The sequence below is a fragment of the Apium graveolens genome, chromosome 2, assembly GCF_009905375.1.
Source record: "Apium graveolens cultivar Ventura chromosome 2, ASM990537v1, whole genome shotgun sequence".
Taxonomy (NCBI): Eukaryota; Viridiplantae; Streptophyta; class Magnoliopsida; order Apiales; family Apiaceae; genus Apium; species Apium graveolens.
In genome coordinates, this window is record NC_133648.1 from 12,211,262 (window position 1) to 12,270,613 (window position 59,352).

General features: G+C 36.9%; 5 protein-coding genes across 5 annotated transcripts; all 5 read left to right on the top strand.

The window, feature by feature from the left end:
* The first annotated feature begins 11,833 nt into the window (after positions 1–11,833).
* On the top strand, positions 11,834–21,022 carry LOC141706966 (uncharacterized). The gene is made up of 6 exons (XM_074509884.1): positions 11,834–12,177; positions 12,934–13,126; positions 13,936–14,022; positions 14,646–15,026; positions 18,625–18,775; positions 19,493–21,022. The coding sequence occupies exons 1-6, from the start codon at positions 12,107–12,109 to the stop codon at positions 20,623–20,625; spliced, it is 2,016 nt and encodes a 671-aa protein (XP_074365985.1). The 5' UTR covers positions 11,834–12,106; the 3' UTR covers positions 20,626–21,022.
* A 4,788-nt stretch (positions 21,023–25,810) lies between these two features.
* On the top strand, positions 25,811–27,808 carry LOC141685520 (uncharacterized). Its single transcript, XM_074490616.1, has 3 exons — positions 25,811–26,211; positions 26,446–27,084; positions 27,211–27,808. The coding sequence occupies exons 1-3, from the start codon at positions 25,811–25,813 to the stop codon at positions 27,806–27,808; spliced, it is 1,638 nt and encodes a 545-aa protein (XP_074346717.1).
* A 13,486-nt stretch (positions 27,809–41,294) lies between these two features.
* Positions 41,295–43,128, top strand: LOC141685526 (uncharacterized). The gene is made up of 4 exons (XM_074490621.1): positions 41,295–41,455; positions 41,548–42,044; positions 42,525–42,785; positions 42,872–43,128. The coding sequence occupies exons 1-4, from the start codon at positions 41,295–41,297 to the stop codon at positions 43,126–43,128; spliced, it is 1,176 nt and encodes a 391-aa protein (XP_074346722.1).
* Positions 43,129–43,268: 140 nt separating this feature from the next.
* LOC141685531 (uncharacterized) lies at positions 43,269–43,706 on the top strand. Its single transcript, XM_074490626.1, has one exon. The coding sequence runs from the start codon at positions 43,269–43,271 to the stop codon at positions 43,704–43,706; it is 438 nt and encodes a 145-aa protein (XP_074346727.1).
* Positions 43,707–43,812: 106 nt separating this feature from the next.
* Positions 43,813–45,910, top strand: LOC141685536 (uncharacterized). Its single transcript, XM_074490632.1, has 2 exons — positions 43,813–44,103; positions 45,398–45,910. The coding sequence occupies exons 1-2, from the start codon at positions 43,813–43,815 to the stop codon at positions 45,908–45,910; spliced, it is 804 nt and encodes a 267-aa protein (XP_074346733.1).
* The last annotated feature ends 13,442 nt before the right edge of the window (positions 45,911–59,352 follow it).

A 59,352-nucleotide genomic window follows, 5' to 3' on the forward strand; every position in this document is an offset into this window, starting at 1 on the left:
AAGAACCCATTCAGTGAATAGTTACCGTACAATTAATTCCTTCTACCCTGCAATGTCATGATTTAATACAAGGCATGAAACTCGTGCCAAGCCTATCTTATTTAATCATATGCTTTCCTATTCAATATGCTTAGTTCTAATTAATGTGAATTAGAAACTCCTTTCTAATTTCATTCACTCTGGCCAGAGATTCCAGAACTAGCATAAGTGGATCAGCATTGAACATTCTTTTCCTTCACTATAAGGGGTAGATCATTTATTGATCATACACTATCTTCGTGTATAAATTCTTACACCCAGTAGAGCCTTTATTATTGTCCCTAGAGACTAAGAACTAAACCAAAGTATATTTCAGTGTACACAAGATGACTATGATGACCTCAAGTCTAAGGATACTTGTACAACTATCACTATGTGAACATCTGCTGACACGTGAGTGAACTCCATCAGTTGTTCAGCTGTGTGAGTCATGTTCAGTGAACTTATTCTAAAATAAGCACCTACATACTAGCTATAGTGTCACCACACAAATGTCTATGAGAACAGACATCCTTCATAATGAAGCAAGCATAGTATGTACCGATCTTTGCGGATTACTAATTACCAGTTAGTAATCCTACGACCAGGAAATATTTAAGTTCAGAGTTATCGTCTTTTAGGTCTCATTATTATGATCTCATCATAATCCATTAAAAAGTTTTACTCCAAACTATGGTATATCTTATTTAAACACTTAAATAGATAAAGTTCGCAATAAAACTAAAACAAGTCTTTTATTAATATCAATGAAATCAAAATAGATTACATAAAAGTTATTCCTAAATCATCATACATGATTGGACTTAGGACACATCTCTTTCAGGAGAAAGTTTTGGGAAAGGACATTGAGTTGCTTTGGATTCGAACTCAAGAACAAGTTGCTGATGGTTTTACTAAGGCTCTTGCTAAATCCAAATTTGAGGTGTTTCGTCAAGCTCTTGGTGTTGTTGATAGTGAGTTTGCACTAAGGAACTGTTGGATTTTTTAACGCAACGGGGGCATGACAAAATACTTTTACACATACAAAATCCAAATAAAAGCATATAAATCGTGAATAAAAAATTCGAGGGATCGAATCTAACTTTTTAAAATAATTCGGAGACAACGATCAGAGATCCTTAGCAGTTGCTCCTCAAGTGTGAAGCACTCAACCGGTATCCACCAAGAAAACGATGTTAAGGAGGAGGAAGGAGGTGGAGAGAATTGAGTTTTCCAAACTTTTTGGGTTTTCGGGTTCGATGTGGGTTGGAATAAAATAGGGTCTATAATAGTGTATTTATAGGCAAAATTTTCAGCTGAAATTTTCCCATAAATAATATTATTATTATCCCATTTATTATTCTTATTAATAATTAAAACACCTTTTAATTATTAATCCTTTTTCTAAACACTTTAGAAATAATTCTCTCTCTTGATTTAATTTCCAAAAATTAAATCCTTTAATTAATAATATTAAGAACTTTTCTTAATTAATTTATAATCAATTAAATCTCATTTAATCAATTATTAAATTTGCCAATTAATTATTTATTTCATAAATAAATAATTATTAGCCATTATTAATTAATTTCTCCACCATTAAATCATTCTCTTTTTATGGTGTGACCCTGTAGGTTCAATATTAAGCCGGTAGTAGAAGTAAATAATAATAAAACTATTTTATCATTATTTATATAAATTCTCTAATTTATTAAATATGATTAATTAATTAATCACATTTATTCTACATCGTGAGTGATGCTTCTCAACATATCGCGACTATCCGGATAATATGAATTCACTGCTTAGAATACCAAGAACCTGTCAGTGAATAGTTACCGTACAACAAACTCCTTCTACCCAACAATGTCCCGATTAAATACAAGGCATGGATCTCGTGTCAAGCCTATCTAATTCAATCACTTGCTTACCATTTACTATGCGTAGTTCTATGTAAATTAGAAACTCCTTTCTAATTTCATCCACTCTGGCCAGAGATTCCTGAACTAGCATAAGTGGATCAGCCTTGAACATTCGCTTCCTTCACTGGAAGGGGTAGATCCTTTATTGATCATACACTATCTTCGTGTACAAATTTCTATACCCAGAAGAGCCCTAATAATTATCCCTGGAGACTAAGAACTAAACCAAAGCATAGTTCAGTGTACACAAGATGACTATGATGACCTCAAGTCTAAGGATACTTGTACAACTATCACTATGTGAACAACTGCTGACACGTGAGTGAACTCCATCAGTTGTTCAGCTGTGCGAGTCATGTTCAGTGAACTTATTCTATAATAAGCACCTACATACTAGCTATAGTGTCACCACACAAATGTCTATGAGAACAAACATCCTTCACAATGAAGCAAGCATAGTATGTACCGATCTTTGCGGATTATTAATTACCAGTTAGTAATCCTATGACCAGGAACTATTTAAGTTTAGAGTTATCATCTTTTTAGGTCTCACTATTATGATCTCATCATAATCCATAAAAAGCTTTACTCTAAACTATGGTATATCTTATTTAAACACTTAAATAGATAAAGCCCGTAATAAAAACAAAACAAGTCTTTATTAATATCAATGAAATCAAAATAGATTACATAAAAGTTATTCCTAAATCCTAATACATGATTGGACTTAGGACATATTCCTTTCAATCTCCCACTTGTACTAAAGCCAATCACTCTGGTATCTAATACCCATCTTGTCTTTATGACGATCAAAGTGACTTTCATAAAGTAGCTTTGTGAGTGGGTCTGCTATGTTGTTATGTGTGTCAACTCTAATTCAATACAATATAAGAAATGTTACCGCGCTCCCACTAACCCTTTTGTAGACGCATGGTTCATCTACGTTTTTGATAAAATCAAACTCTTTGATTGTCTCATCAAAACGAATGTTCCATCTTTCGAGAAGCTTGCTTTAAACCACATATGGTTCGCAGTAGCTTACACACTAGGTTTTTATTTACCTTGGAAAGAAAACCATCTGGCTATATGCCAGATCTCATAGTCGTAGTAAGCAGCATTCGCAAGCAAAATCCGAACTGATTTTAACAGGGCTACAGGTAAAAGGTTTCATCAAAGTCAATCCATTGCCTTTGTTTGAATCCTTTTGCCACAAGCCTGGCCTTATAGGTCTCCACCTGGCCATCTGCTATAATCTATCTTTTGTATACTGTATACATAGATTCCATTCTGGATTTCATGGCACTATGCCATTTCTCTGAGTCAACACTACTCATAGCCTCATTATAGGTCACAGGGTCGTCATCATCAATGATCGACAACTTATTGTCATTCTCAATGACAAGGCCATATTACCTCTCAGGTTGGCGAGACACTCTCCCTGATCTATGAATGGGCTATTCCACAAAAGGTTGTTCAGTCAGAACAGGTGTTTCCACTTGAACCGTAGTAGTTTGTGCTTCTTGAACTTCAATAAGTTCAATTTTGATCCCACTGTTTCCTTCAAGGATAAACTCCTTTTCCAAGAAGGTAGCATGTCTGGATACAAACACTCGATGATCGGTGTAAAAGTAATACCCTAAAGTCTCTTTAGGATATCCCACAAAACTACATTTTACGGATCGATATTCCAACTTATCTGGGTCAACTTACTTGACATAAGCCGGACATCCCCAAATCTTAACGTGTTTAAGACTCGGTTTCCTTTCTTTCCATATCTCATACGAAGTTTGAGGAACAGATTTGGAAGGCACCTTATTCAGTAAATATGCTGAGGTTTCCAATGCATAACCCCATAGGAATACTGGAAGATTTGCATAGCTCATCATGGACCGAACTATGTCTAACAAAGTTCGATTTCTCCTTTCAGATACCAATCTGGAGGAGTCCACTGGGAGACTATACCATTTACTTTGAGATAATCTAGAAACACTCCATTAAAGTATTCACCACCTCGATCTGATCGAAGAGTTATAATACTATGTTTGGTTGTTTCTCCACTTCATACTTATATTCTTTGAACTTTTCAAAGGCCTCAGACTTGTGTTTCATCAAACACATATCCGAATCCAGATCTATCATCTATGAAAGTAATGAAGTATGAAAATCCACCCATGGCTTGCGTAGACATTGGTCCACATACATCTGTGTGTACCATTCCTAGCAAATCTGCAGCCCTCTCTCCATGTCCACTAAATGGAGACTGCAGTGCCACTATGAAGTGAGATTTTCATCATCCCTTTTCTTTTATTAGTTTGTTCAATCTGAAATAAATTATGTCACATACATACAGACCATTATTTAAAGCACCACGTCCATAAAGAATATTATCTCTAAAAATAGAACATTCATTATTCTCAATAATAAATGAAAATCCAGCCAAGTCTAACATGGGAATAATATTCCTCACAATCGAGGGAACAAAATAACAATTATTTCAAACAATAGTCTTGCCCGTAGGCCTATGCAAATGAAATGATTCTACATCTACAGCAGCAACTCTTGCTCCATTTCCCATCAGTAGAATCTCCTCCTCTTCCTCAAGAGTCCTACTTCTCCTTGGTCCCTGCAACAAATTGCAGATATGAGAACCACAGGCGGTATCTAATACCCAAGTAGAAATGACATATTCACTTCTATCATGAACATACCTGAATCAGAAGTGGTAGTCTCACTACCCTTCTTCTTCAATTCTGCAAGGTAAACCTTGCAGTTTCTCTTCCAGTGCCCCACCTTGTTACAGTGAAAGCAAACAACTTTGCTCTTGGGGTATTCAGCTTTTGGTGGAACTGGCGTTTTCTCACCTACTTTCTTCTTCTTGGAAGAGTTCCTCTTCCTTTTCTTAGGATTGGAACCTTCACCAATTAGAAGAACAAAACTCTTCTTAGGGAGAAAATTCGATTCCGCAGTCTTGAACATGTTGTGGAGTTCAGGCAGGCTGACATCCAACTTATTCATGTGAAAGTTCACAACAAACTGCGAGAACGAACTCGAAAGCGATTGCAAGACCAAGTCTTGGCTCAGCTCCCCATCCATGGCAAAACCAAGTTGTCCAAGACGTTCAATCAAATTGATCATCTTAAGTACATGGTCATTCACAGATGATCCCTCAGACATCCTATAACCGAACAACTCCTTCGATATCTCATATCGAGCTGTCCTCCCTGCCACATCATACAACTCGTGTAGATGCATGAGGATAGTGTGAGCATCCATATGCTCATGTTGCTTCTGTAGCTCAATGTTCATGGAAGCTAGCATGATGCATTGAGCAACATTTGCATCATCTATCCACTTACGATACACAACATGTTCATCATTATGTGCATCACTAGCAGGTTCAGTAGGCTTAGGTGAGTCAATCACGTATTCCAGCTTCTCAATCCTGAGAACAATTCTCAAGTTTCGAAGCCAGTCAGCATAATTAGGACCTGTCAATTTGTGAGCATCTAGTATGCTCCTGAGTGATAGTGCAGGAGACATAATGTATATTGTAATCTGTAAATGATAAACACATAACAACACTTAGCAAATATTCGATTTCATTTCAAAACACTATATGAATCGGGTCTTTATTCATAAGTGGCTCCCACTAGTTTTCCTAATTTATTCAACCTCCTACGTGAAAAATTAAGCATTCATAATGCTAGTGGGAATAGGGATCCTACATTCCATTACACAACCCCGGCTGTAGCATGAACCGCCATGCAATGTTCAATAGGCAGACAACTCTTGTCAATTACATCTAATGTTATTCCCTAATCAAACTTTAGCCTCTTGAATAATTGAGTCTCGGCTGTAGCACGACAAACTCAATATTCTAAGTCAAGTCTAACCCAACATTCCGTACAGTTGAACCAGTCCCCAAAGGCCCACGGCTGTAGCACGTACCGACCTTTAGATTCTTATTCAATGTACACATCTCTATGTAATAGACAAGTATTTCTTATTTCGAAATCAAAGCCCTCGGCTGTAGCACGAACCGACAATGATTCAAAAATAAGAACTACTTTTCTATCATGTTGGAAGGCTATGACCGACACAAGCCCGTTGTATCATTGGCCAATTACTACTTGATATTATTTAATTTTAGAGGGATTATATTACGTTACAATCATAATCATATTATAAAGAGATTCTTCCTTTTAAATTAAATATTTCAAATCAATAATCAATAATCAGATGATTCCCAGATCGGGTGGAGCATTGTCAAGAGGCGTCACTTAATAACCCTTTCTTACAGATAGAAATCTGTTGTTGACAGAATCATCCTTTCTCTCATATCGAAAATTCATATTCAATTACGGGTTTCACAAACACAAGAATCTCATGATTGTATTCATAATATTGTTATTAAGGTTATGAAACAATTTCACTATACTAGGTTGTCTAACAAACGCCTTATGTTCATTTAAGTTCACCTAAATCTATCATCGCATGATAAACTAGGCATATATCACATATATAAACATGAATAAATATCAAGGTAGGCATGTTACATCATTTAGCACATTAGTCTAAGCATTATACATCTCTATGTATCACATGAAGCATTTAAAAGCAATTAAAACAGTCAAAAACAACTTTAAAACACTTCATGGAATATAAACAGTTCAAAATTTTTATATAAACTAAAATTGATCACTCCATTAGATCCGTCTCGGAAAAATGAATCCAACGTTATATTGCACGCCCAAAACGGAGTTACGAAACTCCCAGAAAATCAATTTTAAAATCAACAGACGGGCTGTAACGCATTACAGGAACGCGTTACAAGCCCTGTAACGCATTCTGGTGATACGTTACACCCCTTTTAAGCCATTAAAGGGTGTAACGCATCCCGTGAATGCGCCACATGTGTGTAACGCATTCCCGGAATGCGTTACACCCCTTTTTTTTTGCAGCAGCCGCCGCTTATTCCTTCTCGAACTCCGTGCAAGTCAGACCTGACAGCCTGTTCTTTCTTCTTTTCCGTGTCTCACACCACAGCAGACAAAACAGCAGCAGATATATACTTACATACAATCAATTTATATATATATATATATGATTTATTTAATTACGAATTTAATTGATACAACTTCAAAAATTCATAATAAAAAATCTATACATCACAAAATTATGAAAAAAATACCCAGACGATCTACAACACTTGTAGAACCCAGATCAATATTCAAAATTATTCTGAGAAATGATTTCTCATCAGACAAAATTAATCCATAATATAACTTGTAAAAATCATAATTAATTCATACAAGCACAGAAAATTCTGAAATTTTTACCACAGATCTATATGCATACAACCTATGCTCTGATACCATTGTTGGATTTTTTAACGCAACGGGGGCATGGCAAAACACTTTTACACATACAAAATCCAAATAAAAGCATATAAATCGTGAATAAAAAATTCGAGGGATCGAATCTAACCTTTTAAAATAATTCGGAGACAACGATCAGAGATCCTTAGCAGTTGCTCCTCAAGTGTGAAGCACTCCACCGGTATCCACCAAGAAAACGATGTTAAGGAGGAGGAAGGAGGTGGAGAGAATTGGGTTTTCCAAACTTTTTGGGTTTTCGGGTTCGATGTGGGTTGGAATAAAATAGGGTCTATAATAGTGTATTTATAGGCAAAATTTTCAGCTGAAATGTTCCCATAAATAATAATATTATTATCCCATTTATTATTCTCATTAATAATTAAAACACCTTTTAATTATTAATCCTTTTTCTAAACACTTTAGAAATAATTCTCTCTCTTGATTTAATTTCCAAAAATTAAATCCTTTAATTAATAATATTAAGAACTTTTCTTAATTAATTTATAATCAATTAAATCTCATTTAATCAATTATTAAATTTGCCAATTAATTATTTATTTCACAAATAAATAATTATTAGCCATTATTAATTAATTTCTCCACCATTAAATCATTCTTTTTTTATGGTGTGACCCTGTAGGTTCAATATTAAGCCGATAGTAGAAGTAAATAATAATAAAACTATTTTATCATTATTTATATAAATTCTCTAATTTATTAAATATGATTAATTAATTAATCACATTTATTCTACATCGTGAGTGATGCTTCTCAACATATCGCGACTATCCGGATAATATGAATTCACTGCTTAGAATACCAAGAACATGTCAGTGAATAGTTACCGTACAATAAACTCCTTCTACCCAACAATGTCCCGATTAAATACAAGGCATGGATCTCGTGTCAAGCCTATCTAATTCAATCACTTGCTTACCATTTACTATGCGTAGTTCTATGCAAATTAGAAACTCCTTTCTAATTTCATTCACTCTGGCCAGAGATTCCTGAACTAGCATAAGTGGATCAGCCTTGAACATTCGCTTCCTTCACTGGAAGGGGTAGATCCTTTATTGATCATACATTATCTTCGTGTACAAATTTCTATACCGAGAAGAGCCCTAATAATTGTCCCTGGAGACTAAGAACTAAACCAAAGCATAGTTCAGTGTACACAAGATGACTATGATGACCTCAAGTCTAAGGATACTTGTACAACTATCACTATGTGAACAACTGCTGACATGTGAGTGAACTCCATCAGTTGTTCAGCTGTGCGAGTCATGTTCAGTGAACTTATTCTATAATAAGCACCTACATACTAGCTATAGTGTCACCACACAAATGTCTATGAGAACAAACATCCTTCATAATGAAGCAAGTATAGTATGTACCGATCTTTGCGGATTATTAATTACCAGTTAGTAATCCTATGACCAGGAACTATTTAAGTTTAGTTTTATCATCTTTTTAGGTCTCACTATTATGATCTCATCATAATCCATAAAAAGCTTTACTCTAAACTATGGTATATCTTATTTAAACACTTAAATAGATAAAGCCCGTAATAAAAACAAAACAAGTCTTTATTAATATCAATGAAATCAAAACAGATTACATAAAAGTTATTCCTAAATCCTAATACATGATTGGACTTAGGACATATTCCTTTCAGGAACATTGTTACAAAATTGTGCAAATCACTAGCCTTTTGAATAATTTTGAATAAGTCTTTTCTGATTTCAATTTTGTAGAGAGTAGATTATGGCAATGGATGTAGTTGAATAAAATAGGAGTCTCAACTCCACGAGCCAAAGTAATGTTCCGTATTTGTAGTTGTTTTAGTTATCTTCTATTCTATAAATTAGGTCATGCTCTATAAATTAGGCTATGCTCAGATAGGTAGAAGTATGTACTTCCATTGTATTCTTTTATGTGTGTTGACGGAGGAATTTCGTATCAACAAAGTTTGAGATTTCTCGCCGGAATCAAGATCTATGAGGGTGGTTCTTCGCCGGAAAATCAAGCGGTGTATGGTGGTTTGTGGTTGTTTTAGGCTGAGATTGATCAGAGTAAGTGGTGGCTCTCTTATCAGCTCTCAACTTCTTACACCTCTCAATGTGCCTACGTATCCCTTATATAGGGATCAAGTCTGACGTAGTTCTTGGGGAACAAGAAATCTAATGGGCTTAGACTTCTTATTCTTAGAACATCCAGAATCCGTCTTTTGCTAGCTTTAGGAATGTCCAACTATGAGGCCCAACCGCAAAGGCCCAAGGCTCGTCCTTAAACGTAGGACTTCACGGATAGTGCATCTCCGTGCGCAAGGATAACACTCCGCTACAACTATCTCCCTTGATTTACGGACGCAGGTATAGCCACAGTTCACCCCAAATGCCGGACGCGTCCCTGTCCCCCGAATGAGGATAACCCACCAGATAACAGAACAGGTGATCCCAAGCTCTTGGGTGCAAAGTGCAGGATGACTCCAAAGTTCTCCAATGAGTACACACGTTGAATACAAGAACAGAGTTCCCAAAGCACACACCAAAGTTAACCCCGCATCCCCAACAAGGACACCCGTTGAATACATGAAGAGGCCTTTAATCATCAGGCATACCCCTGGAGGACTTCAAGCTTTTCACGGACATCCCCCTCCTTGACCGTCTCAAGGAGGGAATTCATCAAAGAGTACCTGCAACAAATACGTTAGTAAAAATAATCTCCACTGCTCCTTTTCATGCAAGCTTGATCCTGAAGTCACCCTCGAGAATGCATCTACCACTCATAGGACGCGTCCTAAGACATTGGGCACGTCCTAACCCCTATGAAACTTGTATTTGTTCTTCCAGTAACTACCTTCCCTGACATCCAGCATTTCAGGACGCGTCCTTTCTCTCTGAGTGGTTTATCCAACCTTCATTGCTAGACAAACATAACTGTCAAATGTTTCCGGCACATTGGACGCGTCCAAAGCTCCAGGGCGCGTCCATGCGCTTCCAAGCTTTCCTATTATAAGGCCATCCCTTATAAGGCACCCTCCTCCAAGTTGGGCGCGTCCTGCGGGCCTGGACGCGTCTTCTCCTTCTACAATGTCATATCGAGTTTGACTGCAATTAATCCGCATTTGACCCGAGTCAAATCAATGCCAAATTTTGGGTATAATAATGTGCTTGTTTCTTCACTAATAATAATATCTCTTAGATAAATATTGTTCCAGAAATATTTATATATTTGTTTCAACCAGAGGAGACATTATAATTACTTGAAATGGAGTGCCATAAGAATTTTTGTGCAGTAAGTGGACAGATCTGCGGAGATTTTAGGTTGTTATGGTTCTCTGGATTTTGTCGGGTTTTTGCGTGAAACCAGAAAGAAAGCAGGTGGAATTAGAAAATTTTCTATCAATAACAGACCAAGACCAAGACAAGTATGTGGTCTAGTTACACTATTAGAATTTCCTTTAACAACTGCTGGCATAATTCTCCTATCGATAGCAGCATCTGAATACAATTTGTTCAAGGTATCAAAACTAAAAACAAACACTAATTATAGATAAACAAACTTTTTTCCAAACATAAAGACTAAGGCGAGACCTTTGTTTTGAACTTTCAACATGGAATCAGGGATCTATAGGAATGAATCTTTGACACCAGCTTGGCAAATATTATAATTGAATTTCGATAAATTAATAATCAATAAAATAATAATCTAGTAAAAATTATATTTTTTTATTTTAACATAACATATAGAGTATATTTTTATTTTCAATAAACTCGCTATAATAATATTTTTTCATGATACTAATCATATAAAAGAATTTTTTGTTACCCATGTTAAAAACTCAGTTTTATTTGAGATTGAGCTTACAATTTTTGGGTAATTAATTATTTACCGTTCATTTTTAAAATCTAAATAGTCAAAATAGATTGTTTATTGATACTTTAACGATAAAATTGTTTATTAATGATAATTTGTCAATGAAATAAATTGAACAATTTATCGAACGAAAATGGCGTTACCGCGTATTGAATGGAAATAACGGTATTTATATAGAAACAAGATAAAAATAACGAAAATAATACAGTGCATACGAAAAAAATTATTACACACATCGTATAAATTTAATAACTACGTAACATTCCATATAACCTATAAATTGTCCATGTACCAAAAAAAAGTCAAAACGTTACGAATATTAACAGAAAACTAATTAGAGTATTTTGTATATTCTCATCCCAGCCAGCTAATTTTTGGAATCTTTCTCGCCCAATTTCAATTCTTTTTCCTATAAAAATTCAAACCCGCACACCTTTTTCTTCGAAAAATCAACAAATAAATTCAAAAATTAAATTATACTCGCAAAATATCCGACACAAATTTGTTCTTTTTCACCAAATCCACGAATGCAATCATGAACCCCACATATAATATTTAATTTACACCGTCAATGTCAACCTGGAGATTCGCGCATCACAATCATATATAAACACAAAGGTCATTTCCGTAATTTCACATTCGCCCTCCCTCATTTTTCTTCCAATTTTCTTTCCCAGTATTTCTCTCTTCTCTCTGCTCTCCACTCTCTCTCTCCTTCAGTCTCTCTCTAGCCTCTCTCCGATTTTCTCGCCGGCGCGTCTGCTCTACGCTCCAACTCCGCGACGGCGCGTCTCTCTCCGTCGCCACGCCAACTGAAGCCTCGGTAAACTCCTGCTGTTCGTTAGGGTTTGAGCAACGGAGTTTCGCTGGCGGTGGATTGATTAATTGCAATTCCGGCGAGAAATCGAAATGATTGAGAACACGAGGAAGCGGAAACGCGGATTTATCTCCGAAGAAGATATCGCGAGCCTTCTACAGAGGTTGTTATTTGATTACTTATAGTTTTTGATAATTGTATGTTTATTATGTTTTTTATGAGTTTGTGTTTAATTCGATGTTTGAATTTAATTTGATTGTTATGTATATGCTCTAGATTAAGTGGATACCTGTTTTTAGCGCGAGAATTCGTGAAAACAATTGTTTTGCATTTCTGTTATTAGTGTGTATACATTAATTGTTATAAGTATGTGTAATTGGATGAACATTTGAAACTTAATTTGACTGTTATGTATAAGCTCACGTTTACTGGATTGCTATTTTAGTGCGAGAACACGTGAGAATTATTGTTTCGCATTTCTGTTAGTGTGTGTGTACATTAATTGTTATAAGTGTATGTAGTTGGATGAATTTTTGAAATTTAATTTGATTGTTTAGTTATAAGCTCGCATTTAATGGATTGCTATTTTAAGTGCGACAACACACGGAAATTATTGTTACACATTTCTTTATTAGTGAGTGTACATTAATTGTTACAAGTGTATATAATTGGATAAATATTTGAAATCTAATTCGGTTCCTATATAGAGGCTCGTGTTTTTAGCGCGAGAACACGAGAGAATTATTGATCCGCATTTCTGTCATATATTGTTATGTTCTCTCCAGACATATATGTATGCAATTCTATAACAACATTAGAGGGCTATTCTATGTTTAGTTGTATGAATGTTAATGAATTTGATTCTAATTTTGTATATGAAATATGAATTTGAGTTGTGTTTAAGTTTTTGTGTTCAAAGGTATTCCGCGTCTACGGTACTGGCATTACTTCAAGAGCTATCTCAAGTTGCGGATGAAAAGTTTGATTGGAATGAGCTGGTGAAAAGGACTAGCACCGGTATTTCTAATCCGAGGGAGTACCAAATGCTATGGCGACGTTTGGCTTATAATACGCCGTTAGTTGAAAGATTAGATGAAGAGGTTGATCCTCTGGTAAGCTTACTCACTTTAGTTGGAAGCACAATTATTGGTTTCAAACATATCTTGTATGTGTAAACATGATGCTTAACAAAGAGTAGGTCATTTTGTACTTTTTTTTAATTAACTTTCCAAAACTAAAGATTTCGTTAAGATGTCAAATGATTGTAATGCGAACGGATCTAGCTTTTTATCATATTTTACAGCCGAATGTTCTCCACAAGCAGTTTTATCAATTAGACGAGCTGGTTACTACTATAGTTTTATTAAACTATTGCAGAAACTAACACTTCTACACACGAACTTAAATGTTGTACACATGTGAAAATAACATATATGTTTGTGACGAATAAAAGTGAATTGTCAAATGTATTAACATTATTTTTCCATGGAAAGGCATCGTAGTTAATGGAAGCATATGACTTTATAATTTGGTTTTAAACAAATTATGCATGTGTTAAACAATTGACAACAGCATGATCAATACACATTTAAATTTATCAGCTCAAATAAAATTAATGCATAGTTACCTTGTTTTGTTAAGGTCATTAATTACATCAAAATTCATTCTCCACTTAAGGAAAAGCATTGTTTTATTGATATGAGACTCTTAAACATGACCTGATACAGCGTAAAATTATGGATAAACAGTTCCCTTCATGGTCTAAATACCTTTAGTTTATATTCTCATGTCTATGTATTAAGTGTTACTCATTCAAAAATGCGAGCACATGTTATATTTACCTGTGACTCAATATTACAAATAAAATTGGTTTACTAAGATGAATATTACCTGTCTTGTTGCTATAATATTCTTGTGTCAGGACGATGACAGTGATCTAGATAATGAATTGGAAGCTATACCAACTGTTACCCCTGAAGCTTCTGATGAGGTTGTAGCATGTGTGAAGGTGAATTTTTACACTAATTGTTTATCCATGAGCATGCTACTATTTCTTTGAGACAAATGTTATGTTTGTTTGGTTGGTAAGAAACTTTTATGTGATTTTGAAGCATTACTCTATTTAGAAGACTCATAGATGTTCATAAATTTAGCCTAAAATCGATTTAGATTGTTTAGAAATATAAATCTGCATCCAATTGTGCATACATTGTTTTGTATGCAGAAGAAATCCGATGAAAAATTGATAATGAAATCAGTGTTTTAATGAGGTCTGATGTGTTCACTTTTAGTGGACAATCACAACTGAACTTTAAACTCTAGATATATGATCTTTTTCCGTCATGTAATTTCTTTTTACTAGGAATTATCAGCGAAAAGAAATTACTGCAAGTATACGCCATATTCACGTAGTTTAATTTGGTTTTGCAAAGCCAAGAATTTTAAAATCAGCATTACTAGCACTTACTGGAAAATTCCTAGCATTCATACATATACCGGTATCTCCGAAAATTGTTAATATTATTCAGATTTGTGACTCATGTAAGTTTTTCATGTTTTGGTAAATTTTCCATTGTATGTGGCACTGCCTCTTTGTTATGGCTTATATAGTTATTATATATATTTTTACAGTTACTTGCTGCTTCTGGCATGCCAAGTCATTCAACTTTACAAAATGGTTCCACTGTTGAGGCTCCACTGACTATGAAGATACCTAATGGTCAATCAGCTAGGGTTTCCTCGGAATGCGTACAATCACGGAGCTTTGCACGCGGTCGGACAAATATCACAGTTCCAGTTTCTGCCCAGAAACAGCCACTGCCTGAAGTTACATCTGCTGAAGGGTTGGATACTGATGGTGGCAACCTACCTCCTCGAAGGAGAAGAAAACCATGGACTGCTGCAGAGGATTTGGAACTCATTGCTGCTGTAAAAAAATGCGGTGAAGGTAATTGGGCAAATTTATTGAAAGGGGACTTCAAAAGTGAAAGATCAGCTTCACAACTATCTCAGGTTTTTTCACCCATCTAATCTTTGCTTAACTTCTAGATCTTACTTTTTTCCCATTCTTTGGGGTCAGTTCTGATAACTACATGCAGCATACAACTCTTAGTAGATTATATTTTTAGCTTCCTTGCAATCAAAAACCCATGATTTACTATACAACTTCAAATAAAATAAAATTGGAGATGAAACATATGTAATGCAAAATATTATAACCACAACGAACTAGAGCTGCTCGACCACTGAATTAAAATTCACAGAAGCTCAGCACTCCACAAAGAAAGTTCCAACAAATAAAGATGCAGGAATTAAATGCTAATTCAAAGTCACAGTTAAGTCTTTGACCTAAGGGCCAAAATAATGTATTAACGTCTAAAGTAACCCTTCAATCTACAGCCTAAGGGATCCAAAACCAACAAATTATAAGGCAACAAGTTCACCAATGGGTTCAAACAACATTATATAAATAAAAGGAAAAACAGAAACAAAAACAAGAATATTACCCAGAGTCTGTTTAGCCAGATGTCATAACTCCACTTTGGTTTGGTTACTGTTTAGTGTCCAAAAAATCCCTGATAAATTTTCCTTAACCATTGGCATGTCAACTAGATTTCCATTAACTCACCACAGTAGATAGAAAGATTATCTATTTCCTGAAACAAACTGTTAAATCATTTCCAATACATATACATAAAATACTATATATTTTTCTAATCTCTACTCTTTTTTTTATCATGTGAATCTTTGGATGAAGCATATTTGGTTGAAGAACAACTACCATAGACCAACAATATAAAAATAAACGAAAGACAAATTCAACCTCAATAATGCAACAATTTGTGTTTAATCCAAAATTAGATATACTTCTATAATATTTGTAACCCAGAAAATGTACAGATAGAAACGATTAACATAAAAATAATAACCTGATAAGAAAGAAATTTATTGTCCGAAATACAATCTCATGTGACCCTGCACTAGCTGTTTAATGGATTCATGTAATAAGATGTCAAATAAGAATATTTATAGCAAACATGATTCTAGAACCATTTTCATTTTATTAATTTTTAATCAAGAGATATAACTATATATGTAGACAATGGATCTAAACGATAGCCCCTTGCCAAAATTCCCTGGTACTCTCTGAAATGTTAATTTCCCTCTTACAATATGTACAAACAAAGCTGTATTAAACAAGGTAAACATCCTGAGTCGTAAGTTTTGATTCAAAGAAACTTATAGATCTCGACTGTATTAGAGAGGGTAAAGAAACCAGGAAAGAGATACGCGATATAGATGGGTTTGTGGTGCTCATAATTTCTCCTATATCAAGCATGAAAGAAGTATGCAGGGTTCAAGAATTTAATAAAACAGTTAGTAGGGACAGAACAGGAAATATAAAGATATTCTAAAAACAAAATCAATATATGTATGATTGGTAGAATGTAACATGACAGTCACGCAGATTAAAAACAAGCATGACTTGTGTTGTTACCAGATATGAATCTCACCACAGCCGTATAACAATATTCTAAATTTATACTCACAAATGGTGGATTGGTGACCGCAACAGCTGCATGGAAAATGGAATGGGAGGAGGATGACTTGATGAGATGAGAAATAGATTGTGCAAAGGAAAAATTAAGTCGGCGGCTAAGAAGCAAGGATAAGGGTGTGGGGATGTGGGCGCGTAGTGCGGGGATACATTGATTTGGCAAATAAAATAATACGAGGATTTTAGTGCGGGGGAATATGACACATATTATTATTATTATTATTAATATATATTTGATGTTGTGATGAAATCCAGTCAAAACACTAATATTTTTATGCAAATTGAGTCAAATACATGATATAAGCATCTAAAACACAATAATTTAAACCAAGTACAAAATTAAAAAGATGAATTTTAATTGAGAATTTTGAGCATCCAAGAATCCGATACAAGGGTGCATGGGGATATGGGGATTCGTTAGGTGACCGAAGAATCCATGCTTTCTAGGTCGGCGATAATAGAGCTTAGTCTTACACTAATAATTTACGTATTATGGTTAAAATTTGAATGGAAGAACCGGAAAAGACAATATAAGTCTTGTAATTTATAAAACTAAAAGCATGTTTAAATTGTCCACTTTGGTTGTTTCAGTTCAAGCAAATGTAGCCATAATTATTTTGTTTAATATATAACAATTTAAAAGCGAGCCAGCCTAAACTAATTATAATGAGCAAACCAAAGTAGGTAGTTTTGCTTTTTGCTGAATCCTAGACGGCTAGAGTCTAGACTCAACCATAATAAATATTTGTATTATCTGGGATATTACTTATATTTGTGCTTTATTGTTAAAGATAATTAACTACATGCTTTTTAGATTATGTCTAATCTTTTACTTCTTCTTTTTTTCGCTAAATCTGAGATATAAATAATTCAGTAATAAATTTGATTTGGTATAAATGAGTTTTGAGTTTTGATTTATGCATAAATAACTATATTTGATTTTTCTGTAATCCTTGAGCCTAGCTTTAGTTAGGCGTGCGTGTAAGCCTTGGTTCACCTTTCTCCTTAAATGACACTGATTGTAATTTTTTAGATTAAACTGAGAAAGATTATAAGAGGAAATAGATTAATAGATTAATTTAGCTGTGTAATCTCCCTTCTTGATTTTCCATGACCATAGTTCTTTCTGGACACTGTTTATAGCATTGGAGAACCTATTAGTAGGAACTTCCGTTGCTTCATCTTTTCCATAACTCCTCATTTGAAGTAATTACTTGTAGCTACATGATTGTTTCTGTATTTAGTAAGTTGTAAAAATTGAGATAACTCGCAGTATTATATGACTCTTCACATGTTAACATATGATTGACATATTAACAAAAATCAGAAACTGGCAGAAGTCAACACGAGAGACCATTGGTCAATACCACTCTCCAAAGGGGTGGAAAATCCTACGTATTCCAAAGGGAGTATATGCAACAGTAGAGACCATGGTCAATACCAGTTCACATATCTGTGTACTTTTGATTACACTCATTCTGGTCTGTTTATGAATATCAACTGAGTAAAATCCAATATGTGTACTTACGCTTTAGCCAACATACCACTTGCAAGACCACACTTTCAAAAATACCTCTTGCGATATTGAAGTTCACATTATATTTGTTTAAGCTTATTTCATGACATTTTTTGTCTAGTTCACTTTTCAGGGACTATATTTGTATCATATATGTTTGCTCTAACCAAAAAATATAACTATTGAAATTAAAATTGGACAAGAAGTCCTCAAAAAGTTAGTGGGATATAGGCAAATGTGCATAAATGTAACCAAATGTGAACTCTAGTATTTTGAATGGTATTTTTGAAAGTGTAGTATTGTAAGCGATACAATTTACTCGTAAACTACAAAATTGTGTCACATATTCCTTTGTTATTCAGACCCGAGGTTTCCTGAAACCTGACAGCGGATAAATGTTTTATTGTATGTGTACAATATCAGTTTAGGTTGAAGTGTTTAATGTGCTAAACTAATGTGTGATCATGTGGCATCTTTTGTAACTATTCCAATATTGATTCTCCTGCACAAAATCTTATGAGATAATTAAAATGCAGAGGTGGAACATTATTAGAAAGCGCAAGGGCAACTCAAGTTTAGTAAGGAGCTCACAACAACTCTCTGAGGCGCAGCTTGCAGCTCGGCGGGCTGTGTCTTTAGCCCTCAATATGCCGATGACAGATAAGTTGAAGGCATCTTTCTCCCCTGGTAAATAATCCTTCTGCATATTATCATATGTAATATTAATGAGGTGATTACCCTGCAACTAATCAATCATTCCATAGCAATTTATACAAGAACTTAATTTTTTCTGGGTCATGCTAGATAATATGCTGCAAGTTTTATTAATTTGCTGCTGTTAATCTGATTTAAATTGTGCATTAGCAGTAGGAAACACTGACTATCTGATAATAAGTTATTGCTTATCAGTCAAAGGATACTTGCTGCTAGGTACCAGCGATTTGTAGGTTATTACCAATTACAGTATATTTGGTGCTTATATTGTTTTTAGAGCTCCTTGATTAGTCAGTGATGAGTGGAAATGGTTTAGTATTAGACATGAGAATGTGATATTTGTAGAGTGTTGTTATAGTTGTCCGGTGATTATGTGATTTTGGCATTGACTAGAGTTGCTGAGGAGTGAGGTTGATCAGTGTGAAATAATTAAAAATAATCTCTCGTATGTATGCATTCTAATAACAGCATCCACCCCCTTGCTCCCCACTGCTAAAAAGGGTTTGAGAAAATATAAAGAAATGTAGCAAAAATATTCATTTCACTAGTATTTGACTTGTAACCCTGACTTGTCATCAACCTGGGCATATTATTAACACATTCACACATATATACATAAAACTTAGAATTCAAACGTTGAAGAAATCCTAGTTCTGCTTTACTCATGTGTTCATTGTGATTTGGAACCAGGTGCAACGAGTTTAGCCATTACGCCCAGCAACTCCATCCATCGTGCTGCTGAAACTTCTGCTGGCATAAAGTCTGAACCTAAATCTGAGCATAATTCTCTTCCAACCATAAAACAGCGTTCTTATATATCTTGCCCGGACTCTGTCCCTACAATAGGACAACGATCTGGGGCACTAGGACCTATAGCTAAACAGGGCTTTGTGACAACTGCTGCACAACAATCTAGCGCAGTAGGGGTTTCATCTAAATCTCGGATTAACTTGAAGGCCCAATCAGCAAAGCCCTCTCCTAGTCCGGACTGTGAGCTAGTAAAAGCTGCTGCAGTCGCTGCGGGGGCTCGTCTTGCCACTCCATCTGATGCAGCATCATTGTTGAGGGCTGCACAGGCAAAGAATGCTGTACGTATTATGCCTGGAGGAGCTTCTATGATCAAAGCTTCGGGTGTAGTCAGTAGTGGAAACTCATTACCCAGTAATGTGCACTACATTCGTACTGGTCTGGCAACTACATTTCCCACTTATTCTACTACGCCGCCAAATGCCACACGATCTACAAGTAGTCAACATTATCAGGGTCATTCTACGAAACAAGCAATTGTTCAGGGTATCCAGAGGCAAACTAGTCCTAAAGTGAATGCAGCATCCGAAACAGTGAAAGCTGCCACCTCTGGCCTTGGTAATGTTGAGACTAACATCTTGAAAGATACGATGCCTAGATCTGTGGATGCATTAAAAGAATTTAGCCAAGATGATGAAGACAGTGATAGAGGGAGTAAAATGAAGGAGAGAGGGCACAACCATTTTCTTGGAAATCCGCAGCAGGCCCAAAAACTCAAAGGCGATGGTAGACCAGAAGACCAAATTAAAGAAGACCGGGATCCCATATCCAGTGACCCAGTATTAGAGCTCACTGCAGAGGATCTTGCAAAGCCAGTTCCAGTCCCACATCAATGTGGTACTGCTAATGTAAGCTCATCAAGTGCAGAGGTAACCGTGAATGGTGATTGTGTAGTTAGTAATCACATGATGGGCTTATGTGGCAAGGAGAAATATGTAGATATGGATAGCTGTGATGATCATAATTTGGGAAAGAAAACAGATGAACCTGTACCTATGGATACCTGTGAATCTTAATTTATGTCATACAAAAGTTATGGAAAGCATGTTTATGGCCGGAGGTAACGGAAGAAATCATGTATCAGCAAAGGAAATGACTATGGATAATAAGATTCGGATATGAATCAGTAGCTGTATTCGAGGATACATCCCATGATGGTTGAATATTGCCTTCACACCCGTTCTTTGAAATTTGGATTTAGTCTTTTTTTATATTAAAACTGAATGCGGGTTTTAATAGCTGGACGCTTCCAAAGATTGCGGTGGTTTGTTTCTGTCATGTAATTTTTTGTTTGAAACTTGTAAATGACTAGCATAGGCTATGGGTTTTTTTGGAAAACGGCATCATATCCTCATTCAAACTCTTTAGTTCAACATGAAATATGAGTGGTCTAGCTATTTTGTGGCTTTACAATCTTACTTGTATGGGAAGCTATGTTATGAGGCTTGAGATACTTAGTGATTATCTTAATTTATATAAATTAAAGTTTGATTAACATTTTAAAAGTATATTTTTAAACTAAAATTGATAAAAAAAATGAAAAATAAAAAATAAGTTGAGAAAAAGTACGTCGTTACTAACATTTAACTTATCAGCTTATAAGTTGTAAATTCAACTTATAAGTTGGGTCGACAAACACTCGTCAATAAGCTGTTACGGGCTTATAAGCCAATAAGTTGGCTTATTGGAATTGCCAAACAGGCCCTAATGTACTTGCTATAGAACACATTCCGTTCAAATCCTGGATTATTACGGTCGTGGATGATTAGATACTTATTTAGGATACTTGCTAGAACACATACCGTTCAAATCCTGGATAATTAAGGCTGTTAGATGATTTTTATCATTACATATATAACTTTTTTCATTTAAATATTACTATATTATAACGATTTCTTAAATACTGTTTGCAAGTGTTCTTATTTTTTACATGTAAATATAATTATTATACCAAAATCTTTAATATTATGTATTCTAATTGCAAGTGCACTCTATTTATGATCGGAAACAAAATGGTTTGCATCCTCGTAAGTAATTGCGTCGTGGGGATTATTTAGTTAGATATAGTTAGCATTTAAAGGGGAAATGGAACGTGTGTAATTTTTTTGTGTTTGAATTGGAAAAATTTTGAAGTTTGTAATTTTTAATATGTTTGACGAATTTAATGAAATATTGGCTGTAATTTTATTTTTTCCAAAAGATATGTCTTGTATGAGTGTTTCCTTGATAATGGTCCCTTGCAAAGACTTGCATGTCTTATTGTCTTTACAAAAACTTGAACTCCCTCGACATATATCCTGACTTTCTGTGCAGTGGGGATCAAGAATTGTTAGCTACTGCGAGGAAAAGGGGATTATATGGAATAATTTGTAGGCAGTGTGTCATAATTGAGAATAATTCTAAATTCTTAACTCTCTGATGGCGTGAAATATGGTGAGATTGACTCAAAATGTCATTATTTAGACAACAAAGTATTAGTATAGTGGTTGATATTTTGTACTCTTCCTAAATTATAGATTAAATTAGGGTTTAGATTATGGCAAGTAGTGAGTCCTAAATGCTAAATCCTAAATCGGATATTTTTTATTGTTTTTTTTAAAAAAAATTCTAAATTTTAAAATGGGATTGGTGAATCCTTAAAATTAAATATTATTAAATTAGTTGGGTTTTTTATTCAATTTCATAATATTTTTAAAATATAAAGGAGAATTATTAAATCCTAAATATATATATATATATATATTTAAGTGGAGTAATTGTCGATACTTATTTTAATTTGAGATTGAAATATTATAAAATATTTAACAAACAACAAACATTTGATGTTTGGGCAAGAAAACTAAATATGCATATGTCATATGTATATTACTACTATAATAATCTATTTATATTATATTATAGTGCATGTTGCCGTTTGCTACAGTTATAAAAATTCTATGATTTTTACCCCTGCTTTTCTGAATAATTACCAACAAAACCACGGTCAAAGCAAGTGCCCTGTTGGATTGCTTTGTTTAATGTTAAAAGTACAGAAATAATAATATAAAAAAACTCTCCCCACCAATCTTATTGTGCAAGCTGCTGCATTCATCAGTACCCATCTAATTAGGGTACCGGTCACGAGACTTCCTTGCCTATAGGCATGTTTTTTGCCAAAATACATGCCCAAATGACATCCACTTATCAATTAAATATAATAAAATATAATAAATTATTATTATACTAATATAAAGTGAATTTAAATATAAAATTAAAGTTAGTTGACAGTAACAATCAAATACCATCATAATACTCATTTAAATTAATAACTTTTTAGATACTAGCTTATAACCCGTGCGATGCACGGTTTTTTAAAATTTATTTATTTTATTTTTTAAATTTTTTAAAATTTATTTTAGAATTTTTTAATGTAGTATATTATTACTCTTGATGTTTGTATTTATATTGTTATTATTTTTTACAGTTTGTTGCAATATTATTTCAACAAATATGCAGATATTGAAAAATATACGAATTTTGAATTTAATTACTTTTTTGTCATGTATATTATATAGCTATTACAGTTATATCATTGCATCATATTACAGTTATATCATTACATCATATTTTAGTATCCGGGGATTAGTAGAACAATCCTTTTTATTTATGATTGATTGAACCTCTAATCATATTCTATTTAGAATCGTATTCGAAAATTATATCGTATTCTCGTGTTTGAATAGTATTTGAACAATGTGATTATTTTCTATTCGGCTAGGATGTTATCTTTATGATCCAACGATTGAAATTATTTTGGCGGTACAAGACCATAACTACCAAATATTTTGATAAGATTCCTCTTAAGGATATAATAAGGATATAATTAAAATATATGTAAATATTTTAAAATTATATTTGGTATTTCTGGATATTTCTAATATTAAAATAATTATTAAAAAATAAAAAAATAGTAAAAAGGCATGCTGAATCATGAAAATGCATGTCGTGCTAATTGACGTCATGGCATGCATGTGGCGCTGTGACATGCACCCTACACCTAATTCCTTTGGTAAATGTTATACCCAAAATTTGGCATTGGATTGACTCGGGTCAAACGCGGGCTAATTACAGTCAAACTCAGTATTGCGTTGTGAAAGTGAGGACGCGTCCAGGTATTCAGGACGCGCCTACTTGAGAAGGAATATGTTACAAGGCGAGAAGAGTGCATGGTCAAGGAAGGACGCGCCCAGGCTGTATGGACGCGTCAATATTTATGAAAGTGCTTGGCAGATGAAATCTTATGGTGATGGATGCTTTAGGACGCGCCTACTTTAGCATGGATGCGTTATTGAAGGTGAAATGTTGTGCATGATGGTTTAGAGGAGACGGTGCAAGTCTAATAAGGTTAAGGACGCGCCCTATATTCTAGGACGTGTCCTGTGATTTTGAATGTTATAAGGAACGATTGATGAGGAAACAGGTTTGGATTTATGAAGGTGAGGACGCGCCCAAAGGGTCAGGACGCGTCATGTGTTTGATCTATATACTTTTGATGTTGAATTCAAGACAAAGCTTGCATGGAGAGGAGCAATGGAGGATTATTCTTACTAATGTATTTGTTGCAGGTACTCTCTGAAGAATTCCCTCCTTGAGACGGTCAAGGAGGGGGATGTCCGTGAAAAGCTTGAAGGCCTCCAGGGGTATGCCTGATGATTGAAGGCCTCCTCCTGTATTCAACGGGTGTCCTCATTGGGGATGCGGGGTTTACTTTGGTGTGTGCTTTGGGAGCTCTGTTCTTGTATTCAACGGGTGTCCTCGTTGGAGAAGTTTGGAGTCATCCTGCACTTTGCACCCAAGAGCTTGGGATCACCTGTCCTGCTATCTGGTGGGTTATCCCCATTCGGGGGACAGGGACGCGTCTGGCATTTGGGGTGAACCGTGGCTATACCTGCGTTCGTAAATCAAGGGAGATAGCTGTAGCGGAGTGTTATCCTTGCGCAGGGAGATGCACTATCCGTGAAGTCCTACGATTACGGACGAGCCTCGGGCCTTTGCGGTTGGGCCTCATAGTTGGACATTCCTAAAGCTAGCGGAAGATGGATATCGGATAGGCTTCTACTGGGCTTAGGAGTAAGGAGTCTAAACTCATTAGACTTCCTGTTCTACGAGAACTACGTCAGGCTTGATCCCTATATAAAGGGTACGTAGGCACATTGAGAGGGTAAGAAGTTGAGAGCTGAAAAGAGAGCCACCACTTACTCTGATCAATCTCAGCCTAAAACAACCACAATCAACCACACACCGCTTAAGTATCCGGCAAAGAACCACCGTCACAGATCTTAGTTCCGGAGAGAAACCTCAATCTTTGTTGTTACCAGATTCCTCCGTCAACAAATTGGCGCTAGAAGGAGGGGTGCTAATTAAGGTCGCAATCTTAGGAGGAAAAGATGTCTTACGATCGTGATGGAAGTTCTTATGATGGAAGTGACAGCAGGTCTGAAGGCGAAGGCGGGGGGCGCTATACTCACCACGAACCTTACGTTCCCAGAAACATGGCGGATCCACCAAGGGCTCCGGATGTGGGGGGGGACACCTCCAGTTCTCATCAGCAACGCTGATATATTGGAGCAATTGTATCGCATGGGGGATACTCTTAACAGTTTTAACTCAAGACTGAACACGGTGGAGCGCCGAAAGATGAGGAAAGGTCGTCGTTTCCCCCGTCATGGTCATGCCTTGGGGAAAGCCCCTGTAGTTGAGGGAGATACCCAGGGGAGCGGGGATAACCCGCGAATCACTCCACGGCGTTTGCAGTATTCTGATGATGTAGAACCTATTGTGGAGCTTGCGGATGAGGACACTGAAGGTAGAGAAAGGCCTCACCTGGGCAACCAGGTAGTGCCACACCCGCATAGGTCTGGGCGTACGATGGACGAGCGTCGTCGTGCGAAGAACGCTCAAAACCAAGACGAGGGAGGAAGGGATCTTTCAGCCTTGAAAAGGAGGCTTGGCATAAGGTTGGAGGATGACGATTTGAGGATGTTGTTGGTAGAATGGCAAAAGGAAGTAAACGCCGGAGAAGCGAGGCTCCGTGATAAGACGCGTGTGCCCCCCGCATTCCAAAGGGATGACGGGGTGCGGCACCGCGAGCACGAGCGTGCCCCTCCGCGAGGAAGGCCCGGGAATTACTACCGGGGATATTAAAGGAATGGACGAGAAAGAATGGGATATCAATACGGAAGAGCCCCTTACAATGGTAGGAGAGGTGGAGCACATTCCGCTGGAGAGGCCCCCGCCGTTATTCCCGTAGCTTCCCACAGCGTTACTGGTAATGGGTCTGGGGCGCGTCCTCATGACCAGGACGGCGGGCGAATTCAAGTAAGAATGCAGAACAATGATGAAATTCTGCAACGCGGCCAAGATGAACCTCGCGTACGGGAAAATATACAGGACCAAAATGGTAACATGCCACCGCTGCAGCCTCAGGGCGAGGGGCGGCGAGATCCTCCGCCACACCCGGGGGGTAATCAAGGGGAATTTCAGCAAGTCGCAGAGCAACCCCAACAGCCTAATATTCAAACCATTCCTGGTGTAGGGACGTTTAATGTGAACAACCTCAAGAGGTTGCTCAACCATCTTGAGGGAGGAAGAGTAACGGCGACTGCGCAAGCTCCTTCTCCTTTTGCTGCTGTTGTGAGGGAGGCGTAATTGCCCGCGGGATACAGGAACACAACCAATGACTTGCGTTTCCACGGGAACTCTGATCCTGTGGAGTTCTTGGGGCGTTTTAACATTGAAATGGATATATATCAAGTACCTGATTTGGCTCGATGCCGTCTCCTGGCAGCTACTTTTAGAGAGGGTGCTCAGCAGTGGTTCCAAAAACTTGGTCCGGGTGTGATTTCATCCTGGGAACAGATGAAAACTTTATTTTTGACACAATTCCAAGCCGCGGTGAAGTATACACCACCTGTTACCACGCTGGCTAATGTGAAACAAAAGGAAGGAGAAAGTTTGACTTCGTATTTCAAGAGGTTTAATGCAGAATCTACTTTGGTGAGGGGTGCAATTGATGAAACATTGAAAATATTGCTTATAGCTGGGTTGCGTGTGGAGACGGATTTCTGGAAGCACCTGCAAGGGAAGGACCCAGTGTCGCTGGCTGATGTGCTTGCGCATGCGGAGTCGTTCAAAGCGATCGAGCAGTCGCTTGTAGAAATAAAAAAGAATGACAATACCCATAACTCCAAGGGGCGATCCAAGAGAAGGGACAGATCCTTGAGCCCAGATTATCGGCGAAACGCCAGAAGCCCTAACAGGGTAAATACTGTGAGCTCGCGGAGAGAATGGAGCCCACCATCGAACTACAAGAGAAGAGTTAGCAATTATACACCGCTGGCGGCGTCCATTGATCATATCTTCGAAGTAAATAAGGATAGAGGAATCTTCAAGAAGCCCGACCGTTTAACTTCATGGCAGAGCAGAGACAAGAAGAAGTATTGTGACTACCATGAGTCTACTGGCCATGACACCCATGAGTGTCGCCACTTACGGGATGAGATTGAGGAATTGATCAAGGCAGGATACCTAGGAGAATGGATTGACAAGGTGAAACGACGCAGGGGACTTGACGACAAAGGTAAGGATGAAAAACTGACCCCGCGGGTGGAGGATGTTGAAAAAATGGCAGAGGTCAATTTTCAGAGGGCTGGCAGTATCAGGGCAATTTTTGGAGGACACCCTTTTGTTGGTGATAGTAATCGAGCACTGGAGAAAAACGCGAGGGAAGCGCGACATCCACCGCTCACCAACATCCACAGCTTGGAAGATAGACCCCCGAATGTCTTTAAGGGGGAGTCCGCTGATATTACGTTCAAGGAAAAAGAATCTAGGTGGGTGCATCATCCCCACAACGATGCGCTGGTGATTACCATGCTCATTGGGGCAATGAACGTACATCGAGTCTTCTTGGATAATGGGAGTTCTACAAACATCTTGTACTACAGCACCTACAAAAAGCTGGGTTTTCCAGATAGTGACATGTATTTCGAAGATGCGCACGTCTATGGCTTTACTGGGGAAACAGTGAGAGTCATGGGTTCTGTCAGGCTTCCCGTCACACTCGAAGAAGGGGCCTTGTCGGTTACCCAAATGATAGATTTCAAGGTGCTAGATCAGGATTCCGCGCATAATGTGCTGGTCGGCAAACCTTGGTTGTGAGTATTCAGGGTGATAACCTCGATACACCACCTGATGATAAAGTTCCCAACGGCAAACGGGGTTGGCAGTCTGAGAGGGTCACAGTATGAGTCACGTGACTGCTATCATAAGGCTGTCAAGGAATTTCGTAGAAGAAGGTATGAAAGGAAAGGTCTCCCATTTGAGGATGCAGAAGATATTCATGCCAAATCAAGTGAAGAGGTTCATGCCCACTATTTCGTTGAAAGCCCCGGGAAGGAAGAAACCAATGTCTCTGGTAATTCTTTTTTGACGCGGGGACATATTTCGAGGATCCGTAGCGTGGAGGAAGTGGTGGTGAACCATATCAAGGCGATCATACAGAAAGAGGTTAACGGGGAAAAGTTGGAAGGAAGAAGTGAAATTTTGCAAGGTCTCGGGAATAACCTCAAGGTGGATGCTCCTCAAAATAAGGATGCACCCTTGAACGAAATTAAGGTTGATGCTCCTCCAAACGAGGACGCGCCCTCAGATGAAAAAGTGGAAGTCGAAGACCCCCGAGACTTCGATTTCGATTTGGATCTCAGGATCCTTATGCCCGCCGAAAAGACGGGACCGGCCGAAGTCACAATATCTATTCCGGTTGATAAAAATGATCCGAGCAGGGTTTTGAAAGTGGGATCCCAGTTGGGTGATGAGATAAGAGGAAGCCTTTCCCGCTTTCTAATTGTAAATCTTGATGTCTTCGCTTGGAGTCATTCAGATATGATAGGAATTAACCCGGAGGTAATGTGTCACCATTTGAATATCCTCCCGAATTGTAAAGGCATACGTCAGAAACGCCGCACGGTAAGTGGGGAAAGGGCAATAGCGTTAAAAGAAGAAGTGGACCGATTGTTGGAGGTGGGGCTGATCAAAGAGTCTTTCTATCCCGAGTGGCTTGCAAATCCAGTATTGGTAAAGAAACCGAACGGGAAGTGGAGAACATGTGTGGATTTCACAGATCTCAATAAGGCCTGTCCAAAGGACAGCTTCCCATTGCCAAGAATCGATCAGTTGGTTGACGCAACAGCGGGGCATGCGTTGCTGAGCTTTATGGATGCATACTCCGGTTACAATCAAATTCCGATGTATGGCCCCGATCAAGAACATACATCCTTCATTACTGACAGGAGGTTGTACTGTTACATAGGAATGCCGTTTGGGTTGATTAATGCTGGCGCGACCTACCAGCGGTTGGTAAACATGATGTTCAAAAATTAAATCGGAAGAACTATGGAAGTCTATGTGGATGATATGCTGGTAAAGTCCAAGGTAGCAGGTGACCACATCAAGCACTTGATGGAAATGTTTGACATTCTGAGGAGGTTTCGTATGAAATTAAACCCGCAAAAATGTGTGTTCGGCGTGGAGTCGGGCAAGTTTCTCGGGTTCATTGTCAACCATAGGGGAATTGAGGTCAACCCCGCAAAGATCAAGGCATTGATGGATATGAAGTCACCCAACAATGTAAAACAAGTGCAGAGTTTGACTGGGAGAATCGCCGTGTTAAATCGATTTGTTTCCAAATCGTCCGATAGATGCAAGGAATTTTTCAAGGCTATCAAATTAGCTGGGAAAGACTTTGTATGGACGTCAGAATGTGAAGAGACTTTCAAAAGAATCAAGGAGCAACTGGGAAACCCTCCCATGTTATCAAAGCCGTTAGACGGGGAGTCTCTAATACTGTACCTTGCAGTGTCTGAATATTCGATCAGTGCAGTTCTGGTTAGAGAAGAGGATGAGCAGCAATCACCAGTGTACTACGTGAGCAAGCGGTTACACGACGCTGAAACTCGCTACACAAGTATGGAGAAACTGGTTTACACCCTGATTCTTGCGTCAAGAAAATTGCGACCGTATTTTCAAGCCCATAGAATTGAAGTTCGTACAGCGTACCCGCTGCGACAGGTTCTGCACAAACCAGAGTCATCAGGCAGAATGCTGAAATGGGCTGTCGAGTTGGGACAGTTTGATTTGGAGTATGTACCTCGAACAGCGATAAAAGGGCAAGCCTTAGCCGATTTCTTATTGGAATTTGACTCTGAAATTGTTGAAAAAGCTTTGGTAATGCTACATCCGCCTCATTCTGAGGAGTCCTTGGAAGAGTTTCCGTATCCTTGGTGGATCTTGCATGTGGATGGGGCGGTTAACCATGGAGGAGCGGGTGCGGGTATAGTACTTGTATCTACGGAAGGCCACCATCTGATGAGCGCAATTCATTTCAAGTTTTATGCAACTAATAATGATGCGGAGTATGAGGCGCTGATTAATGGCCTGAAAATTGCTTTGGAAATGGGGGTGCGAAACTTAATTGCAAGAAGTGACTCAGAGTTGGTAGTGAATCAGGTGAATGGGGGATTTCAAGCGCGAGGTCCGCGAACAGAATTATACTTGAGATGTACACAGCGCCTGATTGGAATGTTCAAAGAAGTTAGATTGGAATGCGTTCCGCGGGAGAAAAACAGTAATGCGGATGCTCTGGCAAAAATGGGGTCGCAACAAGAGGCTGTATTGATAGGATCCATCCCTCTTGAAATCCAGGAGGTTCCTAGTATCCCAGAGATAGAAACTATGCAAGTGGATGAGGCTCCTAAGGAAACATGGATGACGCCCATTCTAGCTTACATTCGCAAGGGAACACTCCCCGAGGATAAGTTTATGGCTCGTCGACTCCGTTATCAAGCCGCAAGATATGTGATATACGATGAAGTCCTGTACAAGAGAAGGTTCAACCAACCTCTGCTCAGGTGTGTTGGAGAAGAAGAAGGATATTACATCCTAAGAGAGGTGCATGAAGAAATCTGTGGCAATCACTCGGGGGGTAGCTCATTGGCAATGAAAGTGTTGCGCCAAGGGTATTATTGGCCCACAATGAGAGAAGATGCTACAAATTTCGTCAAGGCATGTGATCGCTGCCAGCGCTTTGCAAACTACTCGTCTATGCCGGCTACACTCTTGACGCCTATGGCAAGCCCATGGCCGTTCGCCATGTGGGGAATTGATCTTATCGGAGAATTGCCGAAAGCTAAAGGAGACGTCAAGTATGCAGTGGTTGCGGTCGATTACTTTACTAAATGGGCGGAAGCTATGCCACTGGCTACTATCACCGCAAAGAAAATCAGGGATTTCGTTTTCAACTCAATCGTATGCAGGGTTGGAATCCCTTATAAGCTTGTTTCTGACAATGGAAAGCAGTTTGATAGCAAGGAGTTGCGACAATTATGTGAGGAATTGAAAATCAAGAAGGAGTTTGCAGCGGTTTATCATCCTCAAAGTAATGGACAAACAGAAGCTGTTAACAAGATAATAAAGCATACCCTCAAAACCAAGCTGAAGGAACGTAAAAGGAATTGACCTGAAGAACTCCCGAAGGTGATGTGGTCATACAACACTACGCCACGATCTACTACGGGAGAAACGCCGTTTATGCTGACTTACGGCTATGAAGCTATGGTCCCCGTGGAAGTTGGATCGGGATCACTTCGCAGAGATTGTTACAGGAAAGAAGATGCTGAGGTTAATCAAAGGCTTCATTTAGATCTCTTAGAGGAGACGAGGAAAAATTCTCAGCTAAGGCTAGCGGCGTATCAGCAACGCGCCGCAAGGTATTATAACAAGAAGGTAAAGGGACAATTGCTAAAGGTGGGAGATTTGGTACTTAGAAAAGTGATGCCCAACACAAAGAACCCCCAACATGGAGTGTTTGGAGCTAATTGGGAAGGACCGTACAGAATAAAGTCCATCTTGTGGAAATGGACTTATCACCTTGAAGATATGGACAGGAAGCTAGTTCCGCGAGCTTGGAATGCGGAACATCTCCGAAAGTATTACCAGTAAGGCGTGGCTTTGGCCTCTTGCATATTTCTTTTATCATTTTGGGTTATGCCCAGTTTATAGGCTAGAATTAAATAAATTCCTCCTAGCCTAGGGGGGTAGTGCATGTACTACTTACCTTGGGACTAGTTGAAGGGTCATTTTTTAGAAATAATTTCCCCACAAAGCATAGTAGCCGTGGGACTGGTGTACTTTTGACATCAGAGCGCATTATAAATAAAATTTTAAAACTTTCCAAAAGGATATTTGCTCAGTTTGCTTGATCTCACGACGCGTCCTAAATGTAGGGCGCGCCCTAAGCTAGGGTTTTATATGAATGAAACTCAAGAAAAATATACTTTTTTCAAGGACGCGCCCAAGTTATCTTGGTTGATGCTCCTTTAGACTGGATGTTACTATAATATTGACAACATAATTAAAAAAGAAAAAAGTGCTCGTCAAAGACGCGTCCTGCGTGAAGGATGATGTATTTTAGATCAAAAGTGAGGCGCGTCTTGATTGATAGTTCTATGTGGATGTTAATTGACGTAGTGGCTGCTAAAGGGAACAATAGAACTTGAGTAAAAATGGAACTAGGAAGTGTACTATTTCCAAGGACGCGCCCAAGTAATATTGGTTGATGCTCTTTCAGTTGAATGTTTCCTTAACTTAAAAATAAAAATAAGTCCCTATCGAGGATGCGTTCTCCCGGAGAGAAAATATTTCTGAAAGATAACGTTAAGGTATGTCAAACAGTAAGGACGCGCCCCATTGTGCCTTGTGCCTTGGTTAAATACATAAGTACAACGTAGTGCCGTGCTCATGCACTTTGCAAAACAAGCAAAGACGCGTCCAACTAGAAAGGACGCGCCCACAATGGGTTTTGCTTGACGGGAGTAAAAATATTAGCAAATTAGTCAAAGGTGACACGCCCTAAACACAAGGCGCGCCCATGAAAATGATTACTTGAGTAAAAAAAAAAGAGTGCAAGTGAATGAAGTTCAAAAATAGTCTTTACAACTTGCAAGGCTTCAAAGGGCCCGAGCCTTTAAAGATAGTTTAGGAAAAATACATGAAAAACATAGGACGCGTCCTAGACAGGAGGCGCGTCCTGGGGCTTGTCCTGGTCATCTGCAGGGGGAGGCTGAGTTTGGAGTGGAGCAGGCTCAGGAGACGCGTCCTCTTCCTCTAAGCCTAGAAAAATCCTCTTGTTTTTGATGGAGTCCGCGGCCCTGACCCTGAAATCGTTTACCCATATCTGGGTATCTGCATCAAACTTTGAGAATGTATACTCTGGGTCGTTGGCAATGAACCCAAAGCACCATTCTTCAAACCCAGCCTGGAAGCCGTGCTGGTAAACTAGCTTTTTCTCCTCTGTCCATCCATGCAGCCTATCATCATTCAGGGTGTCGAGCTCCAGCTGCATGGTGGAGTTCAGGGCGATGACGCTGTCCATTTGCTTTTCCATTGCGGAGACATTGCCTTCCAAAACAGCTTTTTCTGTTTCTAGACGCGTCCTCTCCCCCTCCAGGCGTCTGATTTCAGCATCTTTCTCTTGGACAAGCAAGGTAATGTGTCTCTCCAGGGATTTAACTTTGTCTTCGGCCTGGCTCTTTGCAGTGTCTATAACAGCAAGACGCGCCCTAAGCCTGGCAGCCATGTTAGCGCTCTGCCTGGCATGCAGGTGAAGCTCGGCTGCAGCCTTGACCATGGCCTCCTCCGTTTGCTGCTCCGTTCTAAAAGTCCAACCTCTGACTTCATCCTCTGTGAAATTTCCAACAGAAGACGCGCCCAGGTATCTGAGAACGAAAGACTGGTCATCAGGGACAGTCTTTTGACGCTTTGAGGGCACATCCTCCATGCTTTCAGGAATGTCTAGCACAGTGGTGTCGATTATCTTGGGAGGAGGAGAAGGAGTTGCAATAGGAGTTGGGGTTTTTGCCTTTGGATCGACCTTTGTAGGAGTCTGTTTCCTTGCCCTTAGTTTTTTGGAAGCCCCGATTGCGAATCCTTTGGAGAGTGAGGCCATATATGTAATAGAAACAGGAAAAGATATTAGTTAAAGGCATTAAGATGCGTCCAGGGAGCAAGACGCGCCCATGTTGTGATATAAAATTCTACATGCATGGCAGATTAAAAGTAAGAAGGTACATGAAAAGATGGTAACCAAAATGAGTAAATGCATAAAGGTATAATCAGGAAAATGAAAGACATGAGTAATGCATATATGTATCAAGCAAATAATGACGCGCCCTATACATATGGCGCGCCCTTCCTAGAGACATGTTGGTTGTGACAGTTATGGAAAAACTTGAACTGTAGGAATATAGAACAAGAAGGACGCGTCATGTGGAAAAACGCGCCCTTAGCAGATGTATGTGCATGAAACACCTTTGATTCTTATGTAAGTTAACATTTTTTGAATGGGGAGCTAATTTTTGTAGTTGTGGACGCGTCCAAAATTTATGACGCGTCCTCCCTCACTTAAACTTACCTTGTTCTAAGTTGAATTGCTTACTAATGTCAATCTTGACCACCTCTGCGGCACTGAGGCCCCTGGTTTTTTCTGAAGTTGTGAGAACAGGTTTGCCGTTATGAAATTCACGGAACTTGCAGATAGAGCCAATCGGGGTGATAACGCGCCCACTAGCTTGAGGTTGTCTTCTGTAATCATGTCTTTGAGGTTAAAATGCTTCTCTGCATACTGGAGAACCTTGTCTGCCCTCTTTTTCCTTTTCCCTGATAGTTCTTTCTGGACTCTTTTGTCTAGAGATAAAGGATGGTAAGAATTTGTTAAAGAAAAAGGGAGGACGCGCCATACCAAGAGGGCGCGTCCGGTATATGAAAATATGTTTTTGAGTCACTTACTTGGTTCTAGGTTGAAACGAACACGAGATCTCTTGACGTCATAGATATAAAAGAAGGGTTCTTTCCAATCCCTTTTATGGCTGATCTTGCCTTCATTAAATCCCTTGTTGTTCAGCCACTTGTTGACAACTAAGAAGTGATAACCAGGAATTGATTTTCTTATGCTGAAAAAGAAGCTGAATTCCTTCATAGAGGGCGCGCCCAGCCTGAGGTTGTGATACATCATGTACAAAGCCCAAGCCAGTTTGTATGAGTTTGGAGACAACTGGATCGGAGCGACGTCATACCACTTCAGGATCTTCTTAATGTATGGGTGCAAGGGCGCGCCCACGCCTAGAGAAATCAATTTTGGAGTAAGCACAATTCGAGGAATCCTTTGATTCCCAATGTTAAAAATATGTGGCCTCATGGTTCGAAGAGGGCGCGCCCATATGCCTTCCATGTCGTAGTATTTCATGTGCCACTGGATTTCCAGGTCAGACGCAGTAGAATCAAGAGCTACGCATGCCAGCTTACCCTCTCTTTTCGTCCTGTCATTCTTCTCTGCTTCAGTAAGGGTACCGAGCCTCGCCCAGTCACAATCTATTTCTACATCTGAAGGTTCCCAATGCTCTAGGGGAGGATCAGACTTTTGAGGAGATACGGGATACGTCTCAGGGTCAGGAATCCTTCTCTCGAATTCACTTACACTGTATGGGGACGCGTCCCCAAAAGGAGTCGCGCTCTGAGAAGATGACGCGTCCTGTGGGTTCGACGCGTCCATATCAGAAATAGCCATTCCTTGAGGTTTTTGGCTTGTAGAAGGGATAATTTCATCGTCCGTCCAATCTTCGATGGCGGCCCTTGTATGGAGAATTGGAGTTCTTTGCCTTTTGACTCCCTTCTTTTCCATTCTTGAAATTATGGGAACATGGTCCATGAAGTCAGAGCTGGAATCAGACATTATTGAGTTTTTTGATTTAAGGGAACGGAAGACGCGTCTTTCTGCTTTAAGGAAGGAATTTGTCCTGTGGATGTTGGGAAAGTCGGGTTTAAAAGAAATCAGATGTGGGGAGTAGATTCCGAGGCGTTTGTTGAGGGCTTTGAATGGATGAAATGGTGAGAAGGAGGACGCGTCCTCCCGCTGCAAAAGAATGAATAAATATTTGAGGACGCGTCCATATGCTAAAAAAAAAATCTATCGTATGAAATTCACTGTCAACACACGTCCTAGTAAGGTGTTGCCCTTATGTGACCTTTACTTAAAATGGCTTAAGCAAATGCATTTATCAAAGAAAAATAAGGCGCGCCTTGACAGGAGGACGCATCCTGCGTGGTTATGATGCGGAGGAATATTAATTGACCGTTACAATTTGGGGGAGATAAGATAAATCCTAGAAACATGTAGTTGGGAGATCAGGGAAGCTAAACGTGTTATATTTACCTATACATACATATATACATACAAATGAACATGAAGAGCAATAGATATGAACAAAAAGTATACGAACGGTTTCTTGCTCATTAAAATCAATGTAGTTGGCCAAATAAAGAAATAAGAGGAGATTTATGTACCTTTTGAGTTGAGGAGTGGATTGAGCTAAAGAAATAGGGAAATGGCTGGATAAATCGCCGGAACTTGGACCTCGAAATTCCTGCTTTAAAAGGTGGCAATGGCGGTTGTGTGAGAGAAAGAGAGATGGTGGTGGTGGTATGGTGAAATTAGGATATTTATAGAAGGACGACCTTGTGGATGACAGCTGTACGCTACATACAGAAGGTGAAAGCAAGGCGCGTCTTCTAGTAACGACGCGTCCACCTATTTTGAGCCAAATTTCATTTGGAAAGAAATTCCAATTTTGTTTTTAACTGCAAATGGAATTTGGGGGGTAGTTGTTATAACCAAAATTTGGCATTGGATTGACTCGGGTCAAACGCGGGCTAATTACAGTCAAACTCAGTATTGCGTTGTGAAAGTGAGGACACGTCCAGGTATTCAGGACGCGCCTACTTGAGAAGGGATATGTTACGAGGCGAGAAGAGTGCATGGTCAAGGAAGGACGCGCCCAGGCTGTATGGACGCGTCAATATTTATGAAAGTGCTTGGAAGATGAAATCTTATGGTGATGGATGCTTTAGGACGCGCCTACTTTAGCATGGATGCGTTATTGAAGGTGAAATGTTGTGCATGATGGTTTAGAGGAGATGGTGCAAGTCTAATAAGGTTAAGGACGCGCCCTATATTCTAGGACGTGTCCTGTGATTTTGAATGTTATAAGGAACGATTGATGAAGAAACAGGTTTGGATTTATGAAGGTGAGGACGCGCCCAAAGGGTCAGGACGCGTCCTGTGTTTGATCTATATACTTTTGATGTTGAATTCAGGACAAAGCTTGCATGGAGAGGAGCAATGGAGGATTATTCTTACTAATGTATTTGTTGCAGGTACTCTCTGAAGAATTCCCTCCTTGAGACGGTCAAGGAGGGGGATGCCCGTGAAAAGCTTGAAGGCCTCCAGGGGTATGCCTGATGATTGAAGGCCTCCTCCTGTATTCAACGGGTGTCCTCGTTGGGGATGTGGGGTTTACTTTGGTGTGTGCTTTGGGAGCTTTGTTCTTGTATTCAACGGGTGTCCTCGTTGGAGAAGTTTGGAGTCATCCTGCACTTTGCACCCAAGAGCTTGGGATCACCTGTCCTGCTATCTGGTGGGTTATCCCCATTCGGGGGACAGGGACGCGTCTGGCATTTGGGGTGAACCGTGGCTATACCTGCGTTCGTAAATTAAGGGAGATAGTTGTAGCGGAGTGTTATCCTTGCGCAGGGAGATGCACTATCCGTGAAGTCCTACGATTACGGAAGAGTCTTGGGCCTTTGCGGTTGGGCCTCATAGTTGGACATTCCTAAAGCTAGCGGAAGATGAATATCAGATAAGTTTCTACTGGGCTTAGGAGTAAGGAGTCTAAACTCATTAGACTTCCTGTTTTACGAGAACTACGTCAGGCTTGATCCCTATATAAAGGGTACGTAGGCACATTGAGAGGGTAAGAAGTTGAGAGCTGAAAAGAGAGCCACCACTTACTCTGATCAATCTCATCCTAAAACAACCACAATCAACCACACACCGCTTAAGTTTCCGGCAAAGAACCACCGTCACAGATCTTAGTTCCGGCGAGAAACCTCAATCTTTGTTGTTACCAGATTCCTCCGTCAACAGTAAATATTTCAAATTTCAAATTTGATCCACCTAATCATTCTGCTAAGGTACCTGAATAATCAGTTTCTTAAATTGAAGGTGAAGCAACAATGCAAGAAGATGTGCGTATTGTCACAGATGGTTGTATCATTTTACATCTTACATATATAGGTAAGATGGTTGTTACATCAGTTTCTTATAGATGGTTGTTACATCTGCAGGATGATTCCGGCGATAGTTCTTGGCGTTTGTGGACCTACGACGAATTGCTTAAACTCGCAGGTTACATCTCTTTACGTAATGTCTTGGAAGATTGAACCGGTATTAACTGCCATTTACATGGTAGGTACTTACAAGAACAAGAACATGAAAGTGAAGATAAGGAAAATAAGAGGTTTTACTGACAAAGAGAATATTCAACCTGTATACACAGGAAGACCATTTCCTCCCCTAACTCCTGTCTTTGTTTTAGGTATTTACTATCATTAAGTTGAAAACTTATTGTTAGCATTTACTATTTTATTGTTGTTGACCAGAAACTATGATACCGTTGCTAAGACTTTAACTTTTTATTGCAGTTAATACTTGTAACAGCCCGTATTTCCGGACTATTAATTTTAAATACAAAAACCTAAATAAAATAGATTCTTATATGATAATTCAAAATATATAACGAAGGTCAAAAAAGCGGTCAAACTCAATAATCAAAATCATAAAAATAGAGACGCAGCTCCACAAATCCTATATTAATTGTCTAAACAGATAATCAAATTTATTCTCTAAAAACAAAGTCTTTATTCTAATTCAAGTAGCACGAAACTCAGCAGCACAGATCTCCACGTAATTCTCATTCCTTATTCTTAATATGCTCCAAATATTCCGAATCTGAAATATTAAAAGGGGTGAGTTACAAAGCTCAGCAAGTACAAATTGACTAACTCTTAAACAGAAAAATAATGAGTGTTTTAATAAAACGATTTTTCTTAAAACGATTTTTCTTAAAACAATAATAATTTTGTAAAACATTTTCTAAAATAAATCCAACCCAAAGTTTTATATTTTAAAATTCAGAATTTAAAACAGAACATAACAGATTTTATAACAGAACAAATTTTATAACAGATCAGAACAGAATAAAACAGAACGAAACGATAATTTTTATAAGTACCACAGTCTTGATCTACGGCCACATTTTGCTAGTAGCCGACATCCAATTCTTATTCTTATTCTTTGTACTACACTTTGCCAGTGGTCGGTATCTTAAGTTCAATAATTACGCGCCCTTAATAGGTATCTAAAATTGCACACTTGTGCGCCTACTAAGGGTATCTAAGACTAGTTCCGGAATTATAACGTAAATTACGAACGGGTTCGAAAACGTAGAGACTGAGTTCTAAAATTCACAAATACTTATATCTTATAATTTCGAAATCAAAGTTCTTATATCTCATACGAAATCAAAAACAGAATTGAAATATCTTTTTTGAAAATTAAAAGTAAGTCAAAAGTACTTATCTCAAAGTACTGAAATTAATAACACGAATAAATCCTAATTTAACAAGCGGAAAACAATTAAATATTAAATTTCTAAACAAATTATATTCGCATCTCACAAGCAGACATTATATTAGATCATAAATATCAGACAGGCATTTCACGTATCGCCTTTAGCTAACAGAGAAGACAATTCAAACAATTACTATTATTATATAATATACAACAAAATTACAAGCAAAGTCGAGCAATTAATAAAGACAAAACAAATGGGCCTTTAAAGCCCGTCATCACTAATACGATTTGTCCAGATTTACAATATTGCAAATAGATCAATAATGCTTTTAAACTTAACGTGCAATAAATCTATCACTACTTGCACATAAACATATATACATGCATGGCATTATAACCCCAAATAATGCGACCAGTCCAATATTACAAACTAATATATACATCACACAAATCATCTAAATTAACTTAAACATAGTCATGCTCATATGAATTATATAAAAATAAATACAAGTCGAAGAACTTAGAAAATAAGGTGAAAAATATTCTTGTTTTTTTATGATTTCAAATATATGCATCAATTAATTTAACTACAAATTTCTATGCACATTGACTCTTCTCATCAAATAAATAAATAATTATATATATAACATACGCAAGAATATGATTTGAATAATTAAATAAATCTATACTAACACTGATACCAACGCTAACTAAAATTAAAAGATAAGCAGAAGCATTAAGCTTTTATAGTTCACATATATTAGCATTCACACATATTAACATGCATGCATGATTTAGACACTAATCACCAGAAAAGAAAACAAATACTAATTTATTACTTGTAAACCCAAAAACCAAGCTAGACTTTGTTTCATGCAATTTAATATATAATATTATCGCCACATAATAATGCAAAATCATGATTTCGGCATTAAATAATTAAAAGAGTAGCATGCATACATGGGATCATATATATCAAGTTTGTATTAACTATCCATTAAAATATAAACGATATACGTATAATTCAAACATGAAGCAAACACAAACACGAAAAATAGGAAGAGATATACCTCTTAAAACGATTTTCTGTACGAGTATTTTTATTGTCCAAAGGGTCCTTATATAGGCACATAAAACCCTAAATCTAATTATGATATAATAAAATTTCCTTCTAAGTAAATTTGTATCATTTCCAAGTAAATTCCAAAAATAAAAATATTTGACACACACAATTACCTAAATTAAAAAGATTTTGATTTTCTAAATTATTCTTACACTTATTTCCACAAATAACAAATCTTTTCCTAACTCAAATAACTTGCACATAAATTTTCTGAAATATTCTAAATTAAAATATTTATCTTAACTGATTAATATCTAATATCTAATAAATAAACTAAAAAATAAAGCGGATTTTACAATACTCCCACGCAAGATCGATTTAATTATATATTGTCCAGCATAACCTCAAACGTAGTTCAATCATTTTCCTCTGTTTTGGTGCTCCCTAAGTCTTAAATAATTTTTATATTGTTTAATAGTCTGCATTTAATTTGTTCTTCTGTCAGTAATGTTTTGAATAATATAATTTTAAGGTAGTGCAAGTGGTAGGAGCACAAATGTTACTAATAATATCACCCCCAGGGCGAGAGCACCATTATCTGATATTACTAATTCAACAACTCCTCCACTACCAAGTGCTAGAAAGGACAAGGGTAAGGCTCCCATGGTTTATGGTGACTCGACACGTAACTTATTTGATGACGAGTTCAATATTACAGATGACATTAATGAAGAGGACTATCATGATCAACTAGGTTTGTATACCTCATGATTTATTTATAGATAGATTTCTGGCTACATTGGGTAACATAAAAGTCAAACTTAAGCATTTATAAATTTGCAGAGTCTTCAATAATTCGTGATTCACTGCAAGACCATGATGAAACTGATGACTGCGCTGGTAACATCAGAAAATTGAATAAGATTTTATATGAGAATGATGTTGAAGTTATCGTAATATACTTAGATTGTATATTTTTGAACAGATGATTATTGCACAGAGGAACCTTGGATTGATGAGTTGCGTGATGAAGATGCTCTCCTACTTCAACCATAAACAGAATGGCGCACAAGAAAATTGTCATTCCACATGAATATGCTTCATTGGGCAGTCCAGATGTTAGGTGCGCTAACTGTAATGCACAGATGTGGAAAGAAGAACGTGTAAATAAGAATGTGAATCGCGAGAGTCCAATTTTTCTCTTTGTTGCAAGAAAGGTGAGGTGAAGCTCCCACCTGTTCTTCTAACACCCCCGTACCTACTACAACTGTATACTGATAAAGTTAAAGGCCCTGCTTTTTTACGTTGTATAAGGTTGTATAACAGCATGTTTGCATTTACCTCTGCTGGTGGCAATGTTGATCATTTTATAAATGGTGGTAGAGGCCCATATATATACAAATTAAATGGACAGAATCATCATGTCTTTAGTTCGTTAATACCGAATGATGGTGATACTCCAAAATTCTGTCAATTATATATTTATAATACTGTTAATGAAGTTAATAATAGACTTCGTTGGGTTAACAATGCTGATCAATTCAAGGTTAACGCTCATGTAATTGAGGGACTTATTCAAATATTGGATGAGACCAATGATATATGTCAGGAATTTCGTATGGCGCGTGATCGTTTTGAAAACAATGATATTGTGAATTTAAAAGTGGAGTTGAAGGTTTGTTGGGCGCAAAGTGGGAGGGAGAATCACATATCTGCCTCTGATGATGTAGCTAGAATAATGGTAGGAGGGACTGACACCCCGACTGTAAACCGTGACATCATTGTTTATTCTAAAATGGATAAGTTGAAACGTGTGTCTTACATTCATCCCAAGCTTATGACTTTATAATATCCTCTTTTATTCCCAGACAGTGAAGACGGTTACCATAATAAAATTCCTTTTCAAAGAGCTGATCCACGGTCAACTAAAGAGCATGATATGATATCGATGAAAGATTATTATTCTTATAGATTTCAAGTGCGATGTAATGAAGATATAAATACTTAGCTGAATTTTATTGTAAATAAATTTTATAATGTTCACCAATGAATGAAATTAGTAATGCTCTTCATGCCTTGACTTATTTATGCAGGGATGACGTGTAGGTTAGGTGATCGGCTATTCCAGCAGTATGTTGTAGATGCATTTTCATGCATTGAGCATACCCGATTGTATTGGTTCCGAAAGCATCAAAATATATTACGGAATGAATTATATCATCATATTTGTGATTTTATGCAAAAATGGGATTCTAATACATCAAATGTTGGTCAATGAGTCATTCTTCCAGCCGGTTATGCTGGATCAAAATGTTATATGCAACATAATTTCCAAGATGCGCTTGTTGTTTGCCGACATGTTGGGCATCCAGATATCTTCCTCACAATGACATGCAATACAATATGGGATGAAATTCAAAAAATGATAGTGTATCTCCCAGGATGTCAATCTCAGAACTGTCCAAACATTATTTCAAGGGTTTTTAAAATGAAGCCTGATCAAATGACAAATGACATAAAGAAGAAATCTTATTTTGGGAAATGTGTTGGAAGTAAGTTATATAGTATTCCAAAGTTTTCCTTAATTGATAAATTTGTTTTTTTTATGTACTAATAAAATCTGAAATGTAAATTTTAGTTATGTATGTATTTGAATTCCATAAGAGAGGACTTCCGCATGTACATATGTTGATTTGGCTTGATTGTGATTCGAAGAAGTTTCTTAGGCATAATGTTGACAAATTTGTGTCAGCGGAGATACCAGATCCTGTGAAAGACCCCGTTGGTTATGCTGCAGTGAAAGCTTACATGATTTATGGTCATTGCGGCTTGCAGAACCCAAAATCTCCTTGCATGAAGGGAATAAAATGTACCCGCCATTTCCCCAAAAAGTAAGTTAAATATTACAAATTGTTAGAAATAATTATATTTCTCAATTTTGCAGTTGATTCTTAAAACTGAACTTCTTCTATGGTATATTTTGGACTCGGTACTGTGCTCGTACTGTATTTGATGAGTGTGATTTTCCTTTGTATATGCGACGGAGACAACATATTACTGTGCAGAAAGGAAATGCTGATCTTGACAATCAATGGGTGGTTCCTTATAACTGTGATTTGTTGGTTAAATACCAAAGCCACATGAACATAGAAATATGTTGTCATGCTCGGAGCATAGAATATTTGTTCAAATATTGCCTAAAAGGACATGATACTGCAACAGTTCAGATAACTGGGAGGAAGAGGAGAAGAGTTGATCAAAGTATTGAAGAGCCCATTGATGAAATAAACGCTTACTTTGATGGTCGATACATTTGTAGTTCAGAATCCGCTTATTGTATATTTGGGTTTCCTATATACCACCGTACTTTTTCTGTTGAGCGTTTACCTTTCTATTTACCAGGGCAAAGAAATTGCACATTTCGTGCAAATAAGTCTTTGCGTAATGTTGTTGATTGCGGGAAGAGAGATTGAGCAAATTAGAAGCCTATTTTTAGTTAAATATTACTGATATAAATGCGAGGAAATACACCTATGATCAGATTCCCCAATTTTATGTTTGGAATAATAGTGCACGACAATGGATGACTCAAAAAGAGGGCTGCAAATTGGTAGATTGTCTTATACTCATCACAGTAGTGGAGAAGTGTGGTACTTACGTATGTTATTAATGAAAGTTCGGGGAGCTACTTCTTTTGAGGAATTGAGAACCATAAATGGTGTTTGTTACAGTATATTTAGGGATGCCTGTAAGGAGCATGGACTTTTGGATGATGATAAGGAGTGGCATGAAGTTATTCATCAATGTTCAAATGGTGCATTACCTCCTCAGATTAGACAACTTTTTGTTCATATCATTGTAAATTGCAAGGTAACGGATCTTGCAGAATTGTTAAAATGTCAGTGGAAACATATGGTAGATGATATTCTCCTGCGACGAAGGAACATAGACAAAGATCCCAATCTAATTCTTAATGATATGTAACTCCAATTTTATGCGTTGGCGAATATTATGACATTTTAGAGCACATGCTTTAATTAATTTTTTTTTAACAAATAGGAAATATGTTGATTTGAAATTCATTTTGATTTATTTTATTATTACATAAATTGATGATTTGCTTCGATCAATTGGGAAATCTTTAAAGAAATATCCTCAGTTGCCACAACATCCCTCCAGTTATTTAAACCATGGTGTGAATAACCTTATTATCGAGGAAACTAACTACAATTTGGAAGAAATGAAGAAAGAGCACAACCAGCTGTTGCATAACTTTAACCAAGATCAAATTGTTTTTTACATTAAAATTCTAGAATCAGTTGAAAAAGGTGAAGGTCTATTTTTTTTATTGTAGCGATGGATGTGGTAAGACGTATTTGTGGCGTACCTTAATAACCAAATTAAGGTCGCAAGGAGATATAATTTTACCAGTTGCCAGTTCTGGGATTGCAGCAACTCTTTTGCAGGTGGCTGAACTGCGCATTCAAGATTTAGAATTCCAATTGTACTTGATGAATTTTCTCTTTGTGCTATTGGGCATAATTATGATATTGCAGCCTTAATTCAGAAAACAAAACTTATAATTTGGGATGAAGCCCCTATGCAACATACATATGCCTTTGAATATTTAGATCGCACCCTACGGGATATTATGAAATTTATTCACATTTCTCGTGCTTCTATGCCATTTGGAGGCATAATTGTTGTTCTTAGGGAGACTTTTCGGCAAATATTGCCTGTTATAATATTTGGCAAAAGGGGTGATATCGTTTTTGCATGCGTAACCCGGTCTTTGTTATGGTCGATTTGCAAAGTGTTTCTTCTTTCGATCAACATGCGTCTTTAATCAAAAGGAGTACTGAACAAGAGATTGAAGATTTAAAAATCTTCGCTAACTGGGTCCTTGAAGTTGGTAATGGCACTTTACGACCCCCACGGGAAGAAATTAATAAATGTAGCGAGGATGACATAGTGATTCCATCTCAATTCTGTGATACAAGTATTGAGAACACTGTTGACAATATGATGAATTCCACCTATCCTGAATTTCAGCACAGATGCTAAGATCCAAAATACCTCAGCGAGAGAGCTATTCTAACACCAACCAACCAGGCAATTGCACATTTAAATTATTTGATTGTTGAAAAACTTCCTGGTGTATCAGTTTCTTATTTTAGTGTTGATTCCGCTGAAAAAATTTCGGTGGACAGAAGCAGATCTGAATTCAAACTTTCCTATAGAATATCTTAATTCTATCAACATTCCCGGTATACCTGCACATGAATTAAGTTTGAAAGTTGGTGCGGTTGTTATGCTTATGAGGAATCTAAACCAAACTCTCAGATTGTGTACTGGAACAAGGATGATTGTTACAAAATGTTTGAGATTTTGTGTTGAATGTGAAGTGATTTGTGGATCATTTGTTGGAACGCGTCATTTTATTCCACGAATGGAGTTAGCTCCCAGTGAGACCCTGATACCATTGAAATTAGTGCGGAAGCAAATGCCTCTCCAGATCTGCTGTGCAATGACTATTAATAAATCCCATGGTCAGTCGCTGGAAAATGTTGGCCTTTATTTACCAAAATCTGTTTTCACCCATGTTCAATATTATGTTGTGATTAGTCGTGTTACCTCTCCTAAGGTATTAAAGATTTTTGTTGATGATGATTCTTGAACATCTACCAATATAACGCAAAATATTGTGTATCGAGAGATCTTTTATGCATTACCTAGAGCTTAAAAAAATCTTAAATCCTAATCTGAAAGGTTGTGATATGTTGAATGTAATAGAAGGAACATTTATTTTGGTTAACCATATTATTATGATTCATCCCTAAGGTAATCTTGGAAAAAGTCATGTGTTATGTTCAAGTTTTGTTTATAATGCCTTATGCTGAAAAGATCTAATAATGAAGATATGACTAAGTCATAACGATTTTTTTAAAATTAAAGCCAAATTTTAGCAAAGTTTCCCCGCTACATAATTTGTAATTGGAACATTCAAAGTACATCAAAGTTAAACGTCCGCGAGGACCTAAACAAAGTTAACAAATATAACTACAAGTACCCGAGCCACATACATATGTTCTAAATATTTTTACACCAATTTTCAAAGTACGTTAAGCGCAAAATGTAAAACCAAAATAACATTTCTTGTTACTCATAGTCATTGACACCCCAAACTCTTGCATATATGTGTCCATTGTTAGCACTGCTACATCTCCCCATGGTTTGTATAGTTGCTGTTAACTTGGGGGTAAATGCTGCCAAAAATACTTGTAAATTTTATGTTAAAATCCATATTACAAATCTATATTTATTTCACGGTACTCCTTAAATATTGAGAGCCGCACCAATTACCTACAGTTTTTTTAATATTTGATGTAGAACCATCTCCTGCATGATGAAGTAAAAGTGAGATTAAATCCACACTTGCAGATTACATTTCCTACTCGGGAATCAATTAAAAATAAAATGTAACAACCTTGGCCACTCTCAGAACTATCATCCGACAAGATAATCACCGGGCAAGTTTCATGTTGCCTGATCTCCTCTAAATTTGTTTTAGTGTTTAAATTGTCAAATATACCAAAGCAGTTATGGTTGTAGATGGAGACATAGAAATGGCTTCTTCCCACATAGTCAAAGAAAAATTCATGATTCTCTGAGACTTCATATTGTGAAAACAATTTTTTCATCCCAGATATTATATTTGTTAGATGGCAGAAGCAGACACAATATTCTTTACCATTAGCCTGGATCAAATGTACAATGCGCTTAATACTTTGCTCATGCACCTCAAGAAACAATCTACAAACTTCCTGATGTACATAGTTCTTTGTTACTATCAGGATTTCCCATTATAATGAAAAGCAAAATAATAGGATCATAGCTTACCAATGTACCAGTTTCAATACTTTTACTACTAATAATTTTGATCCATTTTTAACTGATTTCCTCTGGATTTCATCTGAGAGCAAAAGAAAATTGCAATATAACACATAAGACGACAGTTTTAAATATTTATTGTTCTAAAATTTTAATAAATACCATGCGTGTATGCTACAGCTAATTTTGCCCTTTCAAAAACGGCCACTTCTAATATATGAGGATCTCTAGTTCTTTGAAATACACAAATATCACATATACGTAGTTTTCCCGCCTTGGTGAAATCATTCCACCCTTCATTAAATATCAAATTTTTGTTTTCCCACCTCGTTTGGACCTTCCACATGAAATTCTTGAAACCTATTCTCACGAATGTCATTGACTCCTTTAGGTACAGTTAATGACATGCATAGTAGGATAGCACCTTTACAGAAGATGAAATATTAATAAGCCGACCTAATTTATTCTATTCTTTAAAATAAACAAGAGCTTACCTTATTGTTAATCCGTTTCTTTAAGTGTTGTTCTGAAATGACCAACTCATAATCTCCTTTACCGTTGTTGTAAGCATTATAAAGAAATTGTGCATAAGCTCTGTCCAGTTCGATATCAATGTTGTTGTGATAACTTTCGTTCAACCAAGCACCCCCTGTACTGGTAGAAGAAGATCTCTGCAAAGAAAGCACTCATTTACTGTATTCAATTTGAACCCCATAGTTGTTAAAGATCTCAATGTAGAAGTTTCTACCACCACTGTAAGAAAACGTGACAACATTGTATGGTTTCAAGTCATAATATGTGAACATTTTATGAAGGCCATTAAGACAATTCTCATTTATGTTATAAAGTGCAGTCCATAAACCACCAGACGGTAAGTCAAGAAAAATCCTGGGAGGTATTATACCACCAAAGGTTTTCCCAAAATCTCCCGGCAAACTCTGAAAAATAATACATGAAATTTCACTTTCAGCCATGTATGATAAGAATTTTAATATGAAATATTAGTAATTGCACTTACCAGAGATCCACATACGTAGGTAGAAGCATAATTCATACATAGACCGTTAAATTGTTTACAATCTTCCATGTCTACTTTTTCACTCTGTAAACTGGTTCTTCTAGATTTGTTCAGTTTTGTGAAGAAATGAATATGTTATTTGGTTCAAATGTACATTTTACTGAGTGATGTTAGAATTATTTTTTTACTATTGAATGTTAAATTTTTACACTTATTTGCATAGTAAATCACAATGAAAAATATAAGAAAGTAAAAAAAATCTTGAGGATTATTAGACATTATGAATCACCGAACCAGATTGGTCATTGCTTCAAAATAATATGTTTATGTTCAATTCTTCGGTATCGTGTAAGTATATATTATGTACCATTTTTAAATTTTTAAAGTTTATTAAATATTGTTCATGTCTTTTGTAATTCAGAACAAAAGTGTTGTTTATTAAATTCAAGATCATGTGTATATTGTAAATATACACAATTCAAAAAATTGAATATAATCCAATTTTCTCTTACGATAATATGGTTTCACAGTTTCTTTGTTTATACACTTTCACATGATTAGCTGTTCATGTATCAACAAAATGAGCGGGAAAACAAGTTCACCCAATCTAGCACCAAAATTGTATACTTGTAAGTGTAAATTTTTGTATCTATAATTTTAAAGTGTTAAGTATCTTGACCTGTTGTTTTCCTTCTCAAGCATTGAATGAGGCTTAAGTTAAAGGGAAAATCATCATAGTTTAGTGGCTCAATACAATCACTGTGCATACTACTAAGTAGTCTACAAACATCAATCAAATGTCAAGTGCAGTAGGCTATTCAATGCTTAGCAACTAGATAATAAAATTGGTCATGTATTATAAGTAAATAGGTAAGCCTGAGAACTACCTTAGTTACATTTTTCCTAATTCGAAATCATTATTTTAACTTTCAAACACAAATCAAACATGCAAATGAACCAGGTACAGATTACAATTTCAAATATATTAAGGCCACAAATGTAATTTATAAAATAAAGGATATAAGTAAATATAAAATGAAGGCAAGGTCATACGGGAAATAAATCAATAGATAGAAGTAATTTTTTACACATCAGCATAGAGGTTTTTTTAACAACCCAACTTAAAGGAGACAAGCAAAAGGCCAAAAGGCCAAGTTTAAACCATTACATAATAGATAGATTAAACCATTACAAACATTGTTCAACGGATGTATAAAAACTTAATTAAACTTAAAAACTTAATACCAACAAATTAACTTCCCCCGGCCTTAAAACCATCATCTCATCATCTTCCTCATCTCACCGTGCTCCAAATGGACCCTCTTGATCTCTTCTTTCAGGAGCTGCTGTTGCATCTCAAACTTGGCACATAACTCAGCATGTTGTTTAGCGAACGCTGCACTCATCTCCTTGTGATTGCGATTCATCTCATCCACTTTGTATGCAATAGTAGCGAGATTCTGATTCAAACTGGTCATGATTTTCTCCATTTTCTCCGAGAAAAGGAAGGTGTTCTCATTGATACCCAATGAAGAGTCATCTGAACCTCCATCACTGGAGTCCGAGCAAGTCTCGAGAGAAGGGCTGCAGTGAAGTTTAAGAGACAGTTACATGCAACAGCGTAACAACATTATAATAAACAAGACTACTAAAAAAGAACAGAAGTTTAATGAAATCATAGGAATACATGTGAAACTGACATGCTATACTTTTGCATCTCTATTGTACATAACATAAATTATTGAATGGAAATGTTATCGTACACATGCAACGGCGAATATCGCGGATTTTCAGTACAAACTACCTAGCATGCAATATAAAGATTATTACAAACACATACTGACAACATTATAATAAAATAGACTGCTAAAAAAGAACATAAGTTTAATCAAATCCTACAAAAAGATGTGAGTCAGACATGCTAAACTTTTTTATATCTATTGTAAAGAACAAATTAATATTGAATGGAAATTAAATCGTACACATGCAACGGAGAAGATCGGTATTTTTCAATACCAACTATTTAACATGCAGTGTAAAGAATTTGAGCAACACATACAGTTTGTAGATACTAATACAACTATCTCATCAAAAAATACATAACTGACAAAACTAAAGAAGATTATGAACTAAAATAAAGAAGATGAATGTAAGTAATCAAAATGCAAACCTAGCGTTAGATCCTGATGCCATTTGCGCCTTAGATCCTAATCCCATTTATGGAAGTACACTGATGCAGAGAAACCTTTTGTATTGGAGAAGACAAAGTTTAATTGTATATTGAAATGATCTGAAGTTGTATAAATACTGATTGAATGGGGAACTAAACTGTCCCTTGCGTCATTGAGCAGTTAACTTAGAAAACTGAAAAAATCATCATTCACGATAAACGTAAAAAGTAATAATTAACTGTCCTTTACCCTTCTGTGTGAAACCGAACAAAGTCTCATAAATTCAGTCTGCAAAATTGTAATATATAATAGATGATGTCAAAGATTACTAGAGCTAACAATGTCATTAACATCTATGATTAGAGTAGAAGATTAATGAATAGTTATTTTCAGTAATCAGTTAAGCTTGGGACCAACCCTAAGTTGGTTGTATTGTTATCTAAATTTGTATTATGTACTTATAACACTTAAAGTCTGTAAAAATGCAAAGGAGCAGACTGGAGTCTTTTTCCTAAAATAGTATCAAGCCTAAGGATTCTATCTGGAAGAAGATCAAGAAGATCATGCCTCAGAAAAATTTTGAAGAAGCTTGGAGTTGAATAAATCTGTTTTGAGAAAAATGTTCTAAGTCAAGATCTCTACAAGTCACAGATTTAATGTTATAGATAAGTCATTCGAGAACTCCAGAATGACTTATCGAGAAGTCATTCAAACTTCAGAGAGTACCGACAGATAAGCAATATCTACTCGACGGATGAGCTATATATCTACTCGAGGATGAACAACATCTACTCGACGGATGAGCAATATCTACTCGACGGATAAGCTATATATCTACTCGATGGATAAGCTATAAATCTACTCGATGGATGAGCTATATATCTACTCAACGGATAAGCAATATCCACCGGGAGTAGAGAAGTCAGGAAAGCTACTCGAGAACTCAAAAAGATATCTACAAGTCATTCTTTCACCAGAGAACTCAGAGTTATCGACAAGTCTATATCCATTCGAGAACTCAGAGATATTTACAATTCAAGTGAAGTTATGAAGACTAGAGATCTCGATGAGCTGAAGACCTCTACAAGCCAAACTCAATATGAAGTACTAGAGATCTCGATAAGCCTTTGTACTTATCGAGATATTAAGTGTTCTATTAATTCAAACTGGAGATCTCGAGGTACAGTCTCAAAGTACAGAATTGCAGATCAGTTTAATATCCAAGATAAACAATCAACAAACAATCCAACAGTTGGATTAACAAGTCTACAAAAATCAGCTTGAAGTGTGTGCAAGATCAATGGCAAAGATTAACTGATAGAGGAAGATTAAAGTAAACACGAGATGTTAAAGATATGCTAAGCCAGAAATGGAAGATTTTCTTTTCTATAAATATAAATGACAAGTGACAGTTTAAAAAAGCTAATAACATGTTTATTATCCACTGTGTAAAGCAGCAGTTAACTGAGTTATAAAGTTAACACTGGTCCTCTAGTTAGAAGTAACAATTTAGATTAAAAATTCTTGTAACACTCTGGAGAAGAAGCTGAGCTCTTTAACTTCGAAGAGATTAGAAATTTTGTAGCAAAACATCTTAATTTTTAATACAAAAATTAAGTGAGATTTGAAGATCTGTGTTCTTTATTTTGTGCAAGTTTAATTTGTGTATGAACACTTTTCTATACAAGATTTAATTTACTTTGTTCAACTATTATCTTTCAAGAAAAGCCTAAAACCAGAAAAACACATTCACCCCCCCTGTGTGTGATTCATTACCTAACAAGTGGTATCAGAGCAAAATCTGAAAGAAAACAGATTTAAGATCTTGGAAGAATGAATATACAGAAAATCAGTAGCATCAAAATTCCTACCTTTGACAAAGCTAACTACACTCTTTGGAAAAAGAAAATGATGTTGTTTATCAGGATGGCAAATCCATTATACATTCAGATCCTCAAGAATAGACCCTTCATTCCTATGGTAAAAGTTGAGGAATCTACAGATGGAGACATTGTCATACAGCTCATTATGCCCCAAAAGATCCTGCTGAATACACAGATCCTGAAAAGGAGAAGGTTTCCCTGGATAGCAGCTTGTAAATGATATTAATTGACTCACTTGACAATGTGATGTACAACAATATTATCAACTGTGACACTGTCAAGCAGATATGGGAAAAGATTGAGATAATGTGTGAAGGAACTGAGGAGGTTAGATCCAATCAAAGAAGGATACTGATTTCACAGTATGAGGGTTTCATGGCTAAGCCTAAGGAAAGCATTACTGATGTGTTTGAAAGATTTAACAAGCTGATAAATGACTTGCAGCTTCATGACAAATACTATGAAGCTGAAGAAGTGAACCTGAAGTTCTTGCTTACTTTCCCTGACTATTTGGAACAAAAAATCTCAGCAATCAGGGAAGGAAGAGACTTGAGCAGAATAACTCTGGAAGTTCTGTATGGGATTCTTAAAACATATGAACTAGGGATGATTCAAAGGCAATCGCTGAGGTATGGTCAAGGACATGTTGTGGATGGCTCAAGTGCTTTAATTGTTAATGAAAGCCACTCATTCAATAATGAACTAAGATACCAAACTTCAGATGCCTTATCAAGTGAGCAGAGAACAAATGATTCACAGGAGCAAGTCATACTAGAATTGGAAAAGGATGAGTTCTATACTCTTGAAGAACTGGATGAGCTAGATCAGTCAATGGCCTATCCGGCTAAAAAAATTCTCCAACATTAGAGTAAGGAAGCCAAGATACTTCAAAATTAAAGGGCAGTCTTTCAACAAAGATATCAACTAGAAAGAGAAAGGGAAGTACAATTCTGATAGCAAAAGTGGTTACAAAACTGGATCTGTTGACAGATCTAATATAATGTACTTCAGCTGTGATGAACTAGGCCATTTTGCTACAGAATGCAGGAAACCCAAAAAGGCAAAAAAAGATAAGGCTTATCTTGAACTTGAAGCAAAGTATGAAGCTCTTCTGAAGAAACAGCAAAACAGAGCTTATATTGCAGAAGGTAAAAGTTGGGATGATTCTGAAAATGATGAAGATAAAGAACTTGGAAACTATGCACTCATGGCCTTGGAGCAAGGAGAATCATCCACATCTAAATCACAGGTACCAACTCTTACCTCCACTGATTTAAATGTGAATCAATATAAGGAAACTGTTAAAAAGATGAGTACATAAATGTTTCACATTCATACAAGTATGGTTGCTGCTAATGAAGAAGTTAGCAGATTAACAAGGTTAAATGAGAAGCTTGAAAGTGAAAAACAAGAAGCAAAATTGTTGATAGTGGAGCTTGAAGCCTTGAAACAAGAAAATGGATATCTGAAAAATAAGCTCAAGTGTTCAAATGAGATTGAGGCTGTGCTAAGAGAAAAACTGAAGAAAAGTGAAGTAAAGTTGAAGTCCTTCAAGAATGCATCTGAATTGGTTGGTCAGTACCATGAGAAAAACAAACCATGTACAAACATTGCCATTGGTCTTGATTATAATACCTTAAACAGCAAGAAGAGAAACACTGGTGACAGAGGAAAAGCAACAAATAGTGAAAATGTTCCGGCAATGCTGAAAAATGTTGGGTCACCAGTATTTAAGACTTGTGAGGTAAACTTCAGTGAAGAAGAATTGATTATCAAGCAAGAAGTTAATCAAGAAATTGCAGATGAAGATAATGAGAAGAAGAATGCAGATTCAATTCAATCTTCCAAGGCTGAAGAAAATCTTATGGACAACCAAAGTACCAAGACTCCAGTCAAAGAAACCAAGATTGAAGATGCAAGTAAGAAGAAGAAAAATAGAAGTAAAAGAATGGGGAAAAACAAAAGCAATAATCTGGACTATGTTGCAGATAGGGTGTTAGTAAGCCAACTGAAGGAACTTGCAAATACAATAAAGCAGATTTAGATGATCCCTACTCATTCTGTGATAAGTTTGATTGCATCCCTTGCAACTTGAAAGTGATGAAGAGTTGTCACAAACTGAGAGTAGACCTAAAGAAAACACAAATTGAGTCTACATCAGAAAGGGAAAATGCACAACAATCATTGAACTCTATTCTATCTGAAACAAATCACTCTACTTCTGCTAAATCAGTTAACAAGAAGAAAGTACCCAACACTGCTTGGGTTACTAAACACACCTGAATCTCATTGTGTGCAGGGCAAAATGAAGAAAGTCATATGGATCATTGACAGTGGATGTTCCAGACATATGACACGTGATAAGGCCCTGCTATCACAGTTCGAGGAGAAAGCTGGCCCATTGGTGACCTTTGGAGACAACAGCAAAGGATTCACAATGGGATATGGCAAGATTGTTTTTGAAAATGTTGTCATTAATGATGTAGCACTAGTAGTTGGTCTTGAGGTAAATCTTCTCAGTGTTAGTCAATTTGTAGACAAAGGCTTTGAAGTTTTATTCAACAAAGAAGAATGCACCTTATCAGCAAGAAAACTGGTGAAATTGCTCTGAAAGGAGCAAGGAAAGGAAGCTTGTTTATTGCAGACTTGGACTCAACAAATAAGGATGGTATTTGTTGTTTCTACACCAAGGCATCAGAAGAACAAAGCAAGCTATGACATAAGAAGTTGTCTCACTTGAATTTCAAGGCAATTAACAACTTAGTCAAAAAGGAGTTAGTAAGAGACATGCCCAAGCTAGAGTTTGCTCAAGTTGAAGTCTGTGAAGCTTGTCAGAAAGGAAAGATGAAAAGATCTAGTCACAAGTCAAAAACTGTGAATTCTATTAGTGCACCCTTGCAACTTATTCACATGGACTTGTTTGGACCAGTAAATGTCTTATCAATTTCAAAGAACAGATATGCACTTGTGATGGTGGATGATTTCTCAAGATACACTTGGGTAGAGTTCATGTACTCTAAAGATGAAACTCCACATATCATAATTAAGCACATCAAGAAGATAGAAAAGCATGCTGAAGATTTTAATTGTGTGAAAAGACTGAGAAGTGACAATGGAACAAAATTCAGAAATGCTACATTAAGTAAATTCTGCAAAGGCAAAGGCATTGTTCAAGAATTCTCAGCTGTCAGGACACCTCAACAAAATGGAGTAGTTGAAAGAAAGAACAGAACATTGGTTGAAGTTGCTAGAACAATGTTGTAAGATGCCAAGTTGTCAACAAGTTTCTGGGAAGAGACTGTCAACACTGCATGTTATATTCAGAACATATATCTCATTAACAAGGCACATGGAAAGTCACCCTACTCAATCATGTCCAAGAAAAACCCTACTGTAAAGCATCTTCATGTGTTTGGAAGCAAGTGTTACATTTTGAAAGACAATTCTGAATATGTGGGAAAATTTGACTCAAAGGTCTTTGAAGCAATTTTTCTGGGATATTCACTGGAAAGAACATCCTGTAAAGTCTATGTGATTAATCAAAAGAAGATTATAGAAAGTACATATGTGACCTTTGATGATGACAAGTGTCCAGGCTTGGAATGCCTTGATGATAAAGAAGCTGAAGCCCTTACATTTGAAAACCTCAACATTGATAGTGATTCTGATGGAGAAAATGAATTCAATGCACAACAAATGATGAATGAAGAGTCTACTAAACATGGAAATCATGGTAATGGAAGCTCATCTCAAACATCTGAACTTGATGGCACAAACTCAGGGGGAGAAAGAGAAGAAGGATCTACCAGTCATACTAATAATGGAGTAAATAATGAAGACACAAGTCAACAAACTCACACTAGGAAGTGGGATAGAAGTCACACGAGAGAAGCAATTATTGGTGATCCTACTGCTGGTATGAGGACTAGAAGTGCTGCCTACATGCATGTTTTTTATCTCAAGTAGAGCCTAAGAAAATTGATGAAGCTCTGCTGGATCCTGACTGGATATCTGCCATGCAGGAAGAGCTGAATCAGTTTGAAAGAAGCAAAGTCTAGAAGTTAGTTCCTGCACCAAAGAACATAAGCATTATTAGAATAAAATGGGTGTTCAGGAACAAAATGGATGAAAATGGTATAGCTACCAGAAAAAAAAGCAAGGTTGGTTGCAAAAGGCTACTCACAAGAAGAAGGGATTGATTATGATGAAACTGTTGCTCCTGTTGCAAGACTTGAAGCTATAGGAATTTTTCTAGCATTTGTTGCACATTCAAATTTTAAAGTGTATCAAATGGATGTCAAAAGTGTCTTTCTGAATGGTGAGCTAGAAGAAGAAGTTTATGTGCAACAGCCTCCTGGCTTTGAGGATCCAAAATTTCCCAACTTTGTGTATAAGTTACTCAAGGCTCTATATAGACCAAAACAGGCACCTAGAGCTTGGTATGACACACTATCAGATTTCCTATTGAAGCATGGTTTTACTAGAGGAACCATAGACAAGACTCTCTTCTACAAGAAATATGGTGAAGATATGATCCTAGTTCGGATCTATGTAGATGATATCATCTTTGGTTCTACTAATGAAAAGCTGTGCCAAAGATTCTCCAAGCTTATGTAAAGTGAATATGAAATGAGTATGACGGGGGAACTAAGTTACTTCCTTGGACTTCAAGTCAACCAAAGAAGTGATGGTATCTTCATCAGCCAAACTAAATATATCAAGGATCTTTTGAAAAGGTTTGGAATGGTTGATTGTTCACCTGCATCTACACCTATGTCTACTGCATCAAAGTTGGATGAAGATAAAAAAGCAAGAGTGTAGACATCTCAAGCTACAGAGGGATAATTGGATCATTATTTTACTTAACAACAAGCAGACCAGACATCATGTTTGCAACATGTCTATGTGCAAGATTTCAAGCCAATCCAAAAGAATCACATTTGATGGCTGTAAAGAGTACCAAACTTGGGATTATGGTATCCTAAGAATCCAAAAGAATCACATTTTCAGATATTTGAAGGGAACTCCAAACTTGGGATTATGGTATCCTTAGGGAACTGGTTTTGAAGCTGTTGGATACACAGATGCAGATTTTGCTGGATGCAGGGTTGACAGAAAGAGTACCAGTGGAAGCTATCAATTTCTTGGACAAAGAATTGTATCCTGGTACAGCAAGAAACAACAATTTGTATCAACTTCTACAGCTGAAGCTGAATACATAGTTGCAGGGAGTTGTTGTGCTCAAGTGCTTTGGATTAGAAATCAGCTAATGGATTATGACTAGTGTTACACAAAATTCCTATCATGTGTGACAATACTAGTGCTATATCTATAGTAGTTAATCCAGTTAATCACTCTAGGAAAAAGCACATTGATGTGAGGTACCATTTCATTAGAGAACATGCTACTAATGGTACCATTGAGCTCATTTTTGTACCAACAGAAAAACAATTAGCTGACATTTTTACTAAACATTTGGATGAAGCAACTTTCACTAGACTTGTAAGTGAAATTGGAATGCTCAATTCTTCATCCTAAGGCAAGAACTCAGCTAATGTTTTGCAGCAGATTAATCTCCAGTAAATCAAAGTTAATTTGATTAAATTGGAAATTAACTGAAATATGAATTATAAATATTTCAGAAATCTCTGCATATTTGTTTTTTAAACTCAATTAACTTGGAATTTTTCAAATTCTGAGTAAACTGCTTAAGTGTTAATTTACATCCTTAATATGTAATATTAACTCAAGGCAGAATTACAATACCCAAAAGTATCTAGAGAACTGAGTTCTCGATAAGTATAGAGTGACTTCTCAACAAGTCAATTTAGGACTTCTCGAGTGAGTCTTCGATAAGTCAACTTACTGACTTCTCGAGTGACTTCTCGATAGGTTCAAAATGACTTATTGATAAGTCCTTATAGAGTTCTCTAGTTGTATTCCTTCACAGAGTTGTCTATAAGTACAAACTTAAATTTATCAATAACTCAGAACTGAGATAATTTAAATTGATAAATTATTTTGGTAAAATACTTTTGGAAAATGCATTCTAATTTTATTTTGAATTAATTCAAGTAAAAGTTAGAATTAGTTCAGTCCATTTTTGGGGACAAACTGGGTATTTATTTGACATTTCGATAAGTCAAGTTTGAGTTCTCTATAAGAGTGATTTAAAATGACTTCTCGACATGTACTTCATTTCTCAAATTGACTTCTCGATAGGCAACTCCAAATGTCTATTTTTGAGTTCTCGACAAGTCATCTACTTTCACTATAAATACCCAGACTTCTCGATTAATTTGAACTTGGAATTTTTTTTAAAATTCTAAGAAAACTGAATATTTATTACTTCATATCCTCAGTATACGAAGTTAATAAATAATAGATCAAAAGAAGCAAAAAGTATGAAAAACTGAACAAATTTAATTCATAAATTTTGTTCAAAAAATACTTTTGACATACTTTGTCTCTAATTTATCTGACTTATTGACACATTTACATACTCATGTGATTTCTTGTTTATGTGAAAATAGGTTAGTCTAATGTTGGTAGACTAGTACATTATTTATGTTGTTTTGAGTATGCTGATAGGAGTAGTTACTTTTATGTAGGGAATACTTGTTTATTTGCATGGGGAACAGTTTTTCTACATAGTGAACTAATATTCTTGAGTACTTGCATAGGGAATAGTAACTAGTCATTTCTAACTGTCATATGTGCTTATGTGATTATTACTCTTATTATCCGGGCAACTCAAGAGTCTATTGGTTTATATTTTTACTCCCTCTATAAATTAAAACGCTTCACTCTTTATCATTCATCACTCTCCTATTCTCAACAAACATCTGATTTCAAACTCACCTCCTGTTCATCTCTCTCTCACTCACTCAAATGGATGCCCCTGTCTTTTACAGACTTATTCATGGAGCTTATCTTTTAGATGAAGACCAAGTTTACTTTGATCCCTTCGGACTCCGTGTCCATCTCGGGGGGGGGGGGGTTGTTTATAGCCCCTTTGATATTCCAAGAGATATCTTTGATGAACTCTCATGGGATGATCAACTCAACATCCTTTTCTTTGAGATGGAAGTCTCTCTCGAGCAGGAGAGACTGAGAAGCAACGCCTTGCTGCTTTGGAGTTGCAGGAGAGAATCAT

Excerpts from the sequence above, each read along its gene's own strand:
- LOC141706966 (XM_074509884.1), top strand. The coding sequence starts at position 12,107 with ATGATTGAGAACACGAGGAAGCGGAAACGCGGATTTATCTCCGAAGAA. Across the intron at positions 12,178-12,933 it reads ATCGCGAGCCTTCTACAGAG|GTATTCCGCGTCTACGGTAC; the intron begins GTTGTTATTTGA and ends TTGTGTTCAAAG. Across the intron at positions 18,776-19,492 it reads GAAGGCATCTTTCTCCCCTG|GTGCAACGAGTTTAGCCATT; the intron begins GTAAATAATCCT and ends ATTTGGAACCAG.
- LOC141685520 (XM_074490616.1), top strand. The coding sequence starts at position 25,811 with ATGGGATATCAATACGGAAGAGCCCCTTACAATGGTAGGAGAGGTGGA. Across the intron at positions 26,212-26,445 it reads AATGTGAACAACCTCAAGAG|AGAGGGTGCTCAGCAGTGGT; the intron begins GTTGCTCAACCA and ends AGCTACTTTTAG. Across the intron at positions 27,085-27,210 it reads CAGAGCAGAGACAAGAAGAA|GGGACTTGACGACAAAGGTA; the intron begins GTATTGTGACTA and ends GAAACGACGCAG.
- LOC141685526 (XM_074490621.1), top strand. The coding sequence starts at position 41,295 with ATGGCGCACAAGAAAATTGTCATTCCACATGAATATGCTTCATTGGGC. Across the intron at positions 42,045-42,524 it reads TAAAATGGATAAGTTGAAAC|CCGGTTATGCTGGATCAAAA; the intron begins GTGTGTCTTACA and ends TCATTCTTCCAG. Across the intron at positions 42,786-42,871 it reads TTTTGGGAAATGTGTTGGAA|TTATGTATGTATTTGAATTC; the intron begins GTAAGTTATATA and ends TGTAAATTTTAG.
- LOC141685531 (XM_074490626.1), top strand. The coding sequence starts at position 43,269 with ATGCGACGGAGACAACATATTACTGTGCAGAAAGGAAATGCTGATCTT.
- LOC141685536 (XM_074490632.1), top strand. The coding sequence starts at position 43,813 with ATGGATGACTCAAAAAGAGGGCTGCAAATTGGTAGATTGTCTTATACT. Across the intron at positions 44,104-45,397 it reads ATATCATTGTAAATTGCAAG|TTTCTTATTTTAGTGTTGAT; the intron begins GTAACGGATCTT and ends CTGGTGTATCAG.